This window comes from Neoarius graeffei, chromosome 18 (assembly GCF_027579695.1).
Source record: "Neoarius graeffei isolate fNeoGra1 chromosome 18, fNeoGra1.pri, whole genome shotgun sequence".
Lineage (NCBI taxonomy): Eukaryota > Metazoa > Chordata > Actinopteri > Siluriformes > Ariidae > Neoarius > Neoarius graeffei.
Genome location: NC_083586.1, coordinates 7,316,298 through 7,388,386, shown reverse-complemented (window position 1 = coordinate 7,388,386; position 72,089 = coordinate 7,316,298). Strand labels below are relative to the sequence as shown.

At 42.7% G+C, this 72,089-nt stretch overlaps 1 protein-coding gene across 1 annotated transcript; it reads left to right on the top strand.

The window, feature by feature from the left end:
• The first annotated feature begins 32,639 nt into the window (after positions 1-32,639).
• LOC132866577 (uncharacterized) lies at positions 32,640-34,242 on the top strand. The gene is made up of 2 exons (XM_060899391.1): positions 32,640-32,992; positions 33,310-34,242. Exons 1-2 carry the CDS (start codon positions 32,687-32,689, stop codon positions 34,024-34,026), a joined length of 1,023 nt encoding a protein of 340 aa, XP_060755374.1. The 5' UTR covers positions 32,640-32,686; the 3' UTR covers positions 34,027-34,242.
• The last annotated feature ends 37,847 nt before the right edge of the window (positions 34,243-72,089 follow it).

Here is a 72,089-nt window from a genome sequence, read left to right as displayed (position 1 = left end):
ATCAAAATAAAAAAAAAAATGTTCACAAACAATGTCCAGCCAAGACATAACGTCATTTTAACTGAACAGAAATTAATCCTTAATTTTGTCACAAATAAATTACTGCCTTCTTGGTCAAGAATTACAATTATTTATAAACCTACATAATAATAAAACCTAACATGGATATTTCTGTAAAACTTGATGAGAGACACCTGCTTAATAGAATTGGGGAATGTGTAAAGGACATTAGACACTGGATGCTTATTAACTTCCTTCTGCTTAACTCTGACAAGACAAATGTACTTGTACTAGGACCACATGCAGCTAGAAGTAAATTTTCTGATTACACAGTAACTCTGGATGGCCTTTCTGTTTCTTCATGTGCAGCAGTAAAAGACCTTGGAGTGATTATTGACCCCAGTCTTTCATTCGAAACTCACATTGATAACATCACCTGGATCGCTTTCTTTCATCTCAGAAATATTGCTAAGATAAGAAATTTAATGTCACTACATGATGCAGAAAAACTACTAGTTAATGCTTTCATTACCTCCAGGTTGGAGTATTGTAATGCCTTACTGTCTGGATGTTCCAATAAGTACATAAACAAGCTCCAGTTAGTTCAAAATGCAGCAGCTAGAGTCCTTACTAGAACTAGAAAATATGACCACATCACCCCTGTCTTATCCACACTGCATTGGCTCCCAATCAAATTTCGTATTGATTATAAAATACTACTATTGACCTTTAAAACACTGAATGGTCTTGCACCACAGTACTGGAGTGAACTTCTGGTCCTCTATGACCTGCCATGCCTACTTAGATCAAAAGGTGCAGGCTATCTGCTGGTACCTCGTATAGTGAAGGCTACATCAGGGGGCAGAGCCTTTTCTTACAAAGCCCCACAGTTATGGAACAGCCTTCCAAGTAATGTTTGGGAATCAGACACAGTCTCAGCATTTAAGTCTAGGCTGAAAACATATCTGTTTAGTCAATCCTTTTGTTAATGGTGTTTATGAGGTAAAGGTGTAGATCTGGAGGGTCCTCAGACATAGAGTGTTTTGGTAAACTGGAATGCATGGATGCTGTCAGTCCCCCACTCACTTGCTCACTCGAGTTTGTTGACGGTGTAGTGGCTGGCTGTTTTATGTCCCAGGGCTCCCTCATGCCTGTGTTACCTTCTGGCTCTCCCCTTTTAGTTATGCTGTCATAGTTAGTTTTGCTGGAGTCCCTGCTTGTACTCAGTGCAATATGTATACTGTTCCTACTTATTCTGGTGACATTGGGCATACCTAACAACATGTGTTTTCTCTCTTTTTCCCTCAATCTGTCCCTCTGAGTTACATGTTGGTCCTGGGATCGAGATGTTGACCTCTTCTGCTCCTCGGACCTGCCTGATCCATCCTGGTGCCCTGTGTCTGGTTGGAGTCTCATCGCATCACTCCTGTGGAGGATGGCCCCATGTGGACAGTTGAAAGTCACACTTGGAGGACACTCTGGACTCTTACAGTAATGCTTTTATGGCTGAGGACTACAGTTGACTTGCTAACTTTAGGACTGCAGTTGTCATGGACAGTTTTGCACTTAAGTTTACATCAATGAGGAGTTTATAACATCAATGAAACTGACTTTATATAAAAACTGTTAATGTTATAGTCATGTTGTCTGTTGTTGCCCAAATGAGGATGGGTTCCCTTTTGAGTCTGCTTCCTCTCGAGGTTTCTTCCTCATGTCGTCTGAGGGAGTTTTTCCTTGCCACCGTCGCCACAGGCTTGCTCATTGGGGATAGATTAGGGATAAAATTAGCTCATGTTTTAAGTCATTCAAATTCTGTAAACCTGCTTTGCAACAATGTTTATTTTTAAAAGTGCTATACAAGTAGACTTGACTTGACAATACCAGCTCGCTTTCAGTTTGTCCCACCATCAAGTTGTAAGACTGCAACCCAAGGCACATCATTTTCTTATACTGCTTTGCTGCCTTGCCAAACTCCAGACACAACCTCAGGTGGCATGGTTTCTGTGTGTTCTTTCATGCCGTCCTACAGTTTCACAGGGTACCTTGACAGAGTATCAGCATCGATGTTCATCTTCCCTGGCCTATATTTAATGTCAAAATGAGAGTCAGCCAGCTCGCCAACCCATCTGTGTCCAACGACCTTTAGTCTGGCAGCGCTCAGGACATAAGTCAAGGGGTTGTTATTGGTACCCTGTACTCTGCTTTCCATGTGATGGGTGTTTTTGATGGAAGCTGTCCTTTTTCTCCCTTCCTAGCTCTGCCTTCACTTTTGCTGGTCTGCTTCTGGATGTGACTTTCCTCAGTTTCAGTGGGTTTCTGCAGCAGTTCAAACAGAGGTATAGCCAGTCGAGAGAAGTCTTGGATGAAGAAGTGGTAGTACCCGAGAAACCCCAACAAGTACTTGACATCTCTGACCATGCGAGATTCTCTCTCTTTGAGTGCAATCAATGCTGCCAAATCCTGTGAATCCATCTTGACGCCTTCTCCAGTCACCAGTTGGCCAAGGTAGGGAATGTCTCTTTTAAACAACTCGCACTTTGTTGGTCTCAGTTTGATGCTATGCTCTCTCATGCGGCTGAGGACTTGTCTGAGATGGTGTATATGATCCTCAAAGGACGTTGAGTAACACGGTACATCATCGAAGTATGGAGCACAGCACTCATCTAGAACACCTTCCAGCACACCCTCAATACACCTTTGGAAAGTTGCAGGTGCGTTTGTTGAGCCGAATGGAATTCGTATCCATTCATACAACAATGTGCAATATACTGTGCAATATAATGTGCAATATAATGTGCAATATCTTTCCTGCTTCCCCCCCCACACACACTTACCCTAACCCCACTTCTCCCCCTTTCCCTCTTCCTCATATCTTATTCTTTTATATTTGTATATGTAAATATTTAATTTATTTTAATGTATCTAGAAGTTTTCTCTATTTCTTTTCTCTGTTTATCTGTAATGATGCTGCTGGAATCTTAATTTCCCTGAGGGAACCCTCCCAAAGGGATCAATAAAGCTTTATCTAATCTAATCTAATCTAATCTAATCTAATCTAATCTAATCTAATCCAATCTAACCCCCACAGTGTACTGAAGGCTGTGAGATGTCTGGATTCCTCGCTCACAAACCCCTGATGGTATGCTCTGCCTTGATCCAGTACGGAGAACCAGGTGTTGCCTGCCAAACTGTCAGGCAGGTCTTGGATTCGTGGCAGTGGATGATCTGGAACAGTCTTTTGGTTCAATCCTCTGAGGTCCACACACAGCCTCAAACTCTGGTCCTTTTTTCAGACACAAACCACTGGGGAGGAATATGAAGACACAGATTTGTGGATACAACCTCTGTCTAGGAGATTTTGCACATACTCTTTCATCTCCTTGTACAAAGGTTTGGGTATAGAGTTGTAGCACTTTTGAACAGGGTTGTTATCCACAACATTGATCTTCAGCTGTAAGTTGGGTATACAGCCTATGTCTCCTTCTCTTCTGGCAAACACATCAGACTCCTCAAAGAGCATCTGGCACACAATCTCTTGCTGTTGCTGATCAAGATGCTCTAAATTGACTGGAGGATGCCACTTTTATTGTGTGTGAGACTCTGCTGATTTACTGGTGTTCTGGCTGGTGTCACTGGTTGGGCCAACCTGTGTGGTGCACAGGTATGTGTCACTGACTTTGCTGGCTGCTGGGAAGGTGAACAGAGCTTTATTAGCCTACTGTCAATGATTTCTTCTATACAGCCTAAGACTGTTCTTGGTGACAGGAAGATCTCATGCTCGGTGGAGTTGCTGATAGGGATCTTTATGGCTTTGGAGGCACCAGGGGGCACATCAACTAATGCAGGAAAAAGTTCTAACTCCTCTGGTAAGACACTCTGTAGGGTGGATTCAAATAGCATTGTTCCTCCCTGTGGCCACGACCTGACATGACACTTCACTTCACATATTTCAAATCAAGTCAAGTTTATTTGTATAGCGCTTTTAACAATAAAAATTGTCGCAAAGCAGCTTTACAGAATTTGAACGACTTAAAACATGAGCTAATTTTGTCCCTTATCTATCCCCAATGAGCAAGCCTGTGGTGATGGTGGCAAGGAAAAACTCCCTCAGATGACATGAGGAAGAAGCCTCGAGAGGAACCAGACTCAAAAGGGTACCCATCCTCATTTGGGCAACAACAGACAGCATGACTATAACATTAATAGTTTTAATATGAAGACAGTTTCGTTGATGTTGTAACTCTTCATTGATGGAAACTTGAGTGCAAAACTGTTTATGACAACTGCAGTCCTAAAGTTAGCAAGTCAACTGTAGTCCTCAGCCATAAAAGCATTACTGTAAGAGTCCAGAGCATCCTCCAGGTGTAACCCTCAACTGTCTTCATGGGGCCATCCTCCACAGGAGCAATGCGATAAATCTCTGACCAGACACAGGGCACCAGGATGGATCAAGCAGGTCCGAGGGGCAGAAGATATGCCGAGCATATTTGGCTGCTTGAAACTGTGAGACTTCTCTTTCCCACTCTAATGGTGTCATTTGCTGGCTTTTCTTGTACTGGGGCCTCACGGATTACAGACACAATGGTTTTAGTTGTACTTCAGTGGAGCTTTAATGCCTCTGCTAGTAAATCACTTAGGCTGACACTCCCTGGCTTTTCAAGGCTCTCTAAGATAATTGTGGCAGATCACAGAATCCAGGGACACATGTCTGCCTAGGGGCATTTTGAGTTATTGACAGATTCAGAAAGTACAGTTTCTAAGCTTTCCAATGATGCCTTCCATGTGGAGATCTGACAATATTTGAAGAATGTGTGGCCTTTTGAAAGTGTATACTTCTTAAAACAGAAAAGGGAGAAAAATCGCCCTCAAAGTTTTCCATCTCAGCTACTCTGGGTGTAGGGCGGGCACATAATGATACTCATCTGCATGACATTAAGGAAAGCCCTACCCCCTACTAGCTAGCATGATACTACTTTCATGTAAACAAAGATTACCACGTCAATTTTCCTTCCATGCAAAGTATGCCCAACACAATTATGAAGTACAAAAATAAGTCCTAAAGTATACTTTAATGTTTTGTGGTTGAAAAATTACTCACACCATAAGAAAGAAAGATAGCATGATGATGACACAACTAACACAACACTAGTTTCATGTAAAGCCTCGGTCACAACCGGCCATACGGTACGCACTCCTACGGCTGGTCTACATGCAAAAAATGCAAGAAACGCACGAGAGCGCGCATGAAACGCATGAGAGCGCGCGTGTGATGCGCTGATTTTCGAGCCGTAGACCGGCCGCAGAGGTTCTTTGTCATGTCAAACAAACTCTACGGGCGCTTACATTTTTTTCAGGTTGCAAGACAAACTTATGGCCAACGCGTGTCTTTCTCCATGAATAAAAAAAAACGCAGCGATTTGGGAAACGCCAAAAATCACATGGCCAAAAAATCGTACGTCCGGTTGTGACCTAGGCTTAACCAAACCACAACACTCTCCGTTACATGCAAAAATAACCACACAGCCTTAGATTAATAAACTTACCCCATCAGAAAAAGAAGCGGCGCCTTGCACACACCAATGCCTCCGATGGAATGTAATCCTAGAATGGTCCGTGTATCATCAGATCATTCAAGTATTCCATTCAATCTGGAAAACGAGGTTGCGTGTTTTTTTGCTAGAAATGTTTATCTCTGATGTAAATACCATGTGTCTGTTTTCTTCGCGGTTTTCAGCTCCTCTGCGCTCTGTTTAGCTTCTTCTTTCCATAGTGAAATTACATGCCTGTATGCAGCTAAGTAGCCATGCGCTCAGCCCGCATCATACAGCTGATTAGCGAAAAAAAAAAGACTTAAATCATCATGTGAATGGCCCATATGGTAATTTACCCACACCCCCCAGCAGGCTACAGTCTTGACAAAAATGAGACAATTTGCAACAAAAAATGTATGCTTTTCCAACAAAACAATCTATTATCTGAAATACTGATTGCATTCTTCAAGATCTCAACTTGCACATGATGGAAAAAAACAAAAATCACAAATTTCGAAAAAAAAATGCTTCTTTTGCGATTATCTCGGATTCGTTTTGGCCGACGTGTCCCTGGATTCGGTGAGGGGTCACAATTTCCTCAATCACATTGAACCCCAGCAATAGACCAATAACACAGCTCTGGGTCACTAGCATGGGTACATCAATGGCTACTTGACCATGTCTATCACTTTTGATTTCCACAAGTATTTCAGCCCACCCCTCAAAAGGTACCTCTGTCCCATTTGCTGGGTTATTCTGAGTGGATCATCTGGCAGGAGATCTTCAAGTGGCCGGATTTTGACATCTGGTAAGTGTTTTTCTAACCAGGACTTTTCCAGTATAGTAACCTGAGCTCCACTATCTAGTAACATGTCAGTCATTACCTCATTGAGATAACAGGTAAGCATACACCTTTTGCTTATCAATTTTGTTCGGCAATTTCCTTTTCTGACTCTGTGTTTCAATGTTGGCTGGCTCTTAGTTAAAGTGGAGTTAAGGCTGGTTACTCTGACAGGGGACTCTGGTTCCTGTACAATCACTGGTGATCCCTCCCCCAATGACCCCATCATGTTTCCCGCAGGCTTAGTCTTTGCCAGGCAGCCAACAGCTCAGTGCCCTTCCTGGCCACACTTGAAACAGTGGTTGCAGCTTGCAGTCCCTCGGTCTACACATGGCTTGCATCTTCCCCTTGTGGCAGATTTGGATGGTTGCATGGTACTTACTGAGTTGGCTTGTTTTGACCATAGGGGTAAGAGCCTTCTCAATAGTTTTTGCTTAGGCTGAAACATGTGCCATCAGTTCATGTATAGCTGTGCTGTTTGCCTGGACTTCAGTTCGAGTTTGAAGAACACTGGCTTGAACTTCAGCAGGAGGCTGGTCTGCATGCCATTTCTCCCCTTTTTGCATAGCATTGACTGTGACTGGTTTTGTTTTGTGTGCCTGATCTAGGCATGCCTGTTTCTTGACCTCTTCACTAACTGATTTTGTCATTATCTCTAAAATAAAATAATCAGCTACACTTGGGTTGATAATGAGAGGTTTAAGGTCTCACCTCAAATATGTATATTTCTTGCTTATCCCCTGACATAGTGAGTAAAGAAAAACTCCATGGACAAGTTTGTTATCATACTGAAACTCTGACCTACCTTGTTGGGAAGCAAACAGTACTCTCTGTTTTAGCCCCATTAACTGGTACATGAACTGTTGTGGGCTTTCTCTGTCCTTTTGTTTTGTATTGCTAAGCTCCTGAAATAGCTCTGCACTACTCTTGTCTTGTAAGTGTGCTCTGAGGAAATGCTTGAGTTCAACTACGGTTAACCCATCTTTGGTCATCAGCATGTCTCTGAAAGTACCAGGCTTGATTATCTTAAGAACAGTACGAATCACCTCTGTCTCAGTGAAATTCTCAGAAAGCCCCTCATCAATCTGTTTACACAATGAGCTGTAGCTAACATCAGAACCTGAGTCAGAAATCTGTCCACCGTGTATTTTGAATTCTGTAAGTGGCAGTAATGCTGTAACATCAGTTAATTTTTACCTGATTAGCAACCACTGGTGTTGGTGCTGTCTTACTCGTTACTGCTGTTACCACTGCTGGTTCAGTCTCTGACTGGGAATCATTGTCATCTTCATCAGGTGCCTGGCCATGTCCATGAACTATCAGCAGCGATTGCAGTTTATCAATGAAGTCATGAAAGACAAGCAGGCAAGCCATCCCTTGGTCCTCAAGACTTCAGTTGTTTACTTCTCAAAAAGTCTACAATAAAGTCAAAGAGTTCCACTTCAGTTGATTCCACACCTGGCAAATCTTCTTCCACCTCATCTTGGCATGATACTGCAAGCTTGTAGAGTAGGTCTCTGTTGGCCAAACTGGCCAGCTGATGGTGTTGTTGGATGTCCCATCGCAGGTCTCGTAAAGCAGCCATCTCTGGATCTGGAGTCTGTTGCTTCATTAGTCAGCTCAGGAAACTGGAAATCAAGATCTCTCAGTCCTGGGATGATGAGCACCAGTCCACGGAGATACGCTGATCCTGGACAAGCCCCCAACTGTTGCCAGCCTCAGGCCTAGGGCTACCTGGGCCAGTGACAAACCTACTGTACGACTGTGATGCAGAAGAGAAGAGACAAACATGTTCAGCTGGTGTTAACTTCACAGCAGGAAAATTTATTCTTCCTCCGTGTGTGTTTGTGTGATTATTCTATACCACGCTGCATAATGCGCCATCAAGTGACTGGTTTTAGTCTCGCAAGTGTAACAAGTATAGCACAATGAAATTGGTTTTAGTCACTGCTTAGGATACAATAAAAAAAAAATTATATATATATATATATATATATATATATATATATATATATATATATATACATACACACACACACACACAGTGGCATGCAAAAGTTTGGGCACCCTTGCTGAAAATGTCTGTTACTGTGAATAGTTAAGTGAGCAGAAGATGAACTGATCACCAAAAGGCATAATGGTAAAGATGACACATTTCTTTAATATTTTCCACAAGATTACATTTTTATTTCCATCATTTACAGGTGTAAAATACCAAAAAATTAAAAGGACCTGAAGCAAAAGTTTGGGGACCTGACATGGTCAGTACTTAGTAACACAGCTTGTAAACACTTTTTGTAGCCATCTAATAATCTTTCCGTTCTTACCTGGGGGATTTTCACACATTGGTCCTTGCAAAAGGCTTCCAGTTCTACAAGTTTCTTGGGCTGTCTTGCATGCACTGCTCTTTTGAGCTCTATCCACAGATTTTCAATGATGTTCAGGTCAGGGAACTGTGAGGGCCATGGCAAAACCTTTAGCTTGTGCCTCTTGAGGTATTCCATTGAAGATTTTGAGATGTGTTCTGGATCATTGTCTTATTGTAGGACCCATCCTCTTTTTAACTTTTTTACAGATGGTGTGATGTTTGCTTCCAGAGTTTGCTGGTATTTATTCAAATCCATGCTTCCCTCGACCAATGAAATGTGCCCTGTGCCACTGGCTGCAACACAACCCCAAAGCATGATCGATCCACACCCATGCTTAGGAGTTGGAGAGGTGTTCTTTTCCTGGAATTTGGCACCTTTTTTTCTCCAAACATACCTTTGCACATTGTGGCCAAAAAGTTCTATTTTGATTTCATCAGTCCACAGGACTTGTTTCCAGAATGCATCAGGCGTGCTTAGATGTTCATTTGCAAACTTCAGACACTGAATTTTGTGGCTAGGACACAGGAAAGGTTTTCTTCTGATGACTCTCTCATGAAGGTCATATTTGTTCAGGTATCGCTGCATAGTAGAACAGTGCACCACCACTCCAGGGTCTGCTAAATCTTTCTGAAGGTCTTTTGCAGTCAAACGGGGTTTTATTTGCCTTTCTAGCAATCCAACTAGCAGTTCTTTCAGAAAGTTTTCTTCATCTTCCAGACCTCACCTTGATCTCCACTGTTTCTGTTAACTGCCATTTCTTAATAACATTACGATCTGAGGAAACAGCTGCCTGAAAACACTTTCCTATGTTCTTGTAGCCTTCTCCTGCTTTGTGAGCATCAATTATTTTATTTTTCAGAATGCTAGGGAGTTGCTTAGAGGTTGTTGATTTTAGGGACAAGTTTGAGGAGTCCATAGCAGTCCATAAAATGTTTCAAGCATTTTTTATTTTAATTTTGATTATGATTGATAATTTATTTTAATTATGGCCTGCAGGGCAAAAAAAAAAATCTCAGTATTGGAGTATTTCATTTTAAGTTTGTGTAAAACTGTATAAATACTGTTTATCTCTTTTTTTTTCCGTTTCCGGTTGAGAGTACGTCGTGCGCATTCTGGCTGCCGCTTCTCACCGGAGCTTTTTTTATTTTATTTTCTCTCCTTTTTTATTTTTTTTCTTTTTTCTGTGTGTTTGTGTAGTTTGATGTTTGACTGTTTTGTCCGCCGGTGGTGGTGTAGCTCCGGACCCAGTTTTGGGCGTCGGTCCCCTCCAGGCTTTGGGTCGCTGTGGGTGATACCTGTGCTCCCAGCTATGGACTGCAGTGAACTCGCTGCTCATTTTAACATTGTGGTTGTCCAGCGCTCTGTGCTTTAATGCTTGGTGTGATGTTCCGAGCGATGTTGCTCGGTGGCGTCATGGCGGCTGTGCAGGCGGTTTGGGACATACCAGCACTCTGCGTGGCAGTGTTTCTGTGCTCGCTTTGTGGATCCATGGTGTGGTGTTTGAGCAATGTTGCTGGCGGCGTCACGGTGGCTGTGCTGGCAGTGTGGAACTTGTTTTTGTGCACCTTTTGGTGGGACTGTGGCTGCTACACCACTGGAATGACATCCTGACCCCTATTTGGTGGACTTTTTTTCTGTCTATAATTGTAAAGTGGCCTTGGGTTTTTGGAAAGGCACTATATAAATTTAACCTATTATTATTATTATTATTATTATTATTATTATTATTATTATTATTATTATCTCTTGGTCTAGTTCAGTACACACAACCACAATCATGGGGAAGACTGCTGACTTGACAGTTGTCCAGAAGACTGTCAACAACACCCTACACAAGCCACAGAAGTTCATTGGTGAAAAGACTGGCTGGAAAAAGATGCACAAGCAACAGGGATGACCGCAGCCTTGAGGGGATTGTTAAAAGTCAATTCAAGAACTTGGGAGAGCTTCACAAGGAGTGGATTTAAGGCTGGTGTCAGTGCAACAAGAGTCACCACCACACAGACGTCTTTTAGGAAAAGGGGTACAACTATTGCATTCCTAATATCAAGTCACTCCTGGACCAGAGACAACATCAGAAACATCTTACCTGGGCTGAGGAGATAAAGGACTAGACTGTTGCTCAGTTGTCCAAAGTCCTCTTTTCAGATGAAAGTAAATTTTGCATTTAATTTGGAACTCAAGGTCCTAGAGTCTGGAGGAAGAGTGGAGAGGCACAGAATCCAAGGTGTTTGAAGTCCAGTGTGAAGTTTACACAGTCTGTGATGATTTGGGGTACCATGGGGTTGGTGTTGGTCCACTGTGTTTTATCAAGTCGAAAGTGAACATAGCCATCGATGGGGAGATTTTAGTGCACTTCATGCTTCTATCCTGCTAACAAGCTTTACGGAGATGCCAATTTCCTTTTCCACCAGGACTTGGCACTTGCTCAGTGTCAAAACTACTACCAAATGGATTGCTGACCATGATATTACTGTGCTTGATTGAACCACACAGAGAATCTATGGGATGTTATCAAGAGGAAGCTGAGAAACACACAAACCAAAAATTACAGATGAGCTGAAGGCCACTATCAAAGTAACCTGGGCTTCAATATCACTTCAGCTGTGCCACAGGCTTATCGCATCCATGCCACTCTGCATTGATGCAGTAATTTGTGGTAAAGGAGCCCCAACCAAGGATTGAGTGTATAAATGAACCTACTTTTCAGAAGTTGGACATTTTCTGTATTCTAAATTCTTTTTTTTATTGATCTTAGGAAATATTTTAGTAATTTGAGGTACTGGATTTCTGACTTCCATGAGCTAGAAGCCATAATCATCAAAATTAAAACAAAGGCTTGAAATATTTCTTCACTTTAAGTGTAATGAATATGAAATATATGAAAGTTTACCTTGAATTACATTATGAAAAAATTGAACTTTTCCATGGTATTCTATTTGTTTGAGATGCTCTAGTAATGGCCTGGCAAGCTCTATACCAATTCTTTGAAGGGGCTCTTGATTAATAATAAAGGGCACGATGGCACTTTTGGGGCAGCCAGAAGATTCTCACCACCTGACATTCGTAATATGCAGTGCACCATCTGTGACTATCACTGAGAATGCCTGGCCAATAGAAATAGGCCATTGATTTATCCTGTCCTAAATACCCGGACATGGGATTAGGAGTCACATGGAACAAAATTCCATCCAGCTCTTTTGGACCAACAAATGGGTCATTTCCTCTTTCATGTGAGTGTCCTACATCACTTGATAGGTTGTATCATTTAATAACAGAAAAATGTGGGTAGGAGAGTGCAACATTAGGCTGGAAGTTTTGACCACTGATGAGTCTCACTTGGTCAAAAGCATGTCTCAGGGTTTCATCTTGTGACTGATCCAATGGGAAATCCTGAAGGGACATCCCTGCAGAGAGTTTAGGGGCACAGCTGCGCATGCAGACTTTGCTGCCGTGCATGCAGATCTGCCCAGGCTTTGACCTGGTCCTGGTGAGCATGGATGGTTCCAACTATGGAGAGAGGGGGAGTCAGTGGCAGCATTGGCACAAAGTTACGAGCAGGTGAGGGAAAACAGAGAGGGACACAGGTTTGGGGAGCAGGTTTTGGGGAATTGACCCCCAATTCCACAGTGGAAAGACACAAGAGAAAGAAAAGAGATTGAGCAGGGGTGCCTTCTCCCAGAAACGCCACCAGAAGGTTTTCTGCCAGCCAGACTGACACATCCAGTGATGCCACATGGTGACCCTGAACCCAGGCTGCCATGCCTTCTGGTAGCTGAACAGTGAGCTGCTTCTGTACCACTCAGTCCATGTTGTCATTAGCACGACACACTTCTGTCAGCAGCCACCATTGGCAGGTGTCCCAGAGCTGTTGGACAAAGGCAAATATGGAAGCATTAGCGATGTTGTTCTGGAGTGCAGCTGACCCACTGCAAAATAGTCTACTTTACTCCAGCAGGTTGGTGACAAGGAGCTGATGGGCTAAGAGCCCCAACAGGACCAGCAATAGGCAGACCACCTACCATGAGATTGGCCACAAGTTTGCTTTGGGAACATGCTCAAACAGTTCTACAAAGGCCTCAGGGTCCTGCAGACCCATGTTGACCACCATAACATGGGGTGGGGCTGCAGCATCCATGGGAGCAGCTACTGGATAACCGACTGGCTGGATCAAGCTCTGAATCACCTGGAAGCACTGCTCATGTTCTGTGCAGAGCGCAATGAGTGTCTGAGTTTGGTGGATGCTGTTGAGTGCCTGGAGGCTCTCCGCAACTGGTATGGACTCCATAATGGCTCTTTCTTTCTCATCAATTCCTGGATTTTGGCATCATTCTAACACTTTTGCAGGTCAGGGAAATTAAGAAATTGGAGGGAGAAAATAAAGTCTGTGCTCCAGGCACACACACACATACATACATGGTGCTGGGCTGCTCAGCGCTCTCTCCTCTCTCTGGTTAACAATTTGCTCTGGAAGAACACAAGAAATGCACATAAGTAAATTGCCAGTAATGCCACAATGGCAAGACTCCTCACATGTTACTTGCTGGTTCTACCTTGCCTCCTCTCTGTCCACAGCTAATGCTCAAGCATGTCCCCACTGTCACATTAAGTTAGGCACGTTTCTGTTTGACAAGTAATTATCCCTGCTTGATTTTTTTTTATAAAATGGGAGAAAAAACACAAAACTGAGATTGTAATGGTTACAGTAGCACCTCTAAAGTGCATCTTGCATGTGACTTCTGCAGTTGGGCATAAGCTTGTTTCTAATGCTGAGGCTACTGGTTAGTGTTTTTATTTGAATGTTGTGTAAAATCTCTTTGTGAAGTGCCCAGGCAGTTTGGTGTTTTTATATAGCATTTATCACTATGCCAGTAAATTTTGTGTTTGTATGTTCATTTGGGCAGCATGGTGGTTAGTACTGTAACCTCACAGCAAGAAGGTCCTGGGTTTGAGCCCGGTGGCCAATGAGGGCCTTTCTGTGTGAATTTTGCATGTTCTCCCCATGTCTGCATGGGTTTCCTCCGGGTGCTCCAGTTTTCCCCCACAGTCCAAAGACATGCAGGTTAGGTTAATTGGTGGCTCTAAATTGACTGTAGGTGTGAATGTGAGTGTGAATGGTTGTTTGTCTCTGTGTTAGCCCTGCGATGACCTGACAACTTGTCCAGGGTGTACCCTGCCTCTTGCCCACAGTCAGCTGGGATAGGCTCCAGCTTGCCTGTGACCCTGTACAGGAGAAGTGGCTAAAGATAATGGATGGATGGATGTTAATTTGGAAATCTTTTGGTGGAGACGGTGGGGACCTCGACTGGCTATCATAGCCTGCAGGGAATCGGCCGTCAGACATTCTGTCGCATGTCCCAGACCCGGTGAAATGTAACTGAATTGTCTTGGCCAGCCCTAAGGGTCCCATCTGCATCTCATCATTGCTGAGGAGTGTGCTCCCAACACCCAATCAAGCATCCAGCCAGAGCAGGTCATGATATATTTTTTAACATATTAACATGCCATTGTGTGTTATGCCTGATGTAAAGACTCTCGTCTCTGCGAGCCTACCACACAGATTTAATACTTGTCATTTTTAGGGCATACCTAACAACGTGTTTTCTTTCTCTCTCTCTCCCCCCCCATCTGTCCCTCTGAGTTACATGTTGATCCTGGGATTGAGATGCTGGCCTCTTCTGCCCCTCGGACCTGCTTGATCCATCCTGGTGCCCTGTGTCTGGTCGGAGTTTTATCGCCCCACTCCTGTGAAGGACGGCCCCATGAGGACAGTTGAGGGTTATATCTGTTAAAACTGTTAATATTATAGTCAGGCTGTCTGTTGTTGCCCAAATGAGGATGGGTTCCCTTTTGAGTCTGGTTCCTCTTGAGGTTTCTTCCTCATGTCATCTGAGGGAGTTTTTCCTTGCCACCGTCGCCACAGGCTTGCTCATTGGGGATAGATTAGGGATAAAATTAGCTCATGTTTTAAGTCGTTCAAATTCTGTAAAGCTGCTTTGCGACAATGTTTATTGTTAAAAGCGCTGTACAAATAAACTTGATTTGATTTGATTAATTTGTGTGTTTGCAAGTTGTTATAAACACTTGTTTCTGCATTTAACGCAGGACATGTTTTCATGCAGGAGCAGTCAAGGTTTTGTTTGCATACTAGATCTATAGTAACTAGGCCTATATTCAAGTACAGCTCTCCCATGAGAAAAAGTTGAACTGGACGTGAGTGAAGTTCTGGCCTTTTTTGTTCAGTTCACGTAGGCCTATTAGATTGAAACACTACAAGGATTTAATGGTAAAAATATAATGCTTAGCAGACTTGGATATTAGGATTCATTCTTTAATTTTGTGGCCAAAGTGACAATTGAGCTTGCATCTAAATGTACAGTGGTGCTTGGAAGTTTGTGAACCCTTTAGAATGTTCTATATTTCTGCATAAATACGACCAAAAACATTATCAGATTTTCACACATCCTAAAAGTAGATGAGAAATCAGTTAAACAAATGAGACAAAAATATTTTTCTGAGGACCTCAGAAAAAGTGTTGTTGATGCTCATCAGGCAGAAAAAGGTTACAAAACCATCTCTAAAGAGTTTGGACTCCACCAATCCACAGTCAGACAGAATGTGTACAAATGGAGGAAATTCAAGACCATTGTTACCCTCCACAGAAGTGGTTGACCAACAAAGATCACTCCAAGAGCAAGGCGTGTAATAGTTGGTGAGATCACAAAAGACCCCAGGGTAAATTCTAAGCAACTGAAGACCTCTCTCACATGGACTAATTTTAATGTTCATGAGTCCACCATCAGGAGAACACTGAACAACAATGGTGTGCATGGCAGGATTGCAAGGAGAAGCCACTGCTCTCCAAAAAGAACATTGCTGCTTGTCTGCAGTTTGCTAAAGATCACATGGACAAGCCAGAAGGCTATTGGAAAAACGTTTTGTGGATGGATGAGACCAAAATAGAACTTTTTTGTTTAAATGAGAAACATTATGTTTGGAGAATGGAAAACACTGCATTCCAGCATAAGAACCTTATCCCATATGTGAAACATGGTGGTAGTAGTATCATGGTTTGGGCCTGTTTTGCTGTATCTGGGCCAGGACGGCTTGCCATCATTGTTCGAACAATGAATTCTGAATTATACCAGTGAATTCTAAAGGAAAATGTCAGGATATCTGTCCATGAACTGAATCTCAAGAGAAGGTGGGTCATGCAGCAAGACAATGATCCTAAGCACAAAAGTCGTTCTACCAAAGAATAAAGAAGGAATGGCCAAGTCAAAGTCCTGACCTTAATCCAATCGAAATGTTGTGGAAGGACCTGAAGTGAGCAGTTCATGTGAGGAAACCCACCAACATCCCAAAGTTGAAGCTGTTCTGTATGGAGGAATGGGCTAAAATTCCTCAAGCCGGTGTGCAGGACTAATCAACAGTTAACCACAATTAAATGTTTCCGGTATTACTGCACAAGGGGGTCACACCAGATACTGAAAGCAAAGTTTCACATACTTTTGCCACTCACAGATATGTAATACTGGATCATTTTCCTCAATAAATAAATGACCAGTATAATATTTTTGTCTCATTTGTTTAACTGGGTTTTCTTTATCTATTTTTAGGACTTGTATGAAAATCTTATGTTTTAGGTCATATTTTTGCAGAAATATCGAAAATTCTAAAGGGTCCACAAACTTTCAAGCACCACTGTATGCATGTAACCCAGTTTTGGGGACAGGCCTTGCATTGAAGCTCACCTTTTCACAAGTTCAGCCTTATTTCCAGCTTTTGGCAACCCTAGACATGTTAACCAACATTTAAGTTCTTCATTGTGTTTTTGAATGTTTGCATATCTGGATTTCACTCCAGATATGTCATCACTGAGTGTAACTTGCTCCATTTCTTTACTGTACAATTCTCATAGAATTGTAATTGTATGTGATGTGCTATAAATATTAATGAGCAAAAGCTATGTCATTTGTAACGAATGCTATTTGTGTGCTTGTGGTCTCACAGCTAAATGTTTTCATAAGTGGTTTACTGCTTATGTAACACTATTCACAACAGGTTTTTATCAAACAACTTCAGTTGCCAATACTGCCAATGCTTGCAAGGCAGTCTCCTCTGCGGGGAGGGCCTTTAGAGGCAGAGCTGGAGCACAGGGCAGAGGGAGATGCCTTGAATTTTTAATCATTCAAATTTTCAAACTAATTCCACTCTCTTCTCAATCCTACTGACTGCAGCTTTAAGGGTCTTGGATTTTACCTGAGGACCTCTAGATCCTGCATAAGTACGAAATTGCTTCAGTCATCAAACTAATCATTTGCAAGACAAATCACACAGCATTACCTCTCCACAATTAAAAAAAAACAATATCTTGGAATATCAGACATTTATCTTGATATTTGACTAATCATGCAGCATTTTCTCATGCTTTGCTTTGAGAAATGGGATCAGGTGCACTAACACCTTAAACGGTGCACCAGGCTACTGAATGAAATTGGCACATCCTCATTAAGGGAAACCAATCTTGCAGTCTGAGATTGTTTTTACTGTGAAACAACATAAGCAAACATGCTGGCCCATATTTCACTGCAAAATAGGTTTCCAGAGAAGTGACACAGTCAGGGTACATAATAACTAGGCTAAGGAAAGAAAAGAGGATGCAAGTGAGGAGGCATGCCTTTTACAAAAGAAAAGAAAGATGTACGTTTCAATATTTGAAGTGAATTGAGCAGCAGTGTGAAGTAAGCTCAATTTCCAAAAAAACTAACAAAAAAGGAGAATCAGAGTGAAATCTAAAGTGGGCTTGTATTCTTTGACAAATTTAGCAGGTTATTGCTTGTTTGCTTTTTAATTTTTTTTTTTGAAAAAATGAGAGTGCATATGATGACACAAGTACTTCTATTCTGGCACACTTATTATTTTATCGAAGGACCCAAAAAAAATTGGATCAGTAGTATGTACAATTCTGTAGGTAGGCAAATTATACTAAACAAATAATTACACTCAAATATAAGAGTGCAAACACTGACAGGCCATCAAGTTTATCACCAACAACAACAAAAAGAAATCATGTGAATTAATTTTGTAATAATTAATTAATTATGTATCTTTACTGTGTTGCTATTTGTTTTCCTCAGACGTTTTCCTGTATCATGATTTTCACCTGGGTTTTCCTCACAGATTAATTGGAAATTTATAATTCTTTTGATAACATGATTTGCATTTATTAGTGTATAAACTGGTGTGCATCTTGTTATGGTTAATGATAAATGACTGCGCACACAACTTTTTTTAAATCAGGCTTCACGATAATAGTTACACAAACATGGTATTAGTTTTTAAAAAAAATAGACTCCACTTAAATTTTGAGCTACACCTGTGAGGTCATTAATATAAAATTACAGTATGTAACATTGTTGGTGTTACAAAGTTAGTGTTACAAGATTAATGTTGCATATTAAGAGTTGGCTACATTCTTACAACTGTAAGAATTACAGTTGTAAGAATTAAGAATTATTATTGAGAAGTAAGAATGATTGTATTACAATTAACATTGTAATACAATGTTAATGTTGTGTGTTAATGTTAGTTACAGTACCAGTGTTACAATGTTGGTGTTAGTGTTAAACTTCCTGAGATGAAATTTGAACTTTGAAATTTCATAGGCTTCACATTATTAATAATGTGGTAAATTTCAAATCACATGCTTCCACGTGATTTGGAATTTACCACATTATTAATAATGTGAAGCCTATGAAATTCCTGAGACCAAAGTTCACCAAGTTGTCTTACCTTTTACAAAGTTTCCCAAAAAGCTTAACTTTAATGACTCTTCCAAAATGAATATTAAGAATTTTGATGAGAGATGAAATCATGTTGATGAATATACAGTAGCCTATGAAATCTGTAGAGGTAAGAGATTGTGGGACATGAGCAACTTTCTTGTCTCATGATTTGGAATGCAGTCTACCCCCCACCCCACGAAAAAAAAGGAGTTCTGAATGTTCCTCTGCCTTCATTTCCACAAAGCTGCAGCTGGAGGCTGCATTTGGGGTGAGGGGGCAGGAATGAAGAAACATAAAGCAGTGCAGTTTGGTGCTTTTGAACAGCCATCTCAAAGCAGTTCCATTTCTGAGAAGCTTCTTTCTGGGTTTTTGCTTTAATGGATGAGTTCAGAGTAGCTCACAAGTTTGACTTGACCATAATGAAGGCTTAAGAATCACTGCATCAATTTCCAATTAGTGCAGATTAAAAAATAATCATAATTAAAAAAATCAGCATTTTGCTTGCATTGAGCATAACAGTAAATTGCACATTTGGAGAATATAAACAAAGCATAACATATTTTGAATTTGATTTATGAACTGGATAGATGCTTAGAGCAATGCTTATGCAAAAAGGCACAAAGGAGACAATTATTTTTATGTAGTGTATATAAAATAACAAATTTAAGGAATAATACTATTGTTTTTCTGCAAATAATGTGTTAATATGATTTTAAAGGTATCATTAAATGAATTATAAATAATACAAGTTAATGGTTCATTTAAAATGTTATTTCATATGATTAAGTGAATAAAAATACATTTAAATGTAAAATTAAAACTGTTCATAAATTATTAATATTAAACTGAATAAAATATTAATAGAGGAGGTATTTTTGCTGGAGTAGCATGATGGTAATGATAAAATCACTGGGCTGAGTTTGATGGAGATCATGTCCTTTACACACACTCTGCAGGGAGGATAGAATGTGAGTCCCTGTGCTGAATATTAATTTCCAAAGAAGAGATGTTCCTGGTAAAGACTCTTGACATTTTGGTGCAGTGAGAATTCAAGCTCTGACAAATCCTATTTCCCTTTTGTCAAAACAGGTTTGTGAGGAGGAGCAACAGCACAGGTTGAAATGCGGACTGCATATTCAGTACACGACATTGTGATCAAGTGCTTAACCTGCACAGTCAGCTGTCCTGACAAAAACATGATTTTACTTCTGTACATTTCTCCAGTTTTGCATTTTAATACACATCCACTCCTCTGTCTTTGATGCTTAAAATAGTATTTTTTAATTGTATCTTTAATAATACTGTAATAGTTTTAACATGTTAACATAATACTGGAATAGTTTTAACAGTTTACTTTTTTTTGCATAACAGACTCGTTCCATATCCATCCCTTTTTTCCTTCAGATTTATGCCATGGGTGGCGGCACAGTGGTGTAGTGGTTAGCACTGTTGCCTCACAGCAAGAAGGTTCTGGGTTGGAACAGCCTTCTAAGTAATGTTCAGGAATCAGACACAGTCTCAGCATTTAAGTCTAGGCTGAAAACATATCTGTTTAGTCAAGACTTTTGTTAATGGTGTTTATGAGGTAAAGGTGTAGATCTAGAGGGTCCTCAGACATAGAGTGTTTTGGTAAACTGGGATGTATGGATGCTGTCAGTCCCCATTGCTGAGGAGTGTGCTCCCATCACCCAATCAAGCATCCAGCCAGAACAGGTCATGATATATTTTTTACCATATTAACATGCCATTGTTGTGTGTTATGCCTGATGTAAAGACTCTCGTCTCTGCAAGCCTACCACACAGATTTAATACTTGTCATTTTTAGGGCATACCTAACAACATGTGTTTTCTTTCTCTCTCTCTCCCCCCCCCCCCCCCCCCAATCTGTCCCTCTGAGTTACATGTTGGTCCTGGGATTGAGATGCTGGCCTCTTCTGCCCCTCGGACCTGCTTGGTCCATCCTGGTGCCCTGTGTCGGGTCGGAGTTTTATCGCACCGCTCCTGTGAAGGACGGCCCCATGAGGACAGTTGAGGGTTATACCTGGAGGATGCTCTGGACTCTTACAGTAATGCTTTTATGGCTGAGGACTACAGTTGTCTTGCTAACTTTAGGACTGCAGTTATCATGAGCAGTTTTGCACTCAAGTTTCCATCAATGAAGAGTTATAATATCATCGAAACTGTCCTCATGTTAAAACTGTTAATATTATAGTCAGGCTGTCTGTTGTTGCCCAAATGAGGATGGGTTCCCTTTTGAGTCTGGTTCCTCTCGAGGTTTCTTCCTCATGTCATCTGAGGGAGTTTTTCCTTGCCACCGTCGCCACAGGCTTGCTCATTGGGGATAGATTAGGGACAAAATTAGCTCATGTTTTAAGTCGTTCAAATTCTGTAAAGCTGCTTTGCGACAATGTTTATTGTTAAAAGCGCTATACAAATAAACTTCTCTTGACTTGACTGTTGCCCCACAGCAAGAAGGTTCTGGGTTGGAGCCCAGTGGCCGACAGGGGCCTTTGTTTGGAGTTTGCATGTTCTCCCCATGTCTGTGTGGGTTTCCTCCGGGTGCTCCAGTTTCCCCCACAGTCCAAAGACATGCAGGTTAGATTAATTGGTGGCTCTAAATTGACCGTAGGTGTGAATGTGAGTGTGAATGGTTGTCTGTGTCTATGTGTCAGCCCTGTGATGACCTGGCGACTTGTCCAGGGTGTACCCTGCCTTTCGCCCATAGTCAGCTGGGATAGGCTCCAGCTTGCCTGCGACCCTGTAGAAGGATAAAGCGGCTAGAGATAATGAGATGAGATGATCTCAAATACATTTTGATTTGATACATTTTGACCCAGAGGAAACCCACTCAGACACGGGGAGAACGTGCAAACTCCGCGCAGAAAGGCCCTCGCCAGCCATGGGGCTCGAACCCGGACCTTCTTGCTGTGAGGCGACAGAGCTGCCCCTGTATTTCAGATAATCAAACTGTAAATAGTAAATAATAAAAATACAGTAATTTAACAATGCTTGTTATCCATATGATGTCAATAACTACTCTAAGTAAGAGAAATGATAGTCCATCATTACATTAAGATATGAAGTGTCTTTCATGTCTTTTTAAAAAAATTGAATTCGAAGTTTTGTCCAAACTTTTGACTGGTACTATACAGCAAATATTTCCTGTTCTAGACAGCATGGTCCACCTTTTCACATCTTTGACAAAGCCCTTTGAACACAGAAGACAATTTAATTGGATCTGAAATCAACGAGGCCCTAGAAGGTTTTGATACCACTGGCAGAAGTGAAGTTTTGAAACTTTGTTGATGAAACCCACTGTTCCAATGTGGTTGCTGTCCAATTAGTAATGTTTAATGCTCTGAAGTGTCCCACCCACAGTCCCTGTCCATCATGGACAGACTCCTTTGGATACTTTAGCATTTCAATTAAATTTTAACTGGGTTCAGTTGAGGATCATCCCCATTCCTGTTGGAGATATGCAAGTGCATTTCTGACCATTCAGTATCGGCTCAAGGCTAGTGATGTCTATGAAGCTGATGAGTTGATGAGCTAGGTTATGGTGACTTGAAAGTGTCATTTATTTGCTCCATTTGTAGGAGCCAACCATCCTAAGAGAGTAGAACACAAGATGGAAAGAGCCATGCATCATGAAGTTTCTTTGTAGGCTTTTTGTAAAATCCTCTGTTTGTGGGTTCAACATAAAATCTTTGAGCTCAATCTAGTTCACTCAGCTTCAATTTCGAGCTTCTTTACTGTAATTAAATGATAGCATCATCTGACTACCATACAATCGTCTGTTTGCAGCACAGAAGAACCACATGGCAGGAGAGAACTGCTTAACATGAATGAGAGCGCCTTCTCAGAGACGAAAACTATTCCAGACCACTTTGAAGTGTTTCAAACTTTCAGTGAGATTTTTAAGATTTTATTAACATTTCATGCTGTTATTCAAATGCAAAAAATTGAGTAAAAGAGTAGGAGAAAATTCTTGAGGTGTGAAAAACATTGATAAGAAAAGAAAAATTACTTCAGGTGACAACTGAGTTTCTCCATCAAAGTTATCATGGGGAAAGTGATGTTGGAGAATAGCTGAGGAGCAAAACTGTGATAAAACATTGTAGCCATGTTGTTGCTAGTCTTAGGTTCTATGGTCACAAACATATCTTATTTCCAAGCAGGAAAAAGGGACTCAAATGCTGCAGGTGTATTTTTTCCCCTATATTCACCAGTTATTTTTAATGGTTTTCAGTGGAGTTTTCACTGTATTTTATGGCAATGTTATAAATAGAAAAGACTAATAAAGAAAGATTGAGAGTAGATTGTACCTTAACTAGTTAAAAAATGGGGGGGGGGTGAGTTCCACCTTTTGGTTTCAGTTAACTGATGGATATAAGGTGCATTACTATAAGGTGAGCTCATGCAGGTTGTACAATGGTAGTCACTACCATATAGATCTGCTTTGAATGGTGAATATTGAGCGATAGTCTTAGATGGAACAGATGGTCATCCCAGGTGGATGAGTTGATCATATCATCTGTCAGGGTGCAGGCACTTATGGATGCAGGTGCAGGGGAGAGCAGGAGAAGCAAACTGTAGATGAAGCCAAAACAGTAGATTAGAATCATGGTCAAAGAGATGGGCGGAGGTCGGTCGATCGGGAAACAGAATGTCAGAGGCAAGACTAAGAGACGAGGTCTACTTTTCTATTATAGTAAACTCTAGCAGGCTCCTTTGCTGACTTTCATTATATCTGTGTTTATAGTGTAGCTATCTATCTAGTAGCTTACAACCAGAAACAAGAAAAATATTTGCATCCCAATGAACTAATCATGTCTCTTATTAAAGCAACTTATATCCAATAAAATGTGATTATACAAAGGAGTATATTCATTTTAAAAGGAACACTTCTTTATACTCAATATAATTTCGATAAACATCCTATTATAATTTCAGAGCCTATGTTATTAATGTTAGTCGATTATGTTAAATTTATACACTGATCAGTCTTTGTTATCGTCAGCATTAACTTTTCAGCAGTATTGTGCTACACTAGCTCTTCTGTGGGATTGGACCATATGAGCTAGCCTTCATGCCCCAGGTGAATCAGTGAGCCTTGGCTATCCATGACCTTCTAACTGGTTCACTGGTTGTCCTTCCTGAGACCACTTTTGGTACTAACCGCTGCATACTGGGAACACCCCACAAGATGTGCCATTTTGGAGATGCTCAGACCCAGTCATCTAGCCATCACAATTTGGTGCTTGTCAAAGTCACTCAGATTCTTACGCTTGCCCATTTTTCCTGCTTCTAACACATCAATTTTGAGACTGGACACTTCTCTTGCAGCCCAATATATCCCACCCCTTGACAGGTGCCATTGTAACATAAGAGTACCAAAATACCAGTTTTACCCCAAGATGATGCCACGGATGGCTGCCTCTGTGTTTTGGTGTGCATTGTTTTGTCTTATTTTGTTTGTAAACTCTGTAAACTCATTGTACAACCTGCATATAATCCTGGCTGCCATACTCAAATCTCTTTCACCAGAGAAGAGTTCGTGAACATCAGGGAAACAACTCCAATGGATTTATTACCTACTTTTCTGGTGTCTTCCATGGAAATATCGGACATTCTGGTCAAAGGTGCTCACTCAGTGAGACACCGGAAGAGAGGAAAATGTGCTTGTGTGCCTCGGTCAGTGCACACTTCGCACTACCTGCAATATTTCTCTCCAATGTGCAATCATTGTGCAACAAACTGGATGAACTCCAGCTGCTAGTGGGAAGAAACAGGGACTTTCATTCATCTTCCGTTTTACTATATGCTTCATGGAGACGTGGCTGTGAGGACTCATTTGGGACTCTGCACTGCAGCTGGCCAGCTTCCAACTTTTCAGAGCAGACCATAGCACGGATCTCTCTGGTAAAACAAAGGATGATTGAATCTGTTTTTATGTCAACAGCGGGTGCTGCAGTGATGTGACTGATCCTGCAACACTGTTCTCCCAACCTGGAATCACTTTTTGTTAATTGCAAACCCTTCTACTCCCCATGTGAGTTTGCTTCATTCATTCTGGTTGGCATTTACAGTCCACCACAGGCCAACATGCAGAATGCACAGGGCATGCTGGCAGATCAGATACTGGGTGTGGTGCAGAGTAACCCAGACTCCCTAGTTATTGTCCTCTGTGACAAAGGTAACCTCAGCCACAAACTACCAAAATACAAACAGTTTATTCAATGTCTGACCAGAGAGGAGAATATTTTGGATCGGTGCTACACCACAGTCAATAATGCCTATCACACCATCCCCTGCACTGCACTGGGCCACTCTGGCCGTGTCATGGTACAACTGATTCCTGCATACAGACAGAAATTCAAGCTGAGGAAACCTGTAGTAAGGACATCTAAGATGTGGAGCAATGAGGCTGCAGCAAGTATTCAGGCATGCTTGGACTGTACAAACTGGTATGTGTTCAGGACTGCTACAAATAGTCTAGATGAGTAAACAGAGGCTGTGACATCCTACATCAGCTTTTGTGAGGACTGCTGTGTTCCATCATGAACCAGGGTGAATTACAATAATGACAAATCCAGGTTCACAGATAAGCTCAGACAGCTAAGGCGGCAAAAGGAAGAAGCGTTCAGAAGTGGAGACAGGGACAGGTTTAAGGAGTCTAGGAATAGGTTTAGCAAGGCAGTGAGAGAAGCTAAACATCTGTACTTTGAGAAAATCCAGCACCAGTTCTGTCAATGAGTCAACATCTGTCTGGAAAAGGCTCAGTCAGATCACCAGCCACAAGCCTTCAGGCCCCTACTCTCAATGATTTGTACCTGGCCAACCAGCTGAATGAGTTCTACTGTCACTTTTAAAGACAATTGGACTGTCCTGATAACATCCTCTGTGACTCCAGAATCCAGCTCCAGCCCACCATCTCCTCCACCTCTACTGTTGCCAAGGCCTCTCTACAACTTCAGACCTAGGAGGCCCATTCACCCTCCACCACAGCCTCAACTCTCTATTCTGGAGAGAGATGTTAGCAAGCTTTTTAAGAAGCTGAACCCCTGCAAAGCAGCAGGTCCTGATTCAGTCTCACCATTCATTCTGAAGCACTATGCTGATCAACTGTCTGCAGTGTTCAGACATCTTCAACACCTCACTAGAGACATGCCATGTGCCAGCCTGCTTCAAGGCCTCCACCATTATCCCTGTCCCCAAAAAGCCAAGGATCACATGATTAAATGACTACAGACCCATCACCCTGACTTCTGCGGTTATGAAATCCTTTGAATCCCTTGTGCTTTACCACCTCAAAGCCATCACTGATCTGCTCCTGGACCTCTTACAAACCAAACAGATCTGCTCACAATGCTGTCAACATGGCTCTTGACTTCATCTTCCAGCACCTGGACTTCCCAGGAACCTACACTTGGATCCTATTTGTGGATTTCAGTTCCACTGTCAACACCATCATCCCAGCTCTTCTGCAGGACAAGCTGTCCCAGCTGAACATGCCTGACTCCACCTGCAGGTGGATCACTGACTTCCTGTCTGACAGGAAGCAGCAGATAAAGCTAGGGAAACACATCTCTGACTCCCGAACCATCAATACTAGATCCCCCCAAGGCTGTGTTCTCTCTCCTCTACTCTTCTCCCTGTACACCAACAGCTGCACCTCCAGTCATCAGTCTGTCAAGCTCCTAAAGTTTACAGATCATACTACCCTCATTAGAATCATCTCTGATGAGGATGAGTCTGCCTACATGTGGAAGACTGACCATCTGGTGTCCTGGTGCAGGCAGAACAACTTGGAGTTTAATGCTCTAAAGATAGTGATGATTGTGGACTTCAGGAGGAGCTCTGCCACACCTTCCCCCATCACCCTGATTGACTCCCCAGTAACCTCTGTGGAGCATTTCCACTTCCTGGGTACTATAATCACCCAGGACCTTAAATAGGAGACATATACCTGCTCTCTCACCAAGAAAAAACAGCAGAGGATGTACTTCCTGTGGAAGTTAAAGTTTGATCTGCAAAAGACAATAATGGTGCACTTTACACCACTATCACTGAGTCCATCCTCACCCCCTCCATCACTGTCTGGTACGCTGCTGCCAATGCCAGGGACAAGGGCAGACTGCAGTGCATCATCCGCTCTGCTGAAAGGATGATTGGCTGCAACCTTCCATCTCTTCAGGACCTGCACAAGTCCAGGACCCTGAGGAGAGCAGGAAGGATTGTGACCAACCCCTCTTACCCCAGACACAAACTTTTTGAACCATTCCTCTCTGTTAGGAGGTAGTGGTCCATTAGAACCAAAACCTCACACCATAAGGCCAGCTTTTTCCCCATTGCAGCTGGCCTCATCAATAAGGTCAAAGACCCCCACTGACTCTAACCTCACACTTCCAATCTGTGACATTAATGCACTTTGTCTCTGAATTGCAATTTTTGCACATTTCAAGGCCATGTCATACATCTCCATTCTGTAAAACGTTATTGTACATTCCAACTCACACTGTACAGCTTGGTTACTGACTTAGCCCAGTACAACCATAATCTTCCTCTCAAGCACTCTTATCATGTCTCTTCTCCATCTTCATCATGTGACCTATTTTTACACATTCCAGATATACTGTACAGATTGGACTTCAACAACTCATGCACATACCCCTTTTATGTTCACTTTTCAAATTTGTATATTTCAGATTCTTCTATTTCTTATTCTATGGATATAGCTACTTTTTGTCTTTGCTAAATTCTTCTATTTTACAGTGGGGCAAAAAAGTATTTAGTCAGTCACCAATCGTGCAAGTTCTCCCACTTAAAAAGATGAGAGAGGCCTGTAATTTTCATCATAGGTATACCTCAACTATGAGAGACAAAATAAGAAAAAAAAAAATCCAGAAAATCACATTGTCTGATTTTTAAAGAATTTATTTGCAAATTATGGTGGAAAATAAGTATTTGGTCAATAACAAAAGTTCATCTCAATACTTTGTTATATACCCTTTGTTGGTAATGACAGAGGTCAAACATTTTCTGTAAGTCTTCACAAGGTTTTCACACACTGTTGCTGGTATTTTGGCCCATTCCTCCATGCAGATCTCCTCTAGAGCAGTGATGTTTTGGGGCTGTCGCTGGGCAACATGGACTTTCAACTTCCTCCAAAGATTTTCTATGGGGTTGAGATCTGGAGACTGGCTAGGCCACTCCAGGACCTTGAAATGCTTCTTACGAAGCCACTCCTTCGTTGCCCGGGCGGTGTGTTTGGGATCATTGTCATGCTGAAAGACCCAGCCATGTTTCATCTTCAATGCCCTTGCTGATGGAAGGAGGTTTTCACTCAAAATCTCACGATAAATGGCCCCATTCATTCTTTCCTTTACACGGATCAGTCGTCCTGGTCCCTTTGCAGAAAAACAGTCCCAAAGCATGATGTTTCCATCCCCATGCTTCACAGTAGGTATGGTGTTCTTTGGATGCAACTCAGCATTCTTTCTCCTCCAAACATGACAAGTTGAGTTTTTACCAAAAAGTTCTATTTTGGCTTCATCTGACCATATGACATTCTCCCAATCCTCTTCTGGATCATCTGAATGCTCTCTAGCAAACTTCAGACAGGCCTGGACATGTACTGGCTTAAGCAGGGGGACACGTCTGGCACTGCAGGATTTGAGTCCCTGGTGGCATAGTGTGTTACTGATGGTAGCCTTTGTTACTTTGGTCCCAGCTCTCTGCAGGTCATTCACTAGGTCCCCCGTGTGGTTCTGGGATTTTTGCTCACCATTCTTGTGATCATTTTAACCCCATGGGGTGAGATCTTGCATGGAGCCCCAGATCGAGGGAGATTATCAGTGGTCTTGTATGTCTTCCATTTTCTAATAATTGCTCCCACAGTTGATTTCTTCACACCAAGCTGCTTACCTATTGCAGATTCAGTCTTCCCAGCCTGGTGCAGGTCTACAATTTTGTTTCTGGTGTCCTTTGACAGCTTTTTGGTCTTGGCCATAGTGGAGTTTGGATTGTGACTGTTTGAGGTTGTGGATAGGTGTCTTTTATACTGATAACGAGTTCAAACAGGTGCCATTAATACAGGTAACGAGTGGAGGACAGAGGAGCCTCTTAAAGAAGAAGTTACAAGTCTGTGAGAGCCAGAAATCTTGCTTGTTTGTAGGTGACCAAATACTTATTTTACCAAGGAATTTACCAATTAATTCATTAAAAATCCTACAATGTGATTTCCTGGATTCTTTCCCCCCATTCTGTCTCTCATAGTTGAAGTGTACCTATGATGAAAATTACAGGCCTCTCTCATCTTTTTAAGTGGGAGAACTTGCACAATTGGTGTCTGACTAAATACTTTTTTGCCCCACTGTAACTGTTAAAGCACCAATCACCAAATTCCTTCTATGTGAGAATGCACTTGGCAATAAACTTGATTCTGATAGTGTAATTCCCTGTACCTTTCAGTGTTTGTAATTTTATGGCTGATCAGTGTATCTATTTTGAAGAAAAAAGAAGTGAGACCACTGCAAAGTTATCAGTTTCTCTGGTTTGACAATTTATAGATAGGTGTTTGAGAAACATAAACATTTTTGTTTTATTCCTTAAACTGACATTTCCCCCAAATTCCACATAAAAATATTACCACTTGAAGCATTCAATTGCAGAAAATGTTGTCTGTCACTCAACAAGAGTATGACACAACTGACAAGTAAGTTCATGTGATAAGAGGCCAATGCAATGGAGACATGCTGTCCCACAGTGCTGGTAGCAGAGCTCACTAGAGTTTGGTGCATGATCTATAATACGAGCTCTTCTTCTTTGTCTGTGCAGTTTGGATTCTTCTTGCAGTCTGGATTCAATCTTTTTGATGGATTCATTGACATGCTGGGGCCAGGTAAGGTGGTCCATAGCAGCTGCCTCCCATGTTTTCACATTAATGTTGCTTGCCTTCAGATGTTGCTTGATGCATTCTTTGTAGTGAAACTTGGGCCACCCAACACCCCTCTTGCTGGAGTTCTCCATAGAATACAGCTTTGGGTAGTCTATCATTGACTACATTTCCAGTCCAACAAAGTTGATGCTTGGTCAGCAGTGCCTCTAAACTTGGCATACCACCTTGATTCCACACTTTGGCATTGGAAATTTTGTCACTCCATTTGATGTGCAAGATGCACCTTAGATGTTACATTTGAACTCTTTGCAATTTGCAGAAATTATGCCGGTATAGGGTACATGTCTTAGCTGAATAAGGAAGGCAAGATAAGACCACTACTCGATAGACTTTACATTTGGTATTGAGGTGTATTCCTGGGCAATTCCAGACTTGGGTCTGGAGCTTGCCAAAAGCAGCTGAGGCAGAGCTGAATCTTCTTTCTATTTCCTTAGCAAAACTATTGTTACTGGCAAATGTGCTACCCAGGTAGGTGAAGTGGTCCACTGCCTGCAGGCGGTTGTCATTAAAGAGAATAGTTGATTGCTGCCCAGCTTCTGGAGGGGGTGGTTGGTACATAACCTCAGTTTTCTCCACATTGATAGTCAGTCCAAGACTATGGGACACTCTGCTGAAGGTTTTGAGCATTCTCTGAAGGCCCTGCTCAGTGTGATACCAAGGCTGAGTCATCAGCATAGAGAAGTTCACATACATATACTGTTCTGCATTTTGTTCTAGCCTTTATTTGGCTGATGTTAAAAAGTTTGCCATCGGGGGCGTCGTGGCTCAGGTGGTTAAGGCGCCATACCATGAATGCGGGCGACCCGGGTTCGATTCCGGCCCGAGGTCATTTCCCGATCCCTTCCCGTCTCTCTCTCCCGCTCATTTCCTGTCTCTACACTGTCCTATCCAATAAAGGTGCAAAAAGCCCAAAAAAATATCTTTAAAAAAAAAAAAAAAAAAGTTTGCCATCAGAGTAGGTGCTCAGATAGACACTACCCAGCAAGCAAGCCCGTGCAGGCCCCCTTTGGGCCCACCATGGGCCATATTAGGGGCCCCCTGCGGGCTGCCCGCACAGGGCCCGTGAGGCTTTGCTCATTGGCAAAGTACTGGCCCCTCAGTATGGGCCCCATACGGGCAGCCCACGCCTAGCCCTAAATAAGCCCACACAGGTCCTGAATGGGCTGCCCTCACTCTGCCCTAAGCATAGCCCTCTCCTGGCCCGCAGAAAACACACATTGATATTTTTATATATATTAATATTTATATTTCATTCTACAATGTGTGCACACAAAAACTTAAAAAATGTATAGATTATTTAAAGAATTCTATAATTGACTTGATAAATACTTTGTCCTTCCTAGACCCATACAATATCAATATCAAAATGTGTGTGTGTTTGAATAGTAATTTCTATAGTGTTTATTATTTATTGTGTTTGACAATACATAATAATGTTTACAAAATGTGAAATAGCCAAAATTTCAGAGTCCAAGTTTTAATAAATAATTTCACATAAATAAATAAATGAATAAATAAATAAATAAATTTGAACAAATACATACAGTTCATCAAACGCTTTTGCACACCTCTGTAAATTGACAGGTGCGTATATAGGTTAACATCCCAGTGAGGTTGTCATTCAAAAGTAAAGAATATCTTCCACCACTAACACACACACACACACACACGCGCACGCGCGCACACACACACATTAAACGTCCTGTGCTGCAACTCGAATGTACCGCTGCCTACGGCCACCCGCCCTATCTCGGGCATTCCGGAACCACACCTTCACCTCGTCCTCAATCTGTGCTGCTGGTGGGGAGTCCATTGAGCCTCTCCTAACAGCATCTGTATAGATGGGCAAAATGTTTTCAAGATAAGAGGAATGTTTGGTTATTTGCAAAATCAGCACTTTTGATATATTTGATTTGAAGTTCATTTCAAAGGTCCAGCGTGTAATTTTAGCAGTTTGTTTAGTTTAAAACTGGAAGAGTGAGTGCAATATGGACCAGGGTGCTAGATAAACAGAGAACAAGCACAGTAGGAATTACTTACAGTTTTTCTCAATTGGTTTGGCTCATTTCCTGAAACTGAGATGACATTCTCAAAATAACATGGACAAATCCCCAAACCCACTTGCAACTTCTCACAACAGATTGGCATTTCTCATTGCTTTCGTCAAATTGCAAATCCTTTGTACATGTCTCCGGTGTCTAGTGCATCCTTGCAAATGGTTATGTACAAGTGGCCCACAGTTAACACAATCATCCCACATTTAGCTCAACTTCCAAATGAATATATGTTCATAATCTATCCCAATTAGCTGCTTCTCAATGTTATGGTTGTTCCCTCCAAAACATGTCAGAACAATTTCATCGTATAAGCCATCATATGCAGAATAGTCTGCTCAATTGTCAAAATTAGTCAAGGACATAATACAATATAGTATATATATATATATTTTTGTCAGAAGAATTTGGAAGATTTTTGGAATAAATACATGGCAGTTAGGTGAATAAGTGACAGGTGAATTCAGGTTTAGACTAACGATGGAGGAGTTTCCCACATCACAGATGACCAATCCAACAGTTTGTGGAGTTACCTGGCAGGTGTTGTGTATGACTGTGCCTACGGCCATACATGTATATATAGAGCTTGGCCTGGTGCCAGTACTATTTGCAGAATGAATATGGAGGAACCTCAACAAGGTCAACTTCCAGCTGGAGGAAGGGGAAGAGGAAGAGATGGAGGAGGAAGGAGAGGAAGAGGAAGAGGGGTGCGTATGCGTGGTGGTGGAGTAGGGGGAAGAGGGCGAGGCGTGCGTAGGCATCACACTGTCCCCGATGAAATTAGAGCCACCATTATTGACCATGTTGTCAATCATGGTCTAACCATGGCAGAGGCAGGGCGCCAAGTGCAGCCTAACGTGCCACGCTCTACAGTCTCTTCCATCATTCAAACCTTTCGCAGGGAAAACAGGTATGCACCCAGGCAGTGATGGAATTACAATTTTTGCTTGGAAAGGTGTGTGTGTGTGTGTGTGTGTGTGTGTGTGTGTGTGTGTGTGTGTGTGCGTGCACGCCTGCACGTGTGTGCATGTGTGTAGGCCTATACTGCAAAATCGTATGATGCAGTGTTCATAGTACAGTAAATTGGACAAAATAAAGCAAATTACAGTTGCAGTTTAGAGTAGTTTTGCAGTGCAAATTGTCATGTTGTCCGTGTCTATCTGCAGAATTGGGCGACAGCCTCCTGTGGGCGGTAGAAGGAGATTGCTCACAGATCCCCAGGAACAAGCCATCTGCAACATGGTCATACAGAACAATGCCATTACACTCACACAGATCCGCAATGCAGTCCTTGAAGACCAAGCCATCTTCCACAATATCAACTCCATTAGTGTATCAACCATAGACCGGGTACTCAAGAGAAACCGTATGACAATGAAACAAATATACAGGGTACCATTTGACAGGAATACAGAGAGGGTAAAAGAACTGCGGTACCAGTATGTGCAGGTAAGTCAATTACTGTATTTGTTTTCCACCATTGTAACCTATACACTATGCAGAGGTTCAAAGTTTGGGGGGTTTTCCGTATCTTTACTGTACCTTTTGGAATCCAGTATCTGACCACAGAATTTTGCCTAAGAACTGTAACAGAAAACTGTGATCAGTATTTCTCCATTTTGTGTCACATACCAGCTGGAGTATCTCTGCATAGGCCAGCATAGGTTTGGAACCGTTGCAGGTTATATTGACTTTGTGAAGAAGATATTACTGCTGTGTATGACCCATCTGCATGATTTGGTTTTACCTGTGTTTCTCTTTTGTAGAGAATAATGGCATTGGAGGGAATAGAAACACCTCATCTCCTGGTGTTTGTGGACGAGGCAGGTTTCAATCTGGCCAAGTGCCGCAGGCGCGGACGTAACATCATTGGCCAGCGGGCCACAGTAGACGTCCCGGGTCAAAGAGGAGGAAATATCACAATGTGTGCGGCCATTTCTGACAATGGTGTGGCCACACATATTGCAAGCCTAGGCCCATACAACACGCAGAGGCTCCTCCTCTACCTGGATCGTCTGTATGTGGATTTGGTCCCCGAGAATGAAAGGGGACTCGAAGCGCCCCACCTATCACAATTTGTCATTGTGTGGGACAATGTCAGCTTTCACCGTGGCCCACTCATCAGAGCGTGGTTCGACACCCATCCAAGGATGCGTAATGTTTTTTTACCACCATACTCGCCATTCCTCAATCCCATTGAAGAATTTTTTTCTGCTTGGAGGTGGAGGGTTTATGAACGCCACATTGGGGATCAGAGGTCTCTCCTCAATGCCATGGATGCTGCCTGCGATGACATCACAGGCGATCAGTGTCGGGGTTGGCTAAGACATTCACGCCGCTTCTTTCCACGCTGCATCGCAAGGGAGAACATCCGGTGCGATGTTGATGAAAATCTGTGGCCAAACAGAGAGCAGCGGATGGATGGCCTGGAGGATGAGGAAGGCTACCAGGAGAGGGTGGGGGAAGACAGCAACAGCGACTAATCCAAGTGTTAAACTTGTGGAACTTGCTTTTTTCAATTCCTTTTTTGGTTCATGTTTATATTTTGTGATATAGCCTATAGACGCATGACATCACATGCAGGAGGTAAATGCATATTTTCCTTTTACTGTATACCTATACTCTCTGTTCGTAATGCAGTAATGCATGCAATTTTGTTTGTGTGAAAATTGTGTGAATAAACAATTTCTTTGGTGAAATGAGTGCACTGTGTGTGGTGTCAAACTTTGGAGGCTGCTGTCACTGTAAAACCCTATTTCTCCAGTTTTATATATAATAGTATTCCTTTAGCTAGACCTCTGACAAACTGTCTAAGCATTTTGACTTGCAGTGCTTACACGATGCCAAAGGGACAATGCATTTTGGGGGTATTGACTATTTATTTGAGAAGGATATTTAGTTTTGACACATGGATAAACTGTTTTGGGAGAGATATGAGCATTTGCAGATGATCCATGTAATTGTGTTGAGCCATCCAGGTCATTTAGACAGAAGCACTTAATGAACAAAAATGAGGCCAAGCAATTGAGAAGGATCTATGCCATTTTTATGGTACTGACTATTTACATGGGAAAGGGATTTCCTTTTGAAGCGTGAATGAATGGTTTTGGGAGAGATATGACATTTTGCTGGTTATCTGAAGGGTTGTGCAGAGCTGTATCACTGTTTCGCAAAATGACCTTATAGTTATAGGAATGTCATCTCAGTTTCAAGAAATGAGCCAAACCAATTGAGAAAAACTGTAAAATGCACATTGTACAGGACAGATTCTAAAAAGTTGGGACAATTGGAATTTTTGTGAATAAAACAAAACACTTTTTAAACATTCAATCTACACATAAGATGGAGGAAAAAATATTGTTTCGTGGGAAATATGTATTCATTTATTTGATACATGCAACAGATTTTTAAAAATGTGACGGCAAATTATTTTGTTGTTATTCACAAAATAAAATTTCACTTTGGAATCCAATTTGTAGATGAAGAGAATCCAGTGTCTTAAGTGCCAGTCAAAGAGTGATGATCAGCCAATTTTATCGTAGGAGATTTAAAAAAAAAAAACTTACCTACAACTACCCTCTTTAATTTTAGGTCCCGGAATGCCCTTTTGTCATTGCACCCATTCCAATTGATGGTCATGGCCAATGAATGGCCGAAAACGGTGGCCAGGACCCTCCTGGTTGTGGCCTGGACAGTGGCACCACCAATTGTCCCCAGATAAGCAGTCTAAAGGAAAGAAATGTAAAGATTAGCTCATCTGCTCCCACAATAATGGACATTATAAGCCATTTTCATAGATTTAATGTGGACATAAAAAAACAAGCTGATACAACACAAACTACTGAATCAAAAGTCCCACTTGTGCACATTTTTCAAAAGCATCATAACACACGCCATCAGTTAAGGTAACTCCATATATCATCACTTATAACTTCTTGATCATAGAGAGGAATTCGCCTCAGACCTTTACTATAATACCTTTTCAAAGAACTTAAAGGGGCTGCAACTTAGAAACCAATATACATACCAATTCTTTTTGGTAGGGGCTGTCCTCCAGTTTTTCCTCCAGTCCATTGAGGTCCTGGAAGTTCTGGAGAGGTAGCTCCAAGTTGTCTGGCAGCTTTGTGTGTTTGTTGCTGCCTGATCTGGCCAACATTGTCACCGTCCGCTCCAATGCAGACAGCCTATCCTTAATCTCCTCCAGCGTAGAGACCAAATATCTCTCAAGGCCTGAAAGGAAAAAGACACTGAACTGAGTGGCTTTTGTGCTTGAGAGAAGCTTACAGTCAGGATAGTGCTATCATGCTAACATGTTTTCTAAAGATTTTTCAAAAGGTATCATGATTTATGTCTTTTGCTTTGTATCCAAATGCGAATAGACGAATGAACACCAATTTTCAATGAGCTATGATAAATAATACAGAATGTAAGGGGAAAAATATAAAATGTGTACAAACGGATGAATATGCAATAAAAAAGACCCTCCAGTTTTCTCCAAACTCCTAACTGATCTTGAATCCATCAAACCATTTCTATTTTTAGAACTGTCTACATCCAAAATAACTTCAGTCACTGCTTCACTGTCCATCAGAGCTCAATTCTCAATCCAAGTTAAGTCTGATATAGACAGCTATAGGGACATTTAAGTGGCTTGATGGATGCAATAGCAGTAAAAGTTTTGGACTCAATACCAGTTGAACACTTAAGGTATATCTGCATAACCTACCTGAGGATAATGATGGCTGCCTTGCAGGTGGGTAAATAGGGAGGGGTGGACTAAGTTGGTCGTCCACTTGTTCAGATGGATTTCCTGCAAAGATGAGAAAAAAACTGTTACACGTGTGTCAAACAAAATTGTTTTTGACGTGGTTGCAGTCAGTCACACTAAACAAGATGATACATATCTTTTGAGTGTGTGTGTGTGTGTGTGTTGGGGCGTGGGGTATGGGAAAAAGTTGTAAATAATGCCTACTTGAGGATGATGATGGCTGCCTCAAAGGGGGGTGAATTGGGAGGGGTTGAGGTGGGCTCAACAGCTGGGTGTCCATGTGATGGGCTTGGCCTGAGTGTGAACTTGCTGCAAAGATGAGAAAAAAAAGTTTCTGTTACATTGTGCCTCAGAGAATTGTCTTTTGATGCGACTACAGTCATTCACACAGATATTAAAGAAGACATTTCTTTGTGTGTGCATGAGGGAGATTTATAGGCCTAGAGTTTATGGGGAAAATGTGTAAATGTGCATAACCTACATGAGGACAATGATGGCTGCCTCACTGGTGAAGGTGGTGGGGGTGGGCTCATAAGAGTCAGGTTCATCGCTGCTGGTGGAACTGGTGGCAATGGTCTACTTGGTCCAGGCTCAGGCAGGGTGATGTAACGTTTCGTTGGTCTGCACAAAGAAACAGGATAACTTTAGTTGTTTGTTTTCTCATTCATAATTTACCTACCCAGCTCCTTGTTGTGAATAACATGGCATAGGCGTCGTGCTCCAACTCCCCAGCCGTTGTAAATCAAGCGTAAACCCACGGCCTCTCGTGGCTTATTGCTTAAATTAATGAGGGGAATGTTTGCTCTCCAAATCTTAAATTGGTTGGTTGCTTTTTCACGGTGCTCCTCTGAACAAAGCCTAACCAAATCTAATTCATAACTTTTCAATAAAGAAAGTGTGTTCAGACTTTAATGGTCCTGACAGAATTATTATCATCTACTTCAATAATTGGCACAATTTAACCCAATGTCTTCTACAGTGGCACAACTCAAACTTACTGTCTTGAACGCTGGCATCTCTCCAACTCCTCAGGCTCACTGGCGACAGCTAAATGTGTTTCTGCCATTTTGGCCTTTTTTCTCGCCTTTTCATAGTCATCTGTAAAGGCAAAAGTTTGTCAGACCCAAATTTATATACCATATCAATTCATCAGGCATCACTGCTTCTGACATTCCTGTTGTAACCCTGTGGAAAAATGGATAAACTGTTTTTTAAGTGAGAATAAACTTTTCACCAACCATTAAGGGGAAAAAGAAATTACAAACTGTTCAGATTAATGTTTGCATTCAGCATTATTTTCAATTCTTGAAAAAAAGAGAGTCCTACCTGCAGTGCCCAAAACTGTGATGGTGTGGGTGGTCCACGCTGGTCCAGGGACTGCATGTGTTAATAGAGCCATTTTAAATTTATTTGGATCTGCATAAGGTGGCCAGAAGGTCATCGAATTGTCACCATTAGTCCAGCTGTTGCTTACAATCCCAACAGAGTTGTCAAGGAACTCCACAACAAAATACATGATTGGCCTGAAAGTAAAAAAATAATAATAATAAAAAAAAGATAAAAAAAAAACTGTCAGGTGGGGGGGTGGCTAATTACTGTGGAGGAGAGGAATGGCTGCCCACTCTGATGTCATTGGTATCAAAACATACTTTTGGGTGACATCTGACAAGCGATACATTTGATCTGTATTTTCTAGATTACTGGCTTTATAAAAGCCAATGTCCTTTGAGTCCATGGGGCTGAAGAACAGTGACTCTAGTTTCAAAAACCTCCTAAAAATGATGTACGTTTTTTGTGTTCTCTCATCGCAGAGTATGTTCTGTACAAGTCCCAGATTGCCTTGAGCCATGACACAGTTGTCACCAACAGTTGTGGCAACACTGAAAAGTTCAAAAACTGCCTTTCTGTATTGGGTGCAGTGAGGCAAGGTGGCAATTGTTGGTCCACATGTATGTTTGATTTTCAGTATTGTCTTTGAGTTTTTGAGTTTTCTGGGTTTCATAAAGGCTCTTTCCAATGTGATGTGCCGGTGTAGTTGTTGTAAGACAAATTGGGGTTTCCTGCAAACTTTTTTTAATTTCCTCATGTAGTTTTCAAATGGAAAGGCTGATACTCCATCCAATGCTCCATATCTCCTCACATCATCAGCTAGATGGCATAAATTATGCACATTGTACACCAATTCATTTGCTCCGTATAATTGTTCAAATTCATTCAAAAAATGAGACATTAGAGCGTCAGCAAAGTCACAATAGTATTTGCAGAGAGCAGGGGAGAGCATGAGGTACATGGCAATGGAGAGATTTAGGAAATTGGTGTATTGGGAAGATGGAAGGATGCCTTGCAAAACAATTGGGCCTGTATAAAGAAGGAACTGGCGGTATTCAGTTGCTTTCCATCTGTCAATTTCTGACAAACTTCTTGGCTTTCTTTGAAATTCAATTGGGATGTGTTGTCTTAGCTGTACCAGTCTTGCAGAGATCGCCATCACTGCCTGAGAACCCAGCCTACACGACAAATCTCCTTTCATCCAAAAACGCATCAGTTTTCGAGTGACGCCTAGACAAACAAGATGCATGTAATCCAGGATGAACATTGTTATCATGCCTAGATTAATTCGAGTAAGGGGGGAGTCGCCCTTGTGGTGGTCCTCATCCACTTTTCTCAAAAACTGGTCATCTGTGCGAGGCACAGCTGTCTTCTCAGGGAAAGTCATATGGTTGTGGACATAGACTCCCTCTTGAGTGCAACGCTCACATCCAAAATACCCATTGTGCCCTTTGATGTTTTTTAGAAATGACCTCGCGGGAGCGTCACAGACGAAACAGTCAATTCTTAAAAAGAAGGTCTTTCCAGCCATGTGAAACCCCTTCTCAAGCTGTGCTACCTCCTCCACAAAATCATGCAAATATTCCTCTAAATCTAGAGGCTTTGTCTTGCCACAAAACATTCCAATGACAAAGGGATCCTTATCAAATGGCACTTTGCCCAAGATTGGCCACAACTGCAAAGCTGAGCTCTTGTATAATGGCAAACCATCCACATTAACTTGTAAATTAATCATCTCACTAACATTGTGGAGAGCATCTGTTGCGATTGTCTGGAGGTATTTGAGAATGCCAATGTGTAAATACTCCCCTCCTTTTATGTTCTTTACATTGGCTGCTATTTTAGCTGTTTTTAGCAGGGTTCGAGCTTGTTTTGGCAGGCTTGGATGGAACTCCTGTAGCACACTAAGAAGATCAGAAAAGGTGTTCTGTGGCACATTGTTCCTCAGAGCCCAGTCACAAAGAACATTTGTCAATTTTGAACATTCATCTTCACTATCTTCATCAGTTTCACAAACATCCTCTGAGTCACTGTCTTCATAGTCACCATCTGAGGTCATGCCATCAACTCTCTTATCGTTACAGTCATCAAATGAACTTGTGCAGTCCATGAAAACATCGTCTTCCTCCTCAGCACTGTCATTCGGGGCCTGACTGATGTCACGGTCAACAGCATCCAAAATATCTCCTCCATTGTCAGAATGTGACTCAAAAGACTGAAGGATTCTTAATGTGCGTCTGCGTTTAGTCCAATAACTCCTGGATGCCATGTTCCTGTAAGCAGATCAAATTTGGGCTATAGGACTATCATCATAGGCAGCACCATTCCAATCCCATTCCTTCAGACATACACTGTAATATGACAACATTTATGTTTAATGCACTTTTCATAATTTCAATTGAGATTCACATCGTGTTTAAAACAGCCTATTTCTGTCTGTGTGCTAGCTTGGCCTACTAGTATACAATATACTTATATATAGGTTATACACTGGGGTGAACATTGGTAAAGTGGGACCACTGGTAAAGTGGGACAGCTGAGGTTTTTTCATGAATATCTCCTTTGTGGTTCGGCCTTAGCAATTTAAAACCATTGTTGAATAATCCCTGGAATGTAAGGGGTTAAATATTCGGTCAACATGCATATCTGTTTTGTATGGAGAATGCTGGTGAACGAAAATGTTTTTTCACTGTTGGTGGCACTTTTTGCACTGCTTGCTTGAGTGCGCAAGTTCCACTTCTTGCTACTGGGGATCAGGGAAATGTGCGATTGGTTAGATCAGGTATGACGCATCATCATCTGGCGCGAGGTTGAAGTGTACAGTCAGTGCTTAGTGCATCTCATTCTTGGGCAGGATTATGTTGGCGACAGTCAGACACGAGCCTACCCTGCCAACACACCCATGTGGGTCCCACATGGGTTGAATGTGGGCTGCCCAGCTGGGCTCCAGTCGGTTTTGGCCAAGGGTTATGCGGTGGCCCCATGTGGGCAAGCCCAGTTGGGCTAAAAGTGGGTTTCATATGGGCCCTAGCTAAAACCTACTTGGGCAACCCAGGTTTCTCCCATCTGGGTCCCGCATGACACACCCATGTGGGTCCCACATGGGTTGAATGTGGGCTGCCCAGCTGGGCTCCAGTCGGTTTTGGCCAAGGGTTATGCGGTGGCCCCATGTGGGCAAGCCCAGTTGGGCTAAAAGTGGGTTTCATATGGGCCCTAGCTAAAACCTACTTGGGCAACCCAGGTTTCTCCCATTTGGGTCCCACATGGGTTGAATGTGGGCTGCCCAGCTGGGCTCCAGTCAGTTTTGGCCAAGGGTTATGCGGTGGCCCCATGTGGGCAAGCCCAGTTGGGCTAAAAGTGGGTTTCATATGGGCCCTAGCTAAAACCTACTTGGGCAACCCAGGTTTCTCCCATTTGGGTCCCACATGGGTTGAATGTGGGCTGCCCAGCTGGGCTCCAGTCAGTTTTGGCCAAGGGTTATGCGGTGGCCCCATGTGGGCAAGCCCAGTTGGGCTAAAAGTGGGTTTCATATGGGCCCTAGCTAAAACCTACTTGGGCAACCCAGGTTTCTCCCATCTGGGTCCCGCACGACACACCCATGTGGGTCCCACATGGGTTGAATGTGGGCTGCCCAGCTGGGCTCCAGTCGGTTTTGGCCAAGGGTTATGCGGTGGCCCCATGTGGGCAAGCCCAGTTGGGCTAAAAGTGGGTTTCATATGGGCCCTAGCTAAAACCTACTTGGGCAACCCAGGTTTCTCCCATCTGGGTCCCACATGGGTTGAATGTGGGCTGCCCAGCTGGGCTCCAGTCGGTTTTGGCCAAGGGTTATGCGGTGGCCCCATGTGGGCAAGCCCAGTTGGGCTAAAAGTGGGTTTCATATGGGCCCTAGCTAAAACCTACTTGGGCAACCCAGGTTTCTCCCATCTGGGTCCCACATGTGTTGAATGTGGGCTGCCCAGCTGGGCTCCAGTCGGTTTTGGCCAAGGGTTATGCGGTGGCCCCATGTGGGCAAGCCCAGTTGGGCTAAAAGTGGGTTTCATATGGGCCCTAGCTAAAACCTACTTGGGCAACCCAGGTTTCTCCCATCTGGGTCCCACATGTGTTGAATGTGGGCTGCCCAGCTGGGCTCCAGTCGGTTTTGGCCAAGGGTTATGCGGTGGCCCCATGTGGGCAAGCCCAGTTGGGCTAAAAGTGGGTTTCATATGGGCCCTAGCTAAAACCTACTTGGGCAACCCAGGTTTCTCCCATCTGGGTCCCACATGTGTTGAATGTGGGCTGCCCAGCTGGGCTCCAGTCGGTTTTGGCCAAGGGTTATGCGGTGGCCCCATGTGGGCAAGCCCAGTTGGGCTAAAAGTGGGTTTCATATGGGCCCTAGCTAAAACCTACTTGGGCAACCCAGGTTTCTCCCATCTGGGTCCCACACGGAGTTGTCCCATGCGGGCTCATTATGGGTCCCTTATTTTACCCTTTCAGGTATTGTGTGGGCCTATTACAGTCAGCCCATAGTACAGTTCTTTACACAAACAGCAATAACAAATACATTTACTTCAACTGCTAACAACTCTAAATACATGTTTTGCGTGCCAATATCTTAAAAACTCAAACATAACACTGACTCTTGAGAATGTGGTTAACACAAGCTTTAATTTTAAAAAAGAAAGAAAAAGTACAGTCGGAGGAGCTGTTAATGCAGACTCCCACTCCTGGCTCCCTGCCAAAAAGGTGGGCCGATAAAAGGTGTGTGTGTGTGTGTGTGTGTGTGTGCGCACGTGTATCTGCATGTCTGCATGTGTGTCTGCATTTATGTGTGTGTGCGCGCGTGCGTGCGTGCACGCATGTATGCGTGAAAGAAAAAAAAAAGAAAAAAAAATTACATTTCTGGAGGAGCTGCTACTCTGGCCTGACGGGCCTGTCTATTCCCCCCCCCTGTCCCTAGCCCTAATGAGCCATTTGGGGACTGCCTTCTCCGCATCCTTCCTTGTGATGGTACGAGTCATCGTGTTCTTCTTCAAGGCTCCTGCAAGACACAAATATAGCAGTGACTTACATCATGTGACAACTCTCAGCCAAATATCGCGTTTCATGTCTGCATATTAAATGGTAGGGGGTGTGTCATTCAGTTAAATAAAAATAAAACAAGAACCGTCGACTTCTTAACTACCCCAGACATGACCTATGCCCACCCTTACACACCTGTAGTTGCATGATTGGTATTCTCTATATTTGTAATACTGTATTGTCCACCTACCATAAAACGACTTCAAACAGCTTGAGGGGCTTGAAGCCCCTCTTGCCATTTCTTCCCAAGAAGTTGAACCCTCTTGAAAACTTGTGTTCAAGGAGGAAGGCCATCATACGGCGGGTGGCCCCGTCAACAGTGGCCCCTCCAATGTCAGCCACAGCTGCAATCTGAGGGGTAACAAACACAATACAAGGCACTAGGCAGGTTAATCTATATTGCTCACTGGAGTAAACTTCTCAATATGGAAGCACTGCCAGATACATGGATATGAGCACACTTTAGAAGTTTCATATAAAATTCACTGTTAGTGAGTTGCGTTTCATTAAGCTAGACCTGGGGCCACCAATTCAAAGCAGTCTGTATTGATACTCAGAAAACGTAATGTTTACAATGCGAAGAGCCCCCACAAAGCGATTTTTTGATGCACGTTATAATCATGCCGCCAGCCAGCAAAGCCACCACGAGTAACCGAATCGTTGTTCAAGTTACAACATCCAGTCATGAATTTTAACTCTTGACTAACATGATCTTGATGAATGGAAAGCTCCACAAACATGTTCAAACATTGTATTGTTCAAAAGTTGTATTGAAACCAGTCCATACAATTTCGTATCTTCATCTAATTTATTTCATTTCATCAAGGCCAGGGCTATTCAATTAGAATTTCATTCGGGCCACATTTTGAAACCAAGAACTTAAGCTGGGCCGCACATGTTCAGCGGTCACTAACAACTGGCAATAGCAATTTTCAACCAGTAAAAACTATCTAAATATTATCTTAACATTGAATGTTCAATGTAGCCTTAAAAGACAAGCCAGAGAATCACAACACAAGATCATTTGTTGTCCTGCAATATCAAAGCTGTTGCTACATTACTGCAGTAAACTGAAGGGGAAAAAAAAACTATCATACATTGTGCAATGCAATTCGTGCATTGTTCTTTATTGCAATATTTTGGACAGAGTACATCCCAGTATTGCAAGTTCAATAACTTTACTGTTATCTGACCCCACAAATTTACCAAACAGAAATTATCTGTCCTCTTAAGTGAATATGTGGTTGTGATAAAACACCACCAGGGGAAAAATCGCGGGAGGAAGATGTGTACAGCAGGCTACAGAGGATTTTTGCAGTAGCATAGGCCTACATAACTGCAAGCGATCTTGAAATAATTAATTGATTAGTGACCGGGCACATCGGAACTTGATATGGAACGTTAACGTTACGTGCATTCTGAGTGACCAACTGTAACCTTTAGCCATATGAACACTACTGCAGACACACCCCATCCTTTTTGAAGGACCTTTGAAGTGAGTTGTCAAGTCTGCGAAGCTGCGTTCACAAATATTTTTTTTTACCGGACTCTAGCTTACTACAAGCGTGGATGTGCCCATTGTCTCGTCAACGCGATCACAAAGCCAGGCTGGTCTCGTAACTGTATTTCCCTCCCAACTTGACGCTCACACTTTTTTCGTTCACGTGTACGATACGGACATTCCACAAACACATCTCAAATGCTCACGCTTATTGTGCAATGGTCATCATTGGCATGTCGTTTTGATCGACTTTGGAGGTTTAATTTCTTTACCCATAAAGTAGTCCTACGAAACTGCTAGATGCCACCTCCGTGTTTAATCTTTGAAGTCGGTTGTCAAATCTGTGTATCTCCGTTGTCCGACGCCCCATAAATAATTTTCCAGTGGACTCTTCCACAGCAACCATGGACGTGGTGCTAGCTCAGTCTCATTATTGAAGATGGGAGATTGTTTGCCTAGTCAACATTTGTTTATGGACTGATTTCAGACACATCACAAACGCACGCACCTTGTACTACAGTGCTGCTTTGGCATGACGCGAGACGCTTGTTACTGCACATCGCAACGCCCGACACTCTTCCAACGACATTGATTGAAAAGATTTGTTTAAGAATGCAAATAAGCATATTAAGAATGTAAAACGGATTGGAAATTAGAAAGGGAGGCAAACTAACTAGTGTAAGCGAGAGTTTAAAATGTATGTTTGTTCTGGAGACTCGCAAATGCTGTTAAATTTTTGAAGCGGGCCGCCAATTGAATAGGCCTGATCTAGGCCAAAGTGTAATATGTTAACACTTTTTTTTACATCACCATAAGTAAACTTTCCTCGAAGAAAAAATAAAAAATATAAAAAAGTATTTAACCTCAGTTTTCCAGGTTTGCGCTGCGCATATAGTGCCTGATTCGTCCCCCCCTGAACCCCTCCCCTCGCGCTTGTGTGAGTCTCACAAACCCAGTTGCTCCACCACCACTGGCAGTAGCCACAGCCACTTTACGTATGTCCTGCTACTTCCTTAAAAGTTTTCTGCAGTCGCTACGTGGTTATTATGGACAGGGAAAGCCATGTGGATAAAGTTCATGTCATACGAATGTAAGCTGCAGTATGCTATTGGTGTAGCCATTTTTAAAACAATTGGGCTTTTGCATGTTAAATAACAGCCGTTCATAGGCTACAGGAAGCAACAGATAGATTCAGTTCACATACAGTACATTTAAAATACATACCAGTTCTGCCATGAAGGTGGGGTCTTGCAGTTTCTCCTCCATGGACATTAGATCAGTAATTGTCTTTAGGGGGAAACCTTCAGGAGTGGTGCGAATTAGGTCAGGCATGTTTTGACGATTTTGCACGAGGGCCTGGAGAATTCTCCCATGTTCCACTTGAGCGTCTTTCAGGTCCTCCAGTAGTCTCAAAATATGCTGAAACATGCCATCCCGAATATTTTGTCTTGGGATGAAAGACTCGGCAGCTGCAGGCGTCTCTGCAGGCGTTCGCAGAGCCCCGGGTGCACGCTGAAGAGGTGGAGGCGTTCGCAGAGCCCCGGGTGGAGGAGGAAGAGGTGGAGGCGTTCGCAGAGCCCCGGGTGGAGGAGGAAGAGGTGGAGGCGTTCGCAGAGCCCCGGGTGGAGGAGGAAGAGGTGGAGGCGTTCGCAGAGCCCCGGGTGGAGGAGGAAGAGGATGGATGTCATCATTCTCCTCATCTTCGCTGGACATGACAACTGGCCTAAACATATATTATAATCAAGCACAATCAATAAGTTAGAGCATTTCAGTTAAACTGTAACTACTTCAACTAAAGCATTAGCTTATATTTATAAAGGAATTCACTAAGTCAGGCATCCGGGCATTTCTCATGTTTGCACCAAAATCAGGCGCCCACCATACTCATTTGGGGGAAACCACAGGAGAATCGTAGGTTAGGTGTCTTATTTGAAAGCAATTTGAATAGTGTTATGTTAAATTATGTGAAGTGGTAATGAATGAACATGAAGGTAAGTTGTTGGGACATGGTAAGAAGTGACATCTACAAAAATTAGGACTTGATTGGCATTGAAAAATCACTGCATGTGCCGTTTATGTCCCCATTGGCGGGAGGCAGCAATACTACATACTACTCATGTTTTGGGAGGCAGCAATATTACAATTTGTGAACTGTTTGATGACATTAAGCTAAATTAATCATCATGTTCCTCCCATAGGGCCTTAATGTAAATATCTCCCCAATTTCAATATACAGTGGATATTGAAAGTCTACACACTCCTGTTGAAATGCCAGGTTTTTGTTATGTAAAAAAAAAAAATGACAGAATGACAAATAATTTCACAACTTGTTCCATCTTTACTATAAATTATTACCTGTACAATGCAATTGAAAAACAAACGCAAAGCTTTAAAGGAAAAATGTAGAAAATAAAAAACTTAAATAAACATGGTTGCATAAACATGCACACTGTCAAACTAATACATTGTTTTAGCACCTTTGGCTTTTATTACAGCACTCAGACTTTTTGGGTAGGAGTCTATCGGCATGGCACATGTTGATTTGGCAAAATTTGTCAATTTCTTTTGGCAAAAGTACTCCAAATCTGATGGGATCTAGGTCTGAACTCTGGCTGGGCCATTCCAAAACTTCAATTTCATTCTGGTGAAACCTATTCTTTTGTTGATTTAGGAATGTGTGTAGGGTACTTGTCATCTGAAGGATTAAGTTTTTCTTCATATTCAACTTTCTAACAGGGCTGAAGGTTTTGCGGCAATACTGACTGTAATTTGGACCTGTTCATAATTCTCTCCTCCCTGACTAAGGCCCCAGTTCCAGCTGAATAAAACAGTACAAAAGCATGATGCTGCCACTACCATACTTCACTGTAGGTATGGTGTTATTTGGGTGGTGTTTTGGCCAAATATTCTTTTGGAATTATATCCAAAATGTTCACCCTTGGTGGAGTACATTTTGCAAAAAGACATCTTTAATGTCCCAAAAGCATATGGGAAAATGTGCTATGGTCTGATGAAACCAAGGTTGAACATTTTGGACATAATTTCAAAAGGTATGTTTGGTGCAAAAACAACACTGTACATCACCCAAATAACCCCATGCCTAGAGTGAAGCATGGTGGTGGAAACATCATGCTTTGTGACTGTTTTTCTTTAGCTGGAACTGGGGCCTTAGTCAGGGAGGAGGGAATTATGGACAGCTCCACATTGGCAGTGGTAGTGGCACAAAACCTTCATCTCCCTGTTATAATGTTGAAGATGAAGAACTTCTTAACCTTTCAGAACAACAATTACACACGAACACACACCTAAAATCAACAAAAGAATGGCCTCACCACAATAAGATTGAGGTTTTGGAATGGCCCAGACAGAGTTCAGACCTGAATCCCATTGAACATCTGTCAGGTAATGTGAAGAGGACTGTGCACAGGGCATGCACTTGCGATGTGTGAGATTTGGAGTACCTTTGCAAAGAACAGTGGGCTAATATTGCCACATCAAGATGTGCTATGCTGATAGACACCATGTCAAAAAGTCTGAGTGCTGTAATAAAAGCCAACGATGTTAAGACAATGCATTAGTATAAGGCTGTGCATATTTATGCAACCATATTAATTCAAGTTTTTTATTTTCTATATTTTCCATTTAAAGTTTGGAGTTTGTTTCTCAATTGCATTGTACATGTTATCATTTTTATTAAATGTGAAAAAGGTTGTGAAATTATTTGTCTTTGTTATTTTTTTACATCACAAAAACTTGACATTTGAACAGGGGTGTGTAGACTTTGTATAGGCACTGTAGCAGTAGTTTGGCAACGCGACAGTGACGACACGCCGACTTAGTTAATATACAGTAAACACTGTGTATATACCATATTATATATATAAAATTCAAATAGACTCACCGCTTTTTTCGCTTCCCCCGGCCCATACCGTCCGAACACTCAGGCTCTGTGCTTACGTCAGTATGTCTACGTTCCTCTTGCAATAATTTTGCATGTGCACTTTCATATGTTGCTGTGGGAGACAGATAAATCAGTAAATCATAAATCAGGCAATTACTTTCAGATAACATTTTAAAAGGTGCAGTGTGTAACATTGTGGCCAAAGTAGGTATTGCAACTACTCTGTTCATTGAAAATGTGATGCCATGAATATTTACTTATATAATTATTATACTTACTTATATACTTAATATTTGCTAGTATGACCAAAATACAGTAAGTTTTCCTGCTAAAAATTCCCATTTCTGGAAATCCAAAATGGCACACATGGAGAAGATCCCATTTTTCATGTACGAAAAGTGCAATTTTCCCAGTCATAATGACTACATAGAATTTGATGGTGATGGTAAGTATTTGTGAAAAAGGTAACATTTGTGAATGGGCAGCATGAATTCTGGAAACAAACTACTAAAGATATTACACACAGCACCTTTAAGATGGAAAATGAGTTCTTGCATGCTTTTTAACACTATTGAATTTTTTTGTATCAAACTGTAGAGCAACTCCCCTTGATCAGTTTATAGATTGGTCAAACCAGCAGTAATTCAGAATCTAATAAAACTAAGAAGTCATTGATAGTGTACGATTAGTATCTTAATAACTATACCACTGGATGTGGTTATACATTGTTAAGAATATTTTTTTGAGTTCATAAAGTTTTGGGCTTTAATGAAAACCCCACTGCCCAAAATATGACAACTATCTAGGACATGACAATCATCTTTATTATGCCATTGTAATGTCTCCATTTAAAGGCCCCAACAATGTATTTAATTTATGCATCTATTCTACAGTGATGACAAGATTTCTATCATATCTTTTAATAAAATACATCTAACTACCTGCTTCAGAGACTAAGCAATGAAGGTTTAAGTAACTGTTGACAATTCTGTTCATTTTTTTTCCCCTTAAAATATATGCTCAGTGTTGGAAAGACTGCCTGTTAATTCACCTTTGGCTAAGGCCCACACTAGAATGTTGATTGACCAATCACAGCGCAAAAAAAGGTCCGACAGAGGTCTACAGTTTTTGACAGCGCAAATTCTTGCAACTGTAACCCAAGGGGGCGGGACTTAGCCAAAGGCGAATTATGTTCATGTGTCCAATGTGCGTCGAGTATGCTATTCATGTTCCTGCGCTCAGTCAGTCAGTCAGTCAAGGTCGTTGGTGAAGACTAGGCGACAAACGGAGAACATACAAGAAAAAGGAGCGAGATGCAGAAAACACCTTCGCTATCCAGCGACTTAGGGCATTTACAGGGCGAGCAGAGGGAGAAATAACAACAGTAACGACACATTAGCAACGCCATACAGAAATAACGGTTTATGGCACAGACCCTTTCGGTTCTTGCTCATCTAGCTGCTACAATGACTGCTTAGACTGCAACAATCATACCTAACACACATTTAAATATCCGTCGTAAAGACATGAAACTCGTCGAGTGACGAGTGTGTTCATTGATAAGCTAACACAATCTAAAAGTAGACATGCCATCACACTGCCCTGGCGCTGTGTACAGTTTACCTTTTATGGCTTGTGCACTCGCTATTTGCCATTACTTTCTCCAACCGTTGTGACAGATTACAGGGAACGGCCTGGATTTAAGAGACAAATACATGTTCCTCTTGTTTTGAACACTTATTTGTAGGCAGTGCTTAATTTGTAAAGTGGGAGGTCCCGGAGCGCAGAGGATGAGCGGCTCCGGTGCGGAAGGGGGGCGGCGCGGCGCTTCTGGGCATGTTTTGTAATAACACTGCAAATTAAGTTCATCTGCAGATATTTTGTGGATGTCGTTTCATGAGGGAAATCACCAACAAGACAGATATCAAAATCAGACATTAACACTAAATAAACTTGCATTTTTTTATTAAAATTTTTTTTTTGTTACATAGTCAAAAGAGGTGTCGGATCACCGGATCCAGTGTAAATAGCTGCCGGAGCCAACGCCCGAGGTTCCGGAGCGCGCTCCGGCTTGCTCCCCCTCAAATTAAGCGCTGTTTGTAGGACACTGCCTCTGATCTGTCCTACAGTCTACCAACAGCAAAGGAACACAACGCTAGCTAATGCCGTTAGCTAATATTACTACAGAAGAACAAAGAGGTTACAATGGGTTATTTTAGCCTATTTGGTTACACACTCGCCGCCACAGAATGTTAACAGCAATGTAATGCCTTTTCTGGCTAATTTTATTCATCTTACCTCCAACAAAGTGGTCACTACACAAGCGCCGGTACGCCGCTATCCATCTTCTCCGTCAGTCAGCAACTACCGGGATCCGATAAAATGATAACCCTTGCCTTGTTTGTTGATGGTTAATACATCCAGGTGCACAACAATATAGTGGCATGATGGAAGTCTTGCTGAAAATAAACACTTTCTTTGCTGCCGTTCCTCAATGTTGGCTGTGGTAAACTACTGGTTGTACATGTCCAAAATGGCAGCCGCGTTTGTCGTGACGTCACGTGAAAAGGGTCTTTGAGGTCGGCCATATTGTAAAAGTGGAGAATCAGTACAAGCATTGCTAATGGGAGCCCCGATCATCTAGCCTTGAAAATATCGCTGACCTTCACGAATTTCACAGCTTATCTTCCTTACTGAAGATAGTAACCACGAAAATAGCTTGATACTGACTTAAAGATCGGAATCAATATCCAAAGTTTCACCAGGCTTGATTACCAAAGTTAGCTAACAACAGCACCTCATTCATTTACATTAACTTAAAGCCAGTTAGTTCCTGTCCTTTTGGTTAACATGATGCAGTGAAAACATAGTTGCAGAAATAGCATAGTTATTGCCAAAATACACTCGTATCATGCAGAAAGATTTTACCAACCTTTTGTTAAGTGATCCAACTCGTGCGTGCACTCTTCTCTTCACAGGCAGCAGAGACAAAAGCCAGTCAGTCAGCAAGCAGCAGAAACTGCGCGAAATGTATCCATTTCACAGGGGGTGGAGATTTCCCAGTTTGCATTGCTTCTTGCTTTGGTTATCCTGCAGGAGTTGCACTGGAATATGCCTGCTTTCTTTTCAGTTATTGCAAACTTTGTTGTGCTCGGAATATGTGTGCTTTAGCAAACTTTATCTTTTATGCTCTAAAATTGAGAAATTTTATTTTCAATTGTAATTAACGTTGTATTGTTTATATTATGTTATGGCATCTTAGAGGTGTGGGAGTAAAATTCTTGTGTTTTTGAATTGAATTGAAATGGAGCCTTGCTGGAGCCCACTTACTGCCCATGCTTAATTTAGCCCATTCAATGCCCACCCATTGCCCATATGGGCTCCAACAACAAAGCCCACTTATTGCCCATGCTAAATAGCCCATTTAATGCCCACCAACTGCCCATGTGGGGCCCAACAACAAAGCCCACCTATTGCCCATGTTAATTTAGCCCATTCAATGCCCACCCATTGCCCATATGGGCTCCAACAACAAAGCCCACTTATTGCCCATGATAAATAGCCCATTTAATGCCCACCAACTGCCCATGTGGGGCCCAACAACAAAGCCCACCTATTGCCCATGTTAATTTAGCCCATTCAATGCCCACCCATTGCCCATGTGGGGCCCAGCAACAAAGCCCACTCGAAGCCCATGCCCACCCGAAGCCCAACTAGCCCAGATGAGACCCATGTGGGCCCCAACTGTACGTGTTTGCAGGGAACAGTCGACATAGTTAAACTTGCAAAACAATCGATGTAGCTGCTATGCTATGTAAAATCATAAGTCAGTCTGTATTCTGCTTCTTGTCTGTGATGGAATGTGTCAAAATGTAAACAATGGCTTTACAAACGATTCGCCTGTGGGCTGCCCACAGAAAGCCCGCATCGGCCCAATTAAGAAACGACATATGGGCCCAAATGGGCTAGCCCGCATTGGGCCAGTAGTGGTATTCCTGGGGCAATCGGGTAATTGCGGGCAGCCCACAGCTAGCCCGTGGCTGGGGTTCTGACGTGGGCAAGCCCTCGCTGGCCCTGTGTGGGCTAGGTTAGGGCTGGCCCTAGCCCACACTGCCCGAGGAAAGCCCACACGGGCCCCGTACGGGCTTGTTTGCTGGGCTATCTCTGTTGCTATCAATTGGATAGAGCTGTAGGACTGCAGTGAGATAAAGAGAAAATAAGGCGGGTGCCAGGACACAACCTTGCTTGACACCTTGCTTGACCGCAAAATTGTCAGAGATTCCACCTCCGGCTGATAGCTGAGCTGTCATTCCTGTGTGAAACTGTTTGATAATACTGACAATTCCAGGGGTACAGCCGTAATGCTGGAGGAAGGCCCAGAGGCATTCCCGGTTGACAGTGTCAAATTCCTTAGTGAAATTGATGAAGACCAGGTAGAGGGGCATGTTCTGTTCTATGGCCTTTTCCTACAGCTATCTGAGAGTGAAGATCATGTCTGTTGTTGATCTGGCACTGTGGAAGCTACATTGTGACTCAGGCAGGATAGTATCAAGGATTGGCTTCATGTGGCTTAGGATTACTTTACCAAGAACTTTGCCAGCAATTGACAGCAAGGATATACCTTTATAGTTGCTACACTCCTGTTTGTGGCCCTTCTTCTTGTAAGTGTGGATCACAGAGGCATCTTTGAGGTCCTGGGGGACATTCTTCTCACTCCATATTGTTGATAGAACATTGAACAGAGCAGCTAAGATGGTGTTGCCACCCTTCTTGTACAGCTCACCAGGGATACCATCTGTTCCTGAGGTCTTGTCATTGGTGAGACTTTTAACAGCAGCTCTGACTTCCTCTATAGTGAGAGCATTGTCTGCAGCATCCAACACAGGAAGCTGATGTATCTGGGCCAGGACTGAGGTATCAACATTGGACCTCTGTTTCAGCAGTTGGTCAAAATGTTCTTTCCTAGTTGAACCATCACTGGACAGTATTGGGCAAGACTGAGTGGTTTGAGGGCCATATACAGTTTTGAGAGCTTGGAAGTATGCCTTAGTGTTCCCAAAGTCTGCAAGTTCTTGAATTTCATCAGCCTTCCTCTCCCACCATTTGTCCTCCATTTCTCTCAGTTCCTTCTGGAGAACAGCGTTAATGTTGGCAAAAGCAGCCCTGGCCCTAGGGCAGTCAGGTAGGGTGAGTGTTTTCTTGAAGGGCTTTTTTTCTTTTGGAGTAGCAACTCGGAAATAGATTCATCATACTCATCAAACCAGTCCTGGTTCCTGTATTTAGGGTATCCTAGGATTTCTTCTGCCTTACTGAAAAGACAGGACTTGAAATGGTTCCACTTTTCACTGGCAGCAGCACCAGTCATCTGGATGTATTCTGCCTGGAAGGCTGCAGTGAGTTCTTCTTTTACACCTTCATTGTTCAGTCTATTGACAGCAAGTTTGCATGAAGGTCTCAGTCTTTTTCTTAGGGCAATGAATGCTAAGCTTCAGGTGGCAGCAAATCATGTAGTGGTCTGATGAGCAGTCAGCTCCTCTCATGGCCCTGGTGAGACAAACATCTGTTAACTGCTTCTGGCTGATCAGGATGTAGTCCAGGAGGTGCCAGTGTCCAGACCTGGGGTGCCTCCATGAGTAAAAGTGTACATCAGATGCGTTGAAGAAGGTATTAGTGATGGCAAGCTCAAACTCACTACAGAGTTGCAGGAGCAGTTCACCATTGCTGTTGAGTGAGCCGCGTCCACATTGTCCAAACACTTTTGGCCAGGTTGTCCTGTCATTTCTAACTCTTGCATTGAAATCTCCCAGCACTATTATAGTGTCTGCATGTGATATGTTACTGAAAGTAACCCTGAGTTGTGCATAGAAGGTGTCAATGTCATCTTGAGGACTGACTAAAGTTGGTGCATACACACTGATGAAGGTAGCATGTGTAGTGGGTGGCACTGCAAGGCGAAGAGTCATCAGGTGTTCAGAGACTGGTCTGGGCAGCTTGGTAAGCTGTGACAGTAGACAATTTGAGATGGCAAAACCTGTTCCAGAGGTGCCCTGTTTGGTTGACCCTTTTGCCACACCAGACCAGAAGAATGTGTGAAATTTCTCTTTCCTCTCACTTGTATCTGATAATCTCACCTCAGAAAGGGTAGTTATGTCTACATGATATAGATCAAGTTCTCTGTTTAGCAGTCCGGTCTTCCTCTTAAGATTGTGGGGCCTGTTGTCAAGAACAGTTTGCACATTCCAACATGCAATTTGAAGATTATAATTCCTTTTGTGTCATGGCCAAACACCAATAGGAGTAGAAGAGACCCAAAAGCAGACTCATGTGCACTTGGAGTGAAGAAGGCACGTCTTAATTCCAGTGGTGAAGGAGTGGAGGGGAGGAGCTGATGGGAGAAATGCAGGAACAGGTAATTAGGGAAAAACATGAAGATTAGAGATCGGTTGCCAAACAAGCAAAAGGGAAAAAGCATAATAGAGTCCAGAAACACAGTCCCACAATGGGAAAAAGCTCTCAGTTCAAAGAACACAGTTCAAAAGTTCCAAAGTTCAAAGAGTTTCCACATTAGGAAAAAAAGTGCACTCACAGTCCCAATATAAAGATAACAATATCCACAGAAGAGCAAAATATTCCACAGTGATAATAGAATAAAAAAACAGGGGAAAATTGGGCAAAAAAACATATCTTGAGGCAAAGACAATCCAGTGCCAAATGAATATCTGAGTGAAATGAAATGGAGTCATGGATGAGCTGATGAAAGACAGGTGTGCTGGCCACAGTGTGGGGAAGGCTCGGGGAAAAACTAGGGAATGGAGTGAAATATCAGATCAGGACCTAGATTTTCCCGGCTGGCTCATAACAGGACCCCGCCCCCCCACCCACACACACACAGATGCCTCTGGGTTCTTGTGGTAGAAATCCTTGATGAGTGACGGGTCCAAGATGAAGCATGCTGGGACCCAACACCTCTCTTCAGGGCCATATCACTTCCAATCCACCAGGTACTGCACCTTCCGACCTCAGTGATGGGCCTTTAGTAACTTATTGATGGTGTAGGCCTCACCTCCATTGATGGACCTGGGGGAGGAGGGGAGAAGGAGCTAGAGACTGGGGTGTTAGTTGAGAGACATGGAAGGAAGGGTGGACATGGTGCATGGACCTAGGTAACTTCAGCCTGACAGTAGTGGGGTTGATAACTTTGGAAATGGGAAAAGGATTAAAAAAACCTTGGTGCCAGCTTACAGGAGGGGGTTTGAAGGGGAAGGTTGATAGTGGATAACATAACCTTCTGTCCAAGGCAGTAGGCTAGGGCTGGTGTGCAGCGTCAGTCTGCCTTCCTTTTATATGACTGGTTGGAGTGTAGTAGATGATGCCTGGCATGTGCCCACACCCTGCAACAATGTCAGATGAAGACCTGAGCTAAAGGAACAGATGCTTCCTCCTCTTGCTTGGGAAAGAGAGGTGGCTGGTACCCAAGACAACACTGGAATGGGGTCAATCCAGTAGAGGATGATGAGAGGCTATTGTGTGAGTACTCAATTCAAGGCAAGGTCTGGCTCCAGGAGGATGTGTCATCTGAGGTCAAGCATCATAGGGTGGCCTCTAGGCTCTGGTTGGTGTGCTCTGTCTGACCATTAATCTGAGGGTGGTAACCCGAGGAAAGGCTAGGGGTGGCTCCAATTAGTTTACAAAACTCTTTCCAAAAGTGAGCAGAAAATTGAGGACCTCTGTTGGATATGATGTTCAGACCGTGGATCCTGAAAACATGATTAATTAACATGCTCAGCAGTCTTTTTAGCAGAAGGCAGTTTGGGGAGGAGAACAAAATGGGCCACTATAGAGAAAAGATCAACAATGGTTAGGATACAGTGTTACCCTTGGAACTGGGGAGTCCGGTAATAAAATCAATGGCAATGTGGGACCAGGGATGATGAGGAATCCCTGGTCCCACATCTTAATAGTCCAGCCATGGGCTGATTACCAGTCTTGCTTCTGGAACAGATGTAGCAGGCTGCCATGAAAGTCTTTATATCCTGCTGCATCGTAGGCCACCAGAAGTGTTGCCTGATACTGAAGAGAGTTTGGGCCACTCCAGGGTGACAAGCGAGAAGGGAATTGTGCCCCCACTGAAGCACCTGGGAGCATACACCAATGGACACAGACAGAACATTAGGTGGTCCGTTATCTGGGCCTGGATCGCTGGCTAGAGCCTCCTGGACAACCTTCTTGACATCAAACTGGGTGGCAACCACAAGGCAGTGGGCAGGAAGGATCGGTTCTGTGGCATCTTGCTGAAAGTCAGGTGAAAACTGTCTGGAAAGGGTATCTGGTTTGGCATTCTTGGAGCCCAGTCTAAAGGAAAGAATGAAGTTAAATCATGAAAAGAATAAGGATCACCTGGCTTGGCATGAATTAAGTCGCTTGGCAGACTTAATGTACTCAAGATTTTTATGGCCAGTCCATATGATAAAAGGGGTCTCAGTCCCCTCTAACCAATGTCTCCACTCCCCCAAGGCCAACTTGATGGCCAACAGTTCTCGATCATCAATGCTATAGTTGCACTCAGCCGGAGTCAAGTGGTGTGAGAAGAATGCACAGGTGTGCATCTTGTCATCCTTAAAACATATACGCAGAGCCATGGCCTCACTTTCATTTATTAAATGCCTTGAGACCTCAAGAATGGCACAGGAATAGTTTTAAGCATTAACAATAAATCTAATATAGTAATTTTTATGATTAAAGTGATTTATATAGGTAGCTGTCTGAGTGAATGACCTTGACGTCCATAACATCACAGCAGGAAGTCTATCGGTCTCATCGCCATTTCTGCTATACTAAAACACAGAGCTGACTGCAACTCTGATCCTCCATTTTGAGCTAATTTATCATCATGCCACATAGATGTGTTTTTGGCCAGTGTAACAACACGACAGAAGGTGGATTTACGTTGCATTCATGGCCCAAGAATGTTCAAACTGCAAAGATTTGGATGCGTTTTGTGAGAAGTTCACGGGCAGCTATGAAGTGGTCTCTCCTCTGCTCTGTACATTTTACTGAAGACTTGTATGAAACCTCTGATCTGTTGAGGAGTGTTGGCTATAAGCCCATATTGAAAGAGGGTGCAGTCCCAACAATTCAACAAGTGGTTGAAGGTTGTTAGTAAACAACCAAGATGGCGGTGCACATAGTTGCTGTGGCTTATGCTTTCCTTTGTTGGTTTATTTTTGTTGGTTTACTTTTACTTTGTTTACGTGTACATATCGTTTTTTTTTTTGGTATGATGGCTATACACTGTGCAGAATATAAATACAGCTGGAAAGATCTCCTCAAGCTCGGCATTAATTGCCATGAACAGATCGTCTCTTCAGACTTTCTCCATTGTCATAACATTCCTCCAGAAATCATGAGGTGCCCCGGCTCCCCATGGATCACCATCCTGGCGAGCAGACGGAGAAGGCAGTGTCGGGAGAGGAAGCAGAAGCGGGGCTGCAGAGCTGGTGTGTTAGTAAGACTGCGGAGACAACCCCATAAACCAACGCTCCCCAGCATTTTCCTCACCAATGCCAGGTCTCTTGTTAACAAAATAGATGAACTGAGGCTTCAGGTTGCAGTAGAAAAAAGCATTAAGGACAGCTGCGTCCTGCTGATCACAGAAACTTGGCTCCACTCACTCATCACGGATGCGGCTATACAGCTAGAAGGATATACAGCGCAACATCATGACAGGACGAGTGACTCCAGTAAGAGCAAAGGAGGAGGACTGTGCGTGTATATCAATAATAGCTGGTGCACAAACACAGTATTAATAGATCGTCACTGTTCTCCGGATTTGGAGTACTTGACAATTAAATGTCGGCCTATCTACCTTCCGAGGGAGTTTAAAGTTGTCCTGATCACAGCTGTTTATATACCACCTGATGCAAATGCTAACGTAGCCCTGGGACTTTTAAATAACATTAGTAGTCAACAGAGCAGATATCCTGATGCAGTGTTTGTCATTGCAGGCGACTTTAACCATGTAAATTTGAAAGTAGTGCTCCCAAAGTTCTACCAGCATATTAAATGTGCGACCAGAGGGCTAAATACGCTTGACAAGATCTATTCAAACATCAAGAAGGGCTATAGAGTCAGGCCATTACCACATCTAGCCCAGTCCGATCATCTGTCACTGCTTGGAGTTCCAGCATATATCCCATTAAGGAGGAAAAATAACATCATTATAAGAACTGTCAAAACATGGCCTGAGGGAGCCACTCAGCTGTTGCAGGACTGCTTTGACACAACATGTTGGGACATTTTTGAACATCCAGAGTACTGACAGAGTACTGGAAGTGTTTACTGACAGTGTGTTATGTTACATCAAGCATTGTGTAGAGACTGTTACAGTAGATAAACACATACGGGTCTATCCTAACCAGAAGCCCTGGATGACTAAAGAAGTGAAGCAGTTGCTGAACGAAAGGGACACTGCCTTCAGATCAGGTGATGCGGCTCTGTACAGTGCAGCATGCTCCAGACTTAAGAGTGGCATCCGTAAGGCCAAGTCTGATTATAGGAGGAGGATTGAATACCACCTGGATAGCAACAACAGCAGGCAGGTGTGGCAGGGAATCCAGCAGATTACCAACTACAAAACCAAAGCTGGGGGTGCTGAAGGGGATGTTTCGCTGGCAGAAGATCTGAACCACTTCTTCACTCGTTTTGAGGTAAAACCATCAGAGGAAGTAATGCAACACCCCACAGCTGACAATAACAACGTCTTTGTGGTGGAGGAGTATGAGGTGAGGAACATGCTACGGGCTATTAACCCACGAAAGGCACCCGGACCCGATGGCATCTGTGGGCGAGTGCTAAAGAACTGTGCAGACCAGCTGGCGGGGATCTTTATCAAGATTTTCAACCAGTCACTCTCCCAGTTCACCGTACCGTCATGTCTAAAGTCCTCCACCATAGTCCCTCTGCCCAAAAAGTCAAATATCACCTCCTTCAATGATTATCGCCCAGTAGCACTCACTCCTGTGATTATGAAATGCTTTGAAAAACTGGTCCGGAAGCACATCTTGTCATTCATCCCCCCCACATTTGACCCACACCAGTTTGCTTATAGGGGGAACAGGGCCACTGAGGATGCAGTAGCCACAGCTCTCCATGCTGCGTTGTCACATCTGGAGCAGCAGGGGAGTTATGCTCGGCTGCTCTTCATAGACTTTAGCTCTGCCTTTAATACCATCCTCCCCAACAGACTGGTGGACAAACTAACAGGCATTGGCATACCATACTCCACCTGTCTTTGGATTAAGAACTTTTTAACAGATCGCACACAGCGAGTGCGTGTAGGTCATCACACCTCCAGGGCCCTCAGCCTCAGCACTGGCTCACCGCAGGGCTGTGTGTTAAGTCCTCTGCTGTACACACTCTACACCCATGACTGCTCCCCTGCCTATCTCAGTAACATCATAGTGAAATTTGCTGATGACATCACAGTAGTTGGACTTATCTCAAGGGGGATGAGTCTGCCTACAGAGATGAAGTGGAGCATTTGGTGGGGTGGTGTGGAGCCAATAACCTGCTCCTGAACATAGCCAAGACCAAGGAGCTGGTCGTGGATTTTAGGAGGAGGAGGACTGCCATCCAGCCATTGGTGATTGAGGGGGTCTGTGTGGAGAGGGTGTCTGATTTCCGCTTTCTGGGAGTCAACATCAAGGAGGACCTGACCTGGGGCGTCAACACCACTGGGCTAGTAAAGAAGGCACAGCAGAGACTTTACTTCCTCAGAGTACTCAGGAAAAACAACATCTGTCAGAGGCTGCTTGTGTCCTTCTACCGCTGCTCAGTGGAGAGTATACTAACATACTGCCTCTGTGTGTGGTTCCCAGGCTGCACTGTAGCACAGAGGAAAGAGCTCCAGGGGGTCATAAAGGCAGCACAGAACATCGTCGGCTGCCCTCTTCCCTCTCTGGAAGACCTGTATAGCACCCGCTGCCTAAAAAAGGCCAATTCCATTTTGAGAGACATATCACATCCAGGCCACAACCTGTTTGAACTGCTGCCATCTGGCAGGAGATACAGGTCCATGAAAACCAGGACAAACAGACTGAAAAATAGCTTTTATCCAGCAGCTATTACTGCACTAAATTATGCTATTAAAGTATAGTTTTATATCTACAGCATGAATGTGGAAGTGTATGGCTGTGATATGTGTGGGTGGGTGGGTGAGGTTTGAGTAGTATGTACTTGTGTGTGAGAGGTTTTTGAGTATTCTTCTAATATCTTTTAATTTTCTCTTGTTTTTATTTTAATTATTTATTGCTTCACCGAACAAGGACTGCTTAATTTCGTTGTACTTGTTACAATGACAAATAAAAGGTATTCTATTCTATTCTATTCTATTAAAGAAAAATAAAACAAAAAAAGTAAAGTATTTATTTTATTTTTTTAAAGTGAGTTCAGTTGCTGGTGACTCTAAATTGACCGTAGGTGTGAATGTGAGTGTGAATGGTTGTCTGTGTCAATGTGTCAGCCCTGTGATGACCTGGCGACTTGTCCAGGGTGTACCCCGCCTTTCGTCCATAGTCAGCTGGGATAGGCTCCAGCTTGCCTGCGACCCTGTAGAACAGGATAAAGCGGCTAGAGATAATGAGATGAGTTCAGTTGCACCAGTCCTCCTGGAGCATGAGCCGAGGGCTGTTGGTAAAACCCGGGACAGAACGGGATGGGACATATCGCTTGGGCGGTGACCTCCCCACGGTTGTTGCTAAAACTGGTGACATCCCGTTCCATCCCGGGTTTTAGTTTTCTTGCCTGAGCTGAGAAGTAATGGCAGAATACACAGTATGGAGAGAATGAGTGTAGCAGCCATCTTATTTCTAAACTGGATATTGCTGCCATCTTACCTTTACGTGGAAGAAGTGAATGAATGGAGAACTGAACGAACAAGTGAAAGTCAGATTGTTTCAAAACAATCGGCCATAAGAAGCGAGAACACATGGGTAAGCTCCAACTCATATTAGGATAAAAAAAACCAACAAAAACAACACGTTCTTTACCTGCATTTAGATTAATTCATGTAACTTGTCTTCTTCTTTTGGCTGCTCCCGACTGGGGGTCGCTACAGCAGATCTTTCATCTCCATTGCTCCCTGTCTTCCACATCCTTCTCTACCACACCTGCCACTTTCATGTCCTCTCTCACCACATCCATGTATCTCCTCTTTGGCCTTCCTCATTTTCATTTGCCTGGCAGCTCCATCTTCAACATTCTCCTTCCAACATGCTCTGCATCTCTTCTCAGGATGTGCCCATACCATCTCAGTCTCATCTCTCTTAGCTTAATTCCCAAGCTCTCCACATGTGCTGTCCCTCTGATGTGCTTGTTCCTTATCCTGTCCAACCTTGTCACCCCCATCACAAACCTTAACATCCTCAACTCTGCCACCTCCAACTTTGCCTCCTGTCTCTTTGTTAAGGGTACGGTCTCCAATCCATACATCACAGCTGGTCTCACTACTGTCTTATACATCTTACCTTTCACTTTTACTGGGACTTTCCTATCACAAATGACTCCTGAAATCCTTCTCCAACTGCTCCACCCTGCCTGCACTCTCTTTCTCACCTCACTATCGCAGCCCCCATTTTCCTGCACACTTGAGCCCAGGTACTTGAATTCACCAACTTTCTTTACATCTACTCCTTGCATCTTCACTACACTCTCATCCCCATTCTTATTGATGCACATGTATTCTGTTTTGCTACTGCTCACCTTCATTCCTCTTCATTCCAATGCATACCTCCTTCTCTCCAAACCCAACTCAACCTCCTTTCTACTTTCACCACATATCACAATATCACCTGCAAACATCATGTTCCATGGTGACTCTTGCCTCACTTCGTCCATCAAGCTATCCATCACTATGGCAAACAAGAAAGGACTCAAAGCAGATCCTTGATGGAGTCCCACCTTCACCTTGAACCATTCAGTTGTTCCAACTGCACACCTCACTGCTGTTTCACTGTTCTCATACATGCCTTGCACCACTCTAATATACTTCTCATTCACTCCACTCTTTCTCATACAATACCATAACTCATCTCTCGGCACTCTATCATATGCCTTCTCCAGGTCTACAAACACACAATGTACCTTTCTCTGGCCTTCCCTATACTTCTCCATTAACATTTCTTAAAGCAAAAATTGCATCTGATGTACTCTTCCTTGGCATAAACCTGTACTGCTGTTCACAGATTGCTACCTCTCTTCTCAATCTCACCTCCAATACCCTTTCCCATAGCTTCATGGTGTGGCTCATCAATTTTATTCCTTTGTAATTACTGCAGCTCTGTACATCTCCCTTATTCTTGTATATTGGGACTAGCACACTTGTTCTCCATTCATTTGGCATTTCCTAATTCTCTCGGATCTTATTAAACAAACAATCTCGTTAGGAACTCCACAGACGTCTCACCCAAACATCTCCAAGCCTCAATCGGAATACCATCTGGTCCAACTGCTTTCCCAGTCTTCATTCTTTTCATGGCTGCCCTCACCTCATCCTTACTAACCAACTCTGCTTCCTGACTATAAATCCTCAAAGTATTCTTTCCACCTTCTTAATATCAAATCAAATCAAATCAAGTTTATTTGTATAGTGCTTTTAACAATAAACATTGTCGCAAAGCAGCTTTACAGAATTTGAACGACTTAAAACATGAGCTAATTTTATCCCTAATCTATCCCCAATGAGCAAGCCTGTGGCGACGGTGGCAAGGAAAAACTCCCTCTCTTTAATACACTCTCTTTGTTGGTCAGCACATTTCCATTTACATCTTTCATCACTCTTACCTGCTGTACATCCCTCGCTTCCCTGTTTCTCTGCCTAGCTAGTCTGTGCAGGTCTTTCTCTCCTTCTTTGGTCTCCAGTCTTTCATACTACTCCTGGTATGCATCTGCTTTCACCTTCGCTACCGCTCTTTTTGCCTTCTGTCTCATCTCTCTCTGTTTAACCGCCTGCTTTCCTTGTCTCTCTGATCATCCCAATTCTTCTTTTCTAAATACATGTAATTACAAGTTACATAATACATGTAACTTGTATTGTGTGTTTGTTACTGGTATAAGATTATTTAGTTTGCTTCAGAATGTGATTGTCTCAGTTCATCTGATTATTTAATTAGCCTTTTACATTTTATCAGTGAAAATGCATGCATGTACATGTATGTTGCATAAGTTATAACACCTATCCTATTTTAATGAGAGTCAACCCACAATCAATGAAGTCAAATCAATCTTAATTGAGCAAGTCAGTAACAGTATTTCTTACTTTCACCATAATTTTTTTATTTATATGACTTTGGTCTATAGCTGTAAAAGGCCTTGGCCTTAAAACCAGTTACCACAGTGATGTCACAGATTCAGGCATGGCTAGCTCAGCGGGGCAGCTCAAATGTTAACTTTCCAGTCGATTTTAACTCTCAAAAATATATATTTATTTTTAATTCCCATTTATGCAGCATACAAGATTCAAGGATGGAGATACTATCCACTCAGAAATGTATTTAAAAATAAAGGTTCTGTGTATTACTTTAAATGATCTCTGGGACAGGACTGCCCCCACTCCCGTGTCAGAGGCATCCACCTCAAGCAGGAACTGAGCTGTAGGGTCTGGGACAATAAGGATGGGAGCAGTGGAAAACTTGGCTTTGAAGGATGTGAAAGCATTCTCAGCGTGGTTGTTCCAGAGAAAGTGGAGCTTGGAAGATGTGAGCTCTGTAAGACAGGCAGCAATGGAGCTATAATTCCTGATAAACCTCTGATAAAAATTTGCAAACCTCAGGAAGCATTGTAGATCCTTGTGAGAGGAGGGAGTGGGCCAGTCGGAGACTGCCTTGACCTTGTCTGGGTCTACTTGGACCTTACCAGGGGAGATGATGAAACCCAGAAAGGAGATTGTGGGCTAATGGAACTCGCATTTCTCTTTTTTAGCTTAAAGCTGATTTTCTAGTAGCCGCTGCAGAACCTGTCTGACGTGGGAACGGTGAGCTTCAAGCGTGGGAGAGAAGATCAAGTTGTCATTGAGGTACACGAAGATAAACTGGTTGATAAAATCCCATAAGACGCCATTAATCAGTGCTTGGAAGACTGCTGGTGTGTTAGTGAGGCCAAAAGGTAAGACTAAGTATTCATAGTGACCGGTGGGTGTATTAAAGGCTGTCTTCCACTCGTCCCTCTCCCTAATGCATACCAGGTGATAGATGTTGTGGAGATCCAGCTTGGAAAAAAATTGGGCCCCCTGCAGCAGCTCAAAGGCCATGGACATGAGAGGAAGTGGGTAACAGTTCTTGATGGTGTTCTCATTTAAGCCTTGATAATCAATGCATGGTCTGAGAGACTTGTCCTTCTTGACAAGAAAAAAGACATCAACTCCCACTGGAGATGATGAGGGACAAATGATGCTGGCTGCAAGGGACCCTGATATATACTTGTCCATGGTCTCTCCCTCAGGGGAGAGAGGGAATAAATGTGACTCTTGGGGGGAGTAGTACCAGGAAGCAGGTTGATAGCACAATTGTAAGGTCGATGAGGAGGAAGGGAGGTGGCCCAGGCTTTACTGAACACCTAAGTAAGATCCCGGTATTCCACAGGGATGTTGGAAAGGTCAATGTAATCCTCAGGTCTGGAGATTTGGGAGGTGAGGGGAATCTTGGCAGAGGACAGGTGGGTGGCCAAGCAGCAGGTGCTCCAAGAGAAGACTGTACTATTACTCCAATTCAGGTGGGGATTATGCAAGTGCAACCAAGAATGATAATTATTCATAGCAAAAAAAGAAATAGACTCCACATAGTTCCCCCAAGATCTTAAGTGTGAGTGGCTCTGTGATGTGGGAGACAAGACTGAGTTCAGTGCCATTGATTGCACTGGTAGTTAGAGGGTAATCTAACTTCCATAGGTTGACCCCCAGCTCTTCTGAAAAGGAGGTTCTAATGAAGCTTTCATCTGCCCCAGAGTCAATGAGTGCCTTTACCGGGTAACACCTGTTCTGAAAGATGATCTTGGCAGGAACCACTGGCCTCTCAGCAGGGGAAGACTGTGTCAGTACACCCACCCATATCCCTGCTGCTACTGGTGGGCAGGCCCTTTTAATGGACAATGAGATACAAAATGTCAGGATTTGCCACAGTAGAAGCAGGACCTGGTCTCACAGTGGCACCTTCTGTCCTCGGGGGTGATTTGGGTTCTGCCTAGCTGCATGGGCTCTGGTTCAGGGGAAGCAGTGGCCTCAGGCGAGGAAGCAATATCCTTTAGTTTGAACCTGAGAGTCCTTCTTACACACCATGTGTGTAACTGGGTATCCACCTGACCAGCTAGGTCCACAAAGCCATCCAAAGTCTCAGAGAGGTCATGAGGGGTGATTTCATCCAATATCGAGTTGTTTAGTCCATGAAAAAATGCATCAAACAAGGCACTGGCATTCCAGTCCACAGTTGCAGCCAAGGTACAAAACTCAATAGCATAGTCATAAACTGGCCAGCTGCCTTGCTTGAGCCCCATTAGTCACCTCACTGACTCCTTGCCCTTGGGTGAGCAATTGAAAACCTTTTGCATCTCCTCAGAGAATTCCTTAAAACTTGCACAGCAAGGGGCCCCATCATCCCAGACAGCTGTTCCCCACTCCTGAGCCCATCCAGTCAGAAGTGTGATGACATAGGTGACTCAAGAGTTCTCAGAAGGGAAAGCAGAGGCCTGGAGTTCCATCAACAAGGAGCACTGGGATAGGAATGAGCAACAAGTCCCATGCTCCCCATCATAAGTCTGTGGGGCAGGCAGACATGGCTCTCTGAGGGGCTATGGAACTGGAATGATTGTTGGAGTAATGGACAAGCTGACTGGTGCAGATGGTGATTGACTGGAGATGACAATCTGAAGACTGTCCACCTGAGAGGAGAGTTTCTGTAAAGTGTCTGTGATGGATGCTAAGCTCTGATGGACAGCTGCAGTCTCCTGCTGGTAATAACCCAGAATAGAGCCTTGTTTGGTCAAAGCAACTCTAACTGTTTCTACGGTAAGTCTGCTGGGTCCATTCCTCTGGCAGGACTGTTCTGTCATGGCCAAACAGCAATAGGAGTAGACTAGACCCAAAAGCAGACTCATACAAACTTGGAGCGAGAAGGCAGGTCTTAATCTGAGTGGTGAAGGAGTGGAGGGGAGGAGCTGACAGGAGAAATGCAGGAAAAATGGAGATTATAGATTGGCTGCCAAACGAGCAACAGGGAAAAAGCATAATAGAGTTCAGAAACTCAGCCCCACAATGGGAAAGAGCTCTTAGTTCAAAGAACACAGTTCAAAAGTTCCAAAGTTCAAAGAGTTTCCGCGTTAGGAAAAAATCACGTTCACAGTCCCAATATAAAGATCAAAATATTCACAGAAGAGCAAAATATTACATAGCATGCAGCAAAGTAACAACATAATAGAATGCAAAAAACGGGGGGGGGGAAGGGTGAACGACTATATCCTGAGGCAAAGACAATCTGGCACTGAATGAATATCCGAGCGATATGAAATAGTCATGGATGAGCTGATGAGAGACAGGTGTGCTGGCTGCAGCATGGGGAAGGCTCAGGGAAAAAACAGGGAATGGAGTGAAATATCGGATTAGGACCTAGATGTTCCTGGCTGGCCCGTGACGCTTTTGCTTTTGTGCCCACTGAGTTGGAGCACCTGCTGACCATGGGCAGCCAGCCAGGCTAAAAGAATGGATGAGCCTTTTTTTTACCTCACCTTTTCTAGAGGCGTCCTCAGACTGAGGCAGGCAGGGCATCCCTAAATAGGGCTGCCTGGTCATCCAGGAAAAACCATGGTCCACTGTCATCCTCAGTGATCCATGACCATCACTCCTGGACCGCACAAATGCAAGTCCTTGTTATCAGTTTCCAGTTTCTCAGACCTGCTGGCACCACAAGAGAGCCTGTCGCTTTGCAACTTTAGGTTGGCAGTTAGGCCTACACAGGAGTTTTAAAGTAGGAAAAGCATTGTGCTGGTACTTTTCCCACTCTCTGGGACACTCAATTGATGGATCCAGAGCCAGGAAAAGAATCCTAACATCATGGTCAATGGAGTGACTGCCCCACAGTGTCAGTTGTGACTGATGAAATTCCAGCTGAACACTACTGTGAAGATTTCTTAGGTGCCCAGGCCAGAGATCCACCACCTGCTGCCATGGCTTCACTATTTACCCATAGATGGACTGCTGTAACGCCAGCAGAGGGAGGCTTATGGGTACTATGCCTTGCCCAAGGGTGACCCAGCACAGCAGTGATTAAAGTGGTAGTAACATTCTCCTCAGAACCTCTAAACTCCCAAGCAGAGGCCTCACTGCCAGATGTAATTTAACATCTTACCCAGGACGCATGCAGAAAATGACAACTTGTCAAAATAACAAAAAAGATGAAGTGTTTTCAGACCTTGAATAATGCATAAAAATCAAGATCATATTGAATTTTAAACACCACTATACTAATGTTTGAACTTAGGATGAGTTCAGAAATCAATATTTGGTGGAATCACCCTCACATTGAATCACAGCTTTCATGCATCTTGGCATGCTCTACCCCAGTCTTTGCCATTACTCTTGGGTGACTTTCTGCCACTCCTGGCACAAAAATCCTTATGGTCTTTCATAAACCTCAGCATGACTCTTCTTTGTTTCTCATTGATGAAAGGCTTTTTCTAGCTTCACATACCTGCAACCCCACCCATAGGAGCCTGTTTCGAACCATCCTTACTGTGCACTTAACCCCAACTGCTATATGGCAGTCTTTTTGTAGGCCACTTGATGTCATGCTACAGTTGTTGAGTGATCTTCTAATGAGTTGATGATCATCCTGGTCAGTGGAGTGTCATTTCACACTCTGCCAGTCTGTAACTTTGTCCCAGTGTCTGCTGCTTGACCTTGTTCTCATGAACTGCCTTCTGTGAAATTTTGGGGATGGAAGCAACCTGACACTCACTGTATCCCTCTGCCAGTAAAGCCAGAATTTAACCCTTATTTTTCTTAATCAAAACTTTTCTTTTTAACTCTTTTGGCATGATGAAAAGAGATTTTTGTATTCCAATTAAATTTAAGGTACTTCTAGCACTGTGTTTGCCATCCAAACTGATCCTTTTGCAAAAGGATGGTAATGATCACTGCAGTGTTTATATGTTTCCTCTTTAAATAAGATTGATTCAGGTGATCACCTAATCAGTACCTCATTAAATAAAATGAGGTGTGCTTGTGTTGTAATTCCAGCACAGACATTGCAATGAAATGGCTGCAATGCATAGAGGTGCTGACTTAAGAAAAAAAAAATTGAAGTGGTCTTGAATTGTGTGTGTATGCACACACACATACCACGCACACACACAAATTCACTATACACTGTCCCAAACTAAGATCTACTCAATTCAGTACAAATTAAAATTGGTTTTGTCCCAAAATTTTGGATTTAGTACAGTACCTAGCAGAATGGTAAGAGTGCTAGTTTGGTACCAGTGTGATAGATAGATAGATAGATAGATAGATAGATAGATAGATAGATAGATAGATAGATAGATAGATAGATAGATAGATAGATAGATAGATAGATATGTGAACTGATGAAATTAATCAACATCAGAAGTTGTATTGTTGAAACACTGCATAAAATGAATGAAAATTTTGACTTCCTGTTTCTGTCTGTTTTTGGGTGATGGGTGTAGAAAGAAAGATTTATAAGTAGACTAATTTTACAAACATCTGACTAAGGTTATTTCTATAGTCTTGTTCTTTCGTTCATTAATTCATTAAGGAATAGACTGCAAAGTAGGCTAAGGCTATGTCCACACTAATGCATATTAGTTTTAAAATGAAAACTATCTCCATCCATACTAACATGCCTGAAAACACACATCACATGACCATTCACTACACTGGGTATGCACGTGTCAGTAAATACTGCTAAGGCCTTCCATTTTTTACCAGGAAATGGATCAGAGCATAATGAATCAGGGAAGGATAGGTCATGACTGATAAGACCCAATCAGGAAATGAAGTTGAATGTCTGCGTCATCATTTCCAAAAGTTTCTGTTTACTTCTCTTTCCACTAAAATGCTACCCCTGAGTTTTCAAATTAAAATGGGACCAGAAACTTTTCCAAAAGTCTCTGTTTTTGGGACTCTAAAACTTTGGATGAGTATGAATGCCAGGCGTAAACCTAGCAAAAGTAATGTGTTTTAAAACTAAAATGTATTGATGTGGGGACACAGCCTAAGAAGACAAATGGTGAGCCTTAGTGCAATCATCACAGCTAGCCCTATGTAATATTAGGTTGACTAAACTTACATTATATGTTGGTTAGTCTGTTAGCTAGATTCAGGATGGGAAATATTGTGAATAAGCTACACATGGACAAAGTTCAGTATCTATTATTTAGACAATCTTATTTTCAATTCATATGATCATGTGCATCTTATATTCCTGTAATTTTTGAAATACAATTTGGGATGGATGTGAAGTAAATGTTTCATCAGGTTAGATGTATTGCCTCCTCCACCACATCTTGAGGCACTGTTTGCACAAAGGGGTAGAAGGAGACTCCATCTCTCCACTATCATTTGTCCTAAAAGAAAATTTTGCCAGATCTTGATCAGAGAGCCTTGTTTCTTGACCAGTATCAGCAATCTGTCACTAGTTTGTTCAGCAGTTGCCAAATCCATAGCATCTTCACAAACTTGGATAGATAACTCAAAGTGGTATGGCATGGTCACTGGTCAGATGGCGAGCTCTTCCACTCTTAGTGTTAGACATACATCACACCTACAAGCTGCCAGTTTAGTGTTAAAGGGTGGGTGAAAGAGCAAAGTCTTAAAAGTGCATTTCAAAGGACAGTGAAAGAAGTGGTGAAATGCAGTAATGTTAACTACCAAATTTTGTGAAATGAGGATAGCGTAGGCGGCACGGTGGTGTAGTGGTTAGCGCTGTCGCCTCCCAGCAAGAAGGTCCGGGTTCGAGCCCCATGGCCAGCAAGGGCCTTTCTGTGCGGAGTTTGCATGTTCTCCCCGTGTCCGCATGGGTTTCCTCCGGGTGCTCCGGTTTCCCCCACAGTCCAAAGACATGCAGGTTAGGTTAACTGGTGACTCTAAATTGACCATAGGTGTGAATGGTTGTCTGTGTCTATGTGTCAGCCCTGTGATGACCTGGCGACTTGTCCAGGGTGTACCCCGCCTTTCGTCCGTAGTCAGCTGGGATAGGCTCCAGCTTGCCTGTGACCCTGTAGAACAGGATAAAGTGGCTAGAGATAATGAGATGAGAATGAGATGAGGATACTGTACTGTTTCAAATGTTAAATTTACTGGGAACAGTAAATTACTGGTAACTGGAGCAACTCTGATATAAACAGACACAATATAACCTGCCCAATTCATTCAAAACAAACCCAAACAACAACATGCTCAATTCACTGCAGTGTGTATGAATGTGATGTCACCATATGCAGACATTGCTATGTGGATAAAAGACTACTCAGTGTTAGTATTACCATGAAAACACATCTAAAATGGGAACAAGCTTTTATATGATTGACTGCATAGATTCAACAGGAAATTGGAGCTATCTTTTTCTAGACTGCCAAAAGGTACACAAAGGTGGATCAAATGGATTGTCACAATTCACAGAAACTGCTAGAATCCAGGCACCAACACATGGATTTGTAGTCATTATTTTATGTTAGGTATGTTGTATTTTGGGGTTAAATCATACCTTAATTTCTAAATTGTACTGACTACTTATCAATTAAATATTTAGCAACTAAAGTTTTTGCCAGCATTTATTAAAAACATCCATGATGATGAGCCTTGTGTTCTAGACACAAAGGGGGGAAATGGTTAGATGGTGTTAACCAGCCAAGACAATCCTGATTTTTCTTATAAGGGGTACTCCACAAAACAAGTGAAAACAGTTACCTAGATAATGTTAAAAGTTTGACAAAGTATGTTGAAATTTTGTTTATTAGCATATTTTTGGTTGGCCAAATCAAACTCCTAGGCTACCTTTGTAATCCTACTTTGTGGAAGAGATTTTCTGGCAAGAAAGTGGCATCAAACCTTCTACAAACCAGCCCAACCAGTTTACTTGTGACCCAAACTACAATGCATGCAATTCACTATAAACCAAACTTGACTCCAACTTGCCAAAATCTCTATAAACTGACCTGGACAACATCTTGGCCAGTTCACTGTAAAGTAACCCAAACTACAACCTACTCAATTCACTCTAAAATGAGTCACACTCCAACCTGGCCAATACGTGACAAACTGATCCAAACTATCCCCCATTCACTCCAAATAAACCCACTTATAACCTGCCCAGTTCACTGTTAAATAACCCAAACTACAAAGCACCCCTTTCAGTGAAACTGACACAAGCTACAACCCACCCAATTCACTATACATTTGCCCAAATTACAACCAACTACTATAAACATACTGAAACTACAACCCACACAATTCAGTATAAAATGATCAGAACTACAACCTGCTCAATTCACTGTAAACTTACCCAAATTACAACCTTCACAATTCCCTGTAACCTGACCCAAACTAAAACCTGGCAAAAAATACTACACTACAACTACACTACAACCCACTCAATTTATTTTAAACCAACCCAAAGTACAACTTTTGTTCTGAATGAAAGCAATAAGGGGAACTTGTAGCATCAGCCACATAATGTTCCTGCTAGTTTAATGAAATAAGCATTATTATTTATAGCAGGACATGCAAGATTATTGAAGATAATGTTATTTAAGAAGTTTATAACTTAAGAAGTTATATCTAACTTTAATATGCATTTTTTTATGAAAAAAACTGGCCAGGTATTATTATTGAGTTCTCTACCTCTCTAATTCTCTATCTTGATTATCATGAGCGGAGATCACTGACTCAGGGCTGGTATGAGCTTAGGGAGATGATAGGGTTCCTCAT

Coding starts and splice junctions, on each gene's coding strand:
- LOC132866577 (XM_060899391.1), top strand. CDS start 32,687: ATGTTGTCCGTGTCTATCTGCAGAATTGGGCGACAGCCTCCTGTGGGC. Junction 32,993..33,309: donor TGCGGTACCAGTATGTGCAG/GTAAGTCAATTA, acceptor TCTCTTTTGTAG/AGAATAATGGCATTGGAGGG.